At 40.4% G+C, this 72,089-nt stretch overlaps 1 protein-coding gene, 2 long non-coding RNA genes and 2 pseudogenes across 3 annotated transcripts; 4 read left to right on the forward strand and 1 right to left on the reverse strand.

Annotated features, from left to right (window-relative positions):
* Positions 1-28,212: 28,212 nt before the first annotated feature.
* Positions 28,213-29,544, forward strand: LOC120439235. Its single transcript, XR_005612483.1, has 2 exons — positions 28,213-28,452; positions 29,463-29,544. It is a non-coding gene; the product is annotated as an uncharacterized LOC120439235 (long non-coding RNA).
* Positions 29,545-34,802: 5,258 nt separating this feature from the next.
* Positions 34,803-42,575, reverse strand: LOC120433639. Its single transcript, XM_039600222.1, has 4 exons — positions 42,426-42,575; positions 41,815-42,304; positions 40,092-40,189; positions 34,803-34,925 (listed from the first exon to the last, which is right to left on the reverse strand). Exons 1-4 carry the CDS (start codon positions 42,447-42,449, stop codon positions 34,803-34,805), a joined length of 735 nt encoding a protein of 244 aa, XP_039456156.1. The 5' UTR covers positions 42,450-42,575.
* Positions 42,493-45,989, forward strand: LOC116320400 (annotated as a pseudogene).
* A 5,081-nt stretch (positions 45,990-51,070) lies between these two features.
* LOC120439238 lies at positions 51,071-59,221 on the forward strand. Its single transcript, XR_005612486.1, has 3 exons — positions 51,071-51,176; positions 52,728-52,820; positions 59,109-59,221. It is a non-coding gene; the product is annotated as an uncharacterized LOC120439238 (long non-coding RNA).
* A 12,836-nt stretch (positions 59,222-72,057) lies between these two features.
* The window catches only part of LOC120433640, a 12,748-nt pseudogene continuing 12,716 nt past the window's right edge, over positions 72,058-72,089 (forward strand).

Consider the following 72,089-nt stretch of genomic DNA (forward strand, 5'->3'; position numbering starts at 1 on the left):
CAGAGGGCTAATCATATGATCTAATCACATGATTTACAGCAGGACACATCGCTGGCTAATGTTTTACCTTTTCTTAAGTCAGGGCCTGGAGTGAAACTACTCCAGGGGAGAATCCTAGAATTTTTGAGAGACAATGCACAACTTCATTGTGCATGTCTAATTGTGCTAAGCTGACATAGGGCAAAAGAGGGTTTTCCGTGGAAGCTTTCATTTTTAAATTGGAGAGACCGTGACATGAGAGATATGGAAGGATTGACGCAGATACAGACCACGACCAGAAAAGAACACTTCAACAGGACCAGTGAGAAGCAGGGACCATCTGCAGGACAACTGACAAACGACAGTGGGCTGCACCACTGGGCTTCCAAAGGATTGTCACGAGGAGATTTTGAACAGCAAAATCTTAAAATAAAATGAAAGAGTTTCGCCGTTGACGTTGAGGAAGACAACTAAGGTGTACGACGTGCTGTGCCTTAAATCTACAGCTGCGTTGGAACAGAGATCGAGGGATGGAGAGAGCGTGCCAAGCTCCAAAGTTGACAGCGCAGAGGGAGATCAGCGTTGGAATTATAACTCTGTAAATGGCACAGACACCAGGAGCCATGACTGGACTGAGAATGACCACCTAATGCTGTTTCACTTTGCCATGCAAAGTACTTTGAGACTCTGGAGAAGACCTTTCCTCTGTATCATTGTTGTTGCCATTTGCATGTGAGAGCTTAGATTGTGGGGAGGATTAAAGATGAACAAAGGGTGGTGGGAGAACAGTGAAGTGAGGATACACAGTGTGAAACTCCTTTAAGTGTACAATAATGTTGATGTGATATACAGAATGTCAGGAAAGAAATTCTGGTATTAATGTGATTCTTGATTTAAGAATCAAAGGGTGGGATTGTAATGGAATTTCTTTTACTTATGTGCTAATCACATTATTTTATTGTATAATGCCTTGGGGCCACTGGATTTTAACATGTCTGACACCCATACTGTAAGAAGGAAGTTGGGGGGAAGCAGACCACTCCACAGGAAGAGTCTTTTGTCTCTTCGAGGACTCTGGGAGGTAGCAAGGGAGTGTGAACCTTAAGGTGTGAAACAGCTGTGTACTGCCTTTTGTTCCTGTGGAAGGTATTTAACTGAGAGCCATGCTAGGCTCAGTGAGACTCTGCTGACCCTGCCCCGTGGTCATGCAGGCTCTCCACAAGCTTGGTTTTCTGTTCTGTGTGTTTTGATTAAAGAATGTTAGCTACCGCTCACCTGCAGGCTTTATTTAAGTGGAAAACTTCCACAACACCTGTCAGGGAGAAGACATTGTCTATGTTGTTGTAAGATAAGATAACCTTTATTAGTCCCACACGTGGGAAATTTGTTTTGTCACAGCAGGAAGTGGACAGTGCAAAAGTTATGAAGGAAAAATTAGAATACAATAAGAATAAATACAGTACACAACTGTACAGAATAGAATAAAATAAAATACTATATACAGTAGAATAAAATATACAATAAGATAAGAATAGAATACAAATGCTATATACAACTGAGTAAAAATACAACGATGCCAGAAAAGATTATTGCACATTAGTGTTATTGCACATTTGTGGATGTGTGTGTTTGATCAGTTAAAGTCTTTGTTGTGGAGTCTGACAGCAGTGGGGAGGAAAGACCTGCGAAATCTCTCCGTCCCACACCGTGGGTGCCGCAGCCACTGAAGGAGCTGCTCAGTGCTGTCACAGTCTCCTGCATGGGGTGGGAGATGTTGTCCAACAGGGATGACAGCTTAGCCACCATTCTCCTGTCACTCACCACCTCCACTGGGTCCAGAGGGCATCCTAGAACAGAGCTGGCCCTGCGGATCAGCCTGTTCAGTCTCTTCCTGTCCCCAGCAGAGATGCTGCCGCCCCAGCAGACCACACCATAGAAGATGGCTGAGGCCACCACAGAGTCATAGAAAGTCTTCAGGAGTGGGCCCTCCACTCCAAACCACCTGAGTCTCCGCAGCAGGTACAGCCTGCTCTGCCCTTTCCTGTAGGGGGCGTCTGAGTTATCAGTCCAGTCCAGTTTGCTGTTCAGATGAACACCAAGGTACCTGTAGCTGTCCACAGCCTCAATGTCCATACCTTGGATGTTCAGTGGTTGCAGTGGAGGATGTCTGTGCCTGCGGAAGTCTACCACCAGCTCCTTGGTTTTACTGGCATTGATCTGGAGGTAGTTCAGCTGGCACCAGTCCACAAAGTCCTGAGTCAGTCCTCTGAACTCCTTGTCGTCCCCATCAGTGATGAGGCCGACTATTGCAGAGTCATCAGAGAACTTCTGCAGGAAGCACTGGGTGGAGTTGTGGGAGAAGTCTGCAGTGTAGATGGTGAAGAGGAACGGAGCCAGAACCGTTCCCTGTGGGGCCCCCGTACTGCAGACGACCCTGTCCGACACACAGCCCTGAGTTCTCACATACTGTGGTCGGTCGGTGAGGTAGTCCAAAATCCAGGTAGTGAGGTGATGGTCCACTCAAGAGTTCTCCAGCTTGTCCTTCAGAACCGAGGGAAGAATAGTGTTGAAGGCACTGGAGAAATCAAAGAACATGATTCTCACAGTGCTCCCAGCGGTCTCCAGGTGCGCGAGGGAACGATGTAGGAGGTGAATGATGGCATCATCCGCTCCAGTGCCAGGCTGGTAGGCAAACTGAAGTGGGTCCAGTGATGAGCTCACAAGGTGCGAAGCTGAGCCAGGACCAACCGCTCCAGGGTCTTCATCAGGTGGGATGTCAGAGCCACCAGCCTGTAGCTGTTGAGGTCCTTGGGCGTGAAGTCTTTGGCACTGGTACAACACAGGGGTTTTTCAGAGCTGTGGGACTCTTCCCAGCCTCAGGCTCAGGTTGAAGAGGTGCTCCATCACACCACACAGTTGGTCCACGCGAGGACCTGGACGACCCTCGAGCTGATGCCTGGACCCGCTGCCTTCTTGGCTTTAATCCTCCTCAGTTCCCTCCTAACCTGGGTAGTTGAGAGAGACAGGCTGGAGCCTTGTGTTGAGTGTGTATTGGATGCTGTTGTTGGGGGTGGGGAGGAGTGAGGTGTGGGACAATGTCAGCTTCCACCATGCACAGCTGGTTCAGGAATGGTTTCAAACACATCCTCGCTTCATGACCCTCTATCTTCCACCATATTCCCTTTCCTCAACCCAACTGAGGGATTCTTCTCTACATGGAGGTGGAAGGTGTATGATCGCCATCCCCATGAGCATGTCTCCTTCTTCAAGCCATGTGTGAAGCTTGTGGTGATATTGGTGACAAATTGTTTATTCACATAGTAAAGCAGTAGCTAGGGAACTCAATAAGTAGGAACAGTGATAGTTTAAAGACATTTTCTACAATACAGAGGATTTCATCATCCGCAGTTTGTGAAAACTGTGGTTAAAAAAAACAAATCAGTAAATTCACAAATAATGGACTCTTTTCAGAGGTGCGCTTCATGTACTGATTAACATACACTTAAAAGATGTACATTAGGGTGCACACTGGTTATGCCATTACGGAATTTGCTCAAGAGTCTGTTTAAGCTAAAAACTTGAAAAATGTATATCTGTATATTTTAAATCAGTAACATAGATAAAATGTTTTTGGATAACAACGAGTCACAATTTAAACACTGTTTAAATAATCAAAGAGACATTTACAAAGGGCAGGCTACAACAGACATGCTTACCAGGAGCTGTTTTGTCTCTTTTGCATAAGCCACACCAGAAAGCGCTCTGTGCGGATAGCAAAGTCTGCGCTGTGGGAGTGTCCGGACCCTCCACGCCAGGATCTGCAGCACAACCTCGCACTGGTCCCCAGGGCACGGCAAACTTGTAGCGCTAGTTCCGGCTCCCGAAAAATATGCTTGAGTTGTTCTTGTGTCCAACAAAATGAGTTCTGCTATGTTTTATTTTTAATGTTACTGCGTTGAAGTTAGCACAATTTAAAATCAAAAAATTATTAGTCTCTTAAATGAATGGCATCTTGTTAGACCGGGGACGGGGGCTTAAAACTATTACATTGTTTTACATCTTGTGCACTTGGGCACACTTCAATGAAACTCGAAAAGTGGGACACACAATATGGAGATGATGACTTAGCATTTGTTAGGAAGGGGTATAGAGACGTACGTATAGAGAGGAGGAATTCCCATTCATGTACTCTGCAATGTACATTGTGTCCTTGTAACATGTTTACTTTTTTTTCTAAATAAATAGCTGTGAAAAAACCCATCAAAGTTGAGGTAAGTATTCACCACAGTATCATGTTTTTTATTATTAGGGTCAAATTTCTCTTTGTGTAAAAATTAAGCCAACATCCAAGTGTCAAAGGTCAGTTCTAAAAAACAAGTCAGTCCCTGAAGCTTATTTGTGCCACAGATGCTAATTCAGTGACTGCGTGTGAGGAATGTTTTGGGACCTGTCTGATCTTAAAAAACTAACGTTGTTACATTACAGCAATATTGAGGAAAGTTTTAACAGCTGATCATGGAGCAGGATGAAGGTCAAAGGGAAAGTCCCTGCCACGCTTCCGGTTATGCTTCCATCCGGCGTAGTCATCCAGCCGGTCCGTGCTATATCGCCCCTCCTGACCCGGAGTGGTATAACGTTTTTTGGGGTTTTTTTTTAGAAAAGTTTGATCCTCTCTCCCCCTCTCCAAAATAATAAATTCTCTGGGGGAAGCATCCCGATCTCTCGGAGGTAATTCCGACCATGACACTTGTCACAGTCAGGGGAACGACAGCAAGGAAAGGTTAACAAGGCCATCCCCAAACTGTTCCCACTGTCTGACATTTCCTGATATGATGATTTTACATTTCCTACCACTTCATGGCTGAGTTGGTGTTGTTTCCAATCACTTGCAGTTCATTTTAATCACCGCTAGCAGCTGACTGTGGAATATTTAGTAGTTGGGAAATTTCATGACTGGACTTGTTGCACAGGTGGAATTATATCACAGCACAATGCTGGAACATTCTTTCACAGACACATGGTTTGAAATCCTTCAGCTGGAAACACATTCATAAACACATGAAGACATGAAATGGATATCAAATATATCAAAGCTGAACTCATTTCCTGTCCATCTGCATAGAGCAAGAAACTGCTCTGGTTCTCACACCAAGAAATACAAAATTAGTGACACTTCTGTTTTCTGTTTATTTTCAGTTGGCTCATCTGCATATTAGTGCAGTGAACAGGAAAGAAGCTGGTATTTTATAATAGTTGGATTTCTTTCTTCTACTTGGAGAGCACAGCAAAAAGGTATCTCAGTAAAACAGCTCCAATGATCATTTTGAATCAAAACTCTGGTTCAGTCCTGAATGTAGCCGACACTGGTAAAATCGTTCACTCCCTGAGGATGTCAGAGGACTTTTAGTCATGTTCAGGTCATTGAAAAGAGAAGATGGATCTCTGAGAGTCACTGACCAAACAGAACCATGGAAAACTGATATCCACCACAGCAGTGTGGATTTTGAAAAAGGGAGCCTTACAGGAAGGTTAGTCTTTAAAGACTTGTCCACACTGACCATTTGTTGAAGCTGCTTCTTATGCTGAACAAAAGAAAGCTTATACCTTTAATTATTTCCTGTTTTTTATGATTTTCAGAGTATTATTTCAAAATCAGATAAATGTTTTTGCTTTTTAAAGAATTCATTAAATAAAATCATCTGGTTCCAAGCATAAAATGTGTTTATATTTTTTTCTTTGAGTTTCTGTTGTTTCAGTTTCCCCCAGTGGTGAGACTTTAGTGTTGCTGCTTCACTACTGAGGACTCCACTGTCTACATCCATCATCCCACCAATGCTCTTTGCACTGATCCATTTCAGTGCCACAGAAGAATCAGTTCATACAAGTTAAAGAAAAAAGAGCACATGCTGAGAACAACATTATCTTTATTTTTCATTGAACGAGTGAAGATAATCAAAGTGGATTGGTGGAGCTGGTGTATTTAAACACTTCCTTTATCTGCCTGCAGACCACAGCAAAAGAAATCTTCAGACAACGTCCTTCACATTTGTAAGTAGAACTGTTCTTTGATGGGTCTGATTCCTGGATACATTATTTGCCTGCTGACATGTTTTGTTGTCTCTGAAGTCACACAGACAGATGAGAGGAGCAGCTATGAGATTAAATACAGCAGTGAGAGGGTTTGTTGTGGTCATTCTCTCTGTGTCAGGTACTGTGTGTTGACATTTACATTCACTGTTGTAAAAGACAAATGTAGGAAAGTTGAATTAAGTCTTTAAAATCAGGCTTAAAATCTGAGTTGAGAGCAAAAAATAATGATACAAATGTTGGTTTTGTGAAAAATCAATAATTTCCTGGACACTGTGGGTCCAAATTCTGGGTTAACGATTTTTCTGTTTTCATGTATTCATTTTTTATTGTGTCCAAACGTTTCTATAGACTAAACATTACTTTTAGGGAGGTTGAAATGGAAACAACATGTATTTTTGCCAACTACATGTAATAAATAACCAGACATCTGTGAACATGGAAACAACTTTAGTTTTACTTGTTTTTCTGTCATGACCTGTAAACATGTACACGTTTCACTTGTTTCAAATGTCTCTTTATATTCCTCTTTCTGTCAATCTATAAAACTCTGTGTCTGAAAATTGCTGTACAAATAAATCTGAATTGTCCTCTGTATGTTGGTGCAGTTATGCTATAGCTGCTCTAATTTTTTTCTCAGTGTCTGCATGTTTGTTCTGCTTTTACTTGGTTTCACAACTCGGCTGTGAACAGAGAGGAGAGAAAAGCACATTGTGATGTTTTCCTTCACAATAATTAAACGACTGCTGTTTGTGTGAAACTGAAGACTGAACAAAGTCAAATCTCATTATTGATTCATTTTTAACATTAAAAACAAACTATTTATAAGAGTGTAAATATCCACCCATCCATTGTCTTCTACGCCTACAATTCAGGGTCAAAGGGCAGCACTATCTATCACTATCGAAGGTTACCAGTCTGTTGCAGGCCTAACACAGAGAGACGGGCAGCCTTTCATACTCACACCTATCAGCAATTTTAGAATCACAGGTAACCTAAACCCACTACCTGGTTTGAACAGAGGCACTCCTTGTTGTGAGACAAGATTGCAAACATGTAACTGTATTTGTTCGGCGATAACCACATGCTGTCTCAGCAACAATCGCATTGACTTGTCAGTTCACAGTCACTGTGTTACAGCCTCCTGCTGTCAGCTCGGCTCCTCATCACACACACTCCTGGTCCCAGCGACCCAGACTCCTCCGCCACTGCCGCTGAACCCTCTACTCCAGCCCTCCCCCGCCTCTGCTGTGGTGGTTGGGTGTGCTTTGTGTGAGCCAAAAAAACCCACCCAACCACCACAGTCTGTGTTATGAATATTTTTAGAGGAACTTTCTGTCCTCTGTGGGTACACCAATAGGAAATGTGATGATCAGATCTGTTATTGTGGTAAAATTGTTGTAATTCCACGCCACATAAAAAAGTGTCTAAATATTTGTGTGGAGACTAAAGGTGTAAATGATGTGTTGGAAATAGGTAGAGAGAGGTAGGGAAAAAATAACATGTACAACAATGAGAATCGGCTGTGTGGCACTGTTTTATCTGCTAGCCAACAAGTCTTAATGACAGCTTGTAGCAGAGATTGAAAAAATTATTCTTCAAAGATAAGGAGATAAACACAACACGGTACCAGTAATAAAAGTCTAAACAAAGGCGCATTGACACGATATCAATTCTATCAAACTGCCAGACAGTTTGAAGTTGACGGGAAACGTCAACAGCAATTGGCGTGCCTTCAAGCAATGAGTCCAGCTGTACGATTTGAAACCAAGACAGTGAGAAAGGTAGCATTAATGATTAGAATTGCTGGACTTCAAGCTATTGCCCACATAGCAAGCAGGTCTGGCCCGGATCTGGTATCAAGCCAGCACTGCTGGCTGACTTCTGGCATGATAAGACGTATGTCATCCAGATATGGGCCAGGCATATATGGCACTGTCTACGTGATGGCATGCCACATCTGGCTCGATTGTGGTTTGGTTTATGTGGCCCAGGCTCATAGAAAACAGGTCTGGCCTGGATCCAGCATCAAACTGGCACTTCTGACTGACTACTGTCACGGCAGAGTGTATGTCAACCAGATGTGGGCCAGGTCTGGCAATGAGGCACTATTTATGTTCCTATTTTCCTATTTTAGTTAGAAGACCCAAATGCCTTGTTGCAATACTATACTGCTATGGTAGCCAATGTTTCAAATGCAGGTTTGACAGGTTTGTGAGTTTACACTTTATCCAAAACCTAGTGAGGGTTTACTCATCTTTGCCAATGGTTGGCTGTAGCTCAGGCAGTAGAGCAGGTCACCTATTGATTGGAAGGTTAGTGGTTCGATCCCTGGAGTCCCTGAAGTGTGTGGTTGGGTGAGTGTGTTGTGTAGAGCACTGGGAGAGTTAAAAATGCTATATACGAATCAGTCCATTCACTGTCCGAACTGAGTTTCGCATGTTACTTTTGCACTATTGTGCACATGTTGTTATTACATGGCTTAATTAAGGTACACATTAGGCTGACATCTGGGGCCAGAACTGAAACTGTTCTGGGCCAGCACAGGGCTAACAGTATGTCAGCAACTGGCCCATGGCTGCACACAACTTACACGTGGCCCAAAGGATGACAGATGTAATCCACACATGGGCCTGCATAGGACCACCAGTGTGTCTGCAACTGGCCTTGTGCTGGCCCATGTGTGGGCCACCTTTGGCAAACCAGATCTGGGCCTTCAAAGGGCCGTCATTCTTGGCGGTATGTGGGCCATGTGTAAGCACATTGTGTGGGCCACAAACACTGCACCTTCAATTCAAGGTTGGGCAGATACTGTTTCCTGAGACTACCAATGGAACATTTAATAGAAGGACTCAAAGGTGTCAGAGTTCATGTGGATGACATAATTATCTGGGGCTGTAAATGCAAGAACAAATGAGGAGAGACTGATCAGGGTATTTGAGCAGGTTCACAAATATGGACTTAAGCTCAACAAGAGCAAATGTTGGTTTGCAGTGCAAGAAACTGTGTTTTGGGGAGACAAACTCTCAGCTCAAGGAGTTCAGCCTCACCAAGAAAAAAGTCGAGGCAGTACTGGACATAAAGATCCACAGACAGTGCTTCACTGTTATGCTTGTGCCATCTGCCATATTGCTTTGTGTTTGTTGTTTTAAACATATGTTTTAGTGATATATAGGTTTAAAACAACCTTAAAAAAAGTGAGTATGTGAGTTTATTCTCATTGTTATCTTCTTCAAAGACAAGGAGTTAAACAAAACAAGGATGACCAAACTAAGTGGACCAAAATTTCACACAACATAAATGTGTGATGGAGAGACAGGAAGTTGGGAAATAGTTTTACTAAAAGTTCATAAAACAAGATACAAAACAAAAAAAGACACAAACAAACAGGAAAACTTGTTAGACTACACAGGACGAGTGGAGTATGGTTCTAATCAGAAGGACTGCACTCTGAGAATCACAGAGCTGAGAGAGCGATGCTGTGTACAAGTTCAGATTCTGTGAAAGGATCAACTGTGAAGGACTGCACTGAGAATCACAGAGCTGAGAAGCGACTCAGCTGTGTACAAGTTCAGATCAGATTCATAACAAACCATTAGGAGGGAGCTATACTGGTTCACCTGGAGTCACTTTGACTGTCACAGGTAACATTTTATTTGAATTCATTATTTGCTTCCAGGTACAGTTTGCACATATTTTAAGAAGATAATCTGAATTTGTGTTGTTTCCTCATGTATGCAGATCTCCAGGTGCAGCTGATCACATCACAGCACCAACAGGATGGTACCGAGGTACAGCTGAAATGTCACAGCAGCTGCCTGATAAAAAAAAGAAGGTACCCTGCTTGTGTCACTGAAGAATGCGAGTTTGATTGATGACACCAGCCTTGACCTTTTGACCTTACCGGAAGTACTCCGGAAGTGTCTAATCGATTCCATGGGCGTTTCTCAATGTGCGTACTTGCGTTCTCGTGTACTCGTGATACGTCATCAGTCGGAGACCAAGTACTGTTCCAATTCCGGCACGCATCAAGCCGAGAACGCGAAAAAGTCCCGGATGTGTTCTCGATCCGCCCCGTTTATCGAGAATGCATCGGTGTGGACTTGGTACAGCGAAATATCCCAGAATGCATTTCGTCCAAAACTCAACAGCGGACTCCGGCACATCGTTTTCAACCCCCCGCTCGCGGTCTTCTCACTACTCAGGTTAAAGAAACCCCAGCAGCTGTCTATAGCATTGAGTGTCCACTAAAATAGAAATAAAAGCGTTCTAACATCTCACCTGCTTGTTTTTATTAAGGTATGTACACGTATGTACATGTACACTACTTTTATTAATAGAGGTTTCACTACTGAGGTTAAACATGATATATAAGTCACTTAGATCACTTCTAAATGTTAATGTTTGGTTTATTTCAGTGTTTTATTTGTTCCTGAGTAAACCGGTTTGGCTGTGATTAAAGTTAAGCTTCATAACATGTTACTCACAGTTAAATTAAGAGGGACGGCAGTAAAACTCCGGACCTGTGACATCATCACGCACGCAGGTGTTCCAATTGTACATATCGCGAGTCCGTGCTCGCGTTCTCGGCGGGTACGTACTCCCGTGCGTTCTCGGCGAGTACGTACTCACCGAGAACGCGAGTACGTACTCGCGTGCTTGAGAATTGAGAAACGGCCCATATGTGTGACTAATCGCATCCAGTGGGAAAAAAGGAGGGGGTGGTTCCTGGGGGATAATTCTGATCAGAGAGGAGGGTATGGTTCCTGGGAGGGAGGAAAAGTTCAGGGGGTAACGCAGCAGATTTCTGATGAGTCAGCGGAGATCGGAGCGCATGCTGTATAGAGAGACAGAATGATCGCGGCAGTTAGTTTTTCACAGACAAACTCGTAGTTTGAATGTTTCAATATTATGACAATGATCTTGATAACCATTTTTTCTCGGTAAAGAGCTATTTCTTTTTTCCAATAGCGGTTTTTATTTTACTTTCTTATATTTTCCTTATTACAGGCACAATTTAAAAAAAAAAACAAAAACCTTTAAGATTATCCGACTAGTAACGGAATGCATTTATATAGTGCTGGGTGGAGGCAAGCTACATCCTTGTATGTGTTAAAAAAAAATATCCCTTAGCGAATAGAGCACCTCGCACATATTCAGAAATCGGCCCCAAATAATTTTATTAAAACACACCGATGAGGTATTGTGTGGGAAAGACTTTTCTTTTTTTAGAGTCCCTTTTCCAACAGGTTTTCTCATTAACTGAAAACTCTCGACAGACAGAAACCCTGAAAAAACAGCCTTGTTTTACGCACACCAAGAAGGAGTCAGACGACCGTCGGTTCATCCCGGTCAATTACCTCCGAGAGCTCGGGATGCTTCCTCCGTAGAATACCATAAGCGTATAAGAAAAACCACAGAAAATGATTATTTTTAAGAGAGAGAGAGAGAGAGAGAGAGAGCGAATCGATCAAACTTTTCTACAAAAGGTTATACCACTTCGGGTCGGGAGGGGCGATATAGCACGGACCGGCTGGATGGTTGCAGGATGGAAGCATAACCGGAAGCGTGGCAGGACTTTCTCTTTGACCTTCATCCAGCTCCATGATCAGCCGTTAAATCTTTCCGCAGTATTGCTGTAATGTAACAACAAAGTTAGTTTTTTAAGATCAGACAGGTCCCAAAATATTCCTTACACGCAGTCACTGAATTATCATCTGTGGCACAAATAAGCTTCAGGGACTGACTTGTTTTTTAGAACCGACCTTTGACACTTGGATGTTGGCTTAAGTTTTACCCAAAGAGAAATTTGACCCTAATAATAAAAACACGATACTGTGGTAACCACTTACCTCAACTTTGATGGGTTTTTTCACAGCTATTTATTTTGAATAAAAGTAAACATGTTACAAGGACAGTTTCAACACAATGCACATTGCAGAGTACATGAATGGGAAGTAGGAATTCCTCCTCTCTATACGTACACTCCTCCCTAACAAATGCCAAGTCATCATCTCCATATTGTGTGTCCCACTTTTCGAGTTTCATTGAAGTGTATCCAAGTGCACAAGATGTAAAACAATGTAATAGTTTTTTAAGCCATTCACCGAGTCCCCGTCAAGATGCCATTCATTTAAGAGACTAATAATTTTTGGAACTTAAATTGTGCTAAGTTCAATGCAGTAACATTAAAAATAAAACTTATTAGAACTCATTTTTGTCGGACACAAGAACAACTCGAGCATCTTTTTCGGGAGCCGAACTAGGGCTTACAAGTCTTGCCGTGCCCCTGGGGACCGGTGCGAGGTTGTGCTGCAGATCCCGGCGTTTAGGGTCCAGACACAAGCGCAGACTTTGCTATCCACACAGAGCGTTTCTGGTGTGGCTTATGCAGAAGAGACAATACAGCTCCCGGTAAGCATGTCTGTTGTAGCCTGCCCTTTGTAAATGTCTCTTTGATTATTCAAACAGTGTTTAAAATGTGACTCGTTTGTTATCCAAAAACATTTTCTCTATGTTACTGATTTAAATAATATATATATGTATATATTTCAAGTTTTTTAGCTCAAACAGACTCTTGAGCATATTCATATAGCAAATCCACATAACCAGTGTGCACCCTAATGTACATCTTTGAACTGTATGTTAATCAGTACATGAAGCGTACCTCTGAAAAGAGTCCATTTGTGAATTTACAGATTTGTTTTTTAACTGCAGTTTTCACAAACTGTGGATGATGAAATCCTCTGTATTGTAGAAAATGTCTGAGTTCCCTAGCTACTGCTTTACTATGTGAATAAACAATTTGAACTAGAAAGGATTTAAAGATACATTGAAGCAAAGGCGAAAGATTTGTAATGAAATTTATGTGACTGTTCTTCTGAAATCCGGCAGAGAGTGAAAATCCAAGAGCTGCTGCAATCCTCTGCATTAATGATCTTTCTGTTTCTCTCCTTCTGTGTGTGTGTGTGTGTGTGTGTGTGTGTGTGTGTGTGTGTGTGTGTGTGTGTGTGTGTGTGCTCACAGAGGGGAGGTCACGGCAGGAGTTCCCTGTGTTGACACGTATGAACCATAAAGTCAGTTTGGACTGAGGAGCAGTTGGTAAACTACATTCAGTGTAGACAAAATTACTTTTTTATCCAAAGCATGCACAAGAAATCAAATCTCTGTATCACAATGATTTCATTAAAGCCTTATTATTTTATGGGGCAATATCACAAATGACCGTAGATCATTAATAGGGAACAAAAAAGGAGGATCACATCAGCAATGGGAGACAGAAGTCTTGACACGTGCTTATAACTTAAAACACAAAAAATCTAGTTACAGGTGGTAAGATTTATGGTATAAACCAGACTTTCACAGTCTGCATCTTTACAGGGGTTTTTTCTGCTTTTGTTCACTCCTAGTGTGAATAAAAAACAACAAACACAGAGCCCACTAACTATTAGCTGCTTTTCCCCCTAAACAGTCAGTTGACTAAGAGAAATGCAATCCATTATTGTGCACGCTGACGGAGATGTGCTCCATAGTCAAACTTATATTTCCTTACATCCTATGTTCTGTTTAATTCCGGCATCCCTTTATGGTTTGATGGAAAATTGGTTAAACCATTGCTCAACTTATGTCTGAATGACGGCAGATAATTCTGGTGAAAAGGAAACTGACCCCGTAAGCACTTTGCAGCTGAGTTGAGGGCTCGTGGAAATAATGTCAGGAGGTGTCAGGCGTGAGTACGGCCTGACATTCCATTTGGGACATCTGACAGACTCATTAGTGCAACTCAGGGTGTGAGCAGCAACTCCTGTATAGTAGACATAAGAAAAGTAATGTGTAGTGCTTCTTTTTTTTTTTTACAACCGAGATTCCAGGGCTCATGCTTATATGGTTTTCTTTTATTCAAAAACAGGTTAGTTTAGCGATCGTGTAACTGTGTCCTTGACCTTTTTACCGGTTTGTGGAGTTGATTCCCTGGTCCAGATATTTGGGATGGTTCAAATGCCGAGTCTCTATATGGAAACAACAGGATATTTTCCACGTTATTTCTTAAATGTGCATAAATGGGATCGGATGATGTTCGATAAAAGTAATAAATGTAAATGTAAATCTCTTCTTTTTTAACTTTGCAGACTCATTTACCCACTCCAGTGAAAGCGATATAAAAACGATCATGACTTTAAAGAGATTATGAACAAAATGCAATACATTTTGTTTTTGCAACATTAACAAGTTTTCCAACTCTGATTCTCTGCAGGACTCACACGGACATCAGTTCAGACGGCGCACGCAACATGTTCAAGCTTGCACGGAGGCCTTTCAGTAAATATAAGAAGATCGTTAAGGCGAGAGATTACTATTCTGTCTTTTACATCGGTACAAAGGGAGGACTAAATGCCAAAAAAGAGAAAAGTTTTTTAAAAAATGACGCTTTAAAACAGTTCAAGTATCTTTGTGTTTACGAGGAGAAGGGAATAACTGCGGCCAAGGCTCTGAGAAGAGACGGTTGCTTCACCGATGACCTGGGCTACTTTGAGCTGGTTAACATCGACGATGAACGTAAGACTGAGTGCACAGACATAACTGATCGTCTGGACAATAAGAAATTCCAGATATGTTTTCCACAGGGAGCAGATACGGAAATAAAAGATGTAGCCATCCCAGGGCAGCAGAAACCTCCACACGCATCAAATAAAGCAAAGCGTTAGGGTGGAATGACATCAGTCTTAGATGTAGCACGACAGAAAACGGCAATCAAAGAAAAGGGTAGCAGCATTGACCGTAAGGTGGTTTATGATCTTCTTTGTCAGCAGTATCCGCGTCTGAAAGGATGGATGGAGAGTAGATTCCCTAAAAATTCTTTTCTGGAAGCACTGAAATACAGGAAGGAGTGCTTTGGAAAGAGCCGACAGCCTTTTACTGAAATTCGCAGTGTTATGTTGCTGCTCGAACTGAGCGAGTCAGTTTGTGTCATAACTGGTTCCTTCATAAAGCAAGGCACAGGCTTTGTGTTATTTGACAACTTTGTCTTGACCGACGCCCACTTATTCGACTACTGGGTTAAATCAAACACACCTAACTGGCGTGAATTTGTAAACGTTACTGTGGTCTTTAACTTTGAAGACCAAGAATCAGACAGGAACAATCTTAGCGCTAAGGTGTTCATCGGCACTGATAAGTTAGATTATGTCATACTTAAGCTGGAAACAGAGAAAGTGCCGCCAGGGCTCCTTAAGAGATTTGGACCTGTACCTTCAGACGGCCTGTGTCGTCGGACACCCAGGAGGAGGAGTGAAAAAAATGAGTCCTACATGCGTCATCGAGAAAGAGAGGCAAGAGAATAATGAAAATTTAGAAGACTGCGATGAATTTTGCAGTCTTTGTGAAATCAATCAGCAGATCAAAAACGACCCGTATGAAAATATCTACGTCACCTACAACACTCTCATGTACCACGGCTCTTCCAGCTCCCTGGTTTTCGAGGCCAACGGACGAGTGTTTGGTTTGCACAGTGGAGGGTTTTTCTATGGGTTTCCAAATCTTAGCGAGAATGTGATTGAGTACGCCTTTCCTCTGCTCACTATATTTGAAAACTTTGTGGATAATCTGAAGAAAGATGGGTATGGGGAGGTGTTGGAAAGAGTTGAGCAGGAGGCAAAGGGAAATCCTCACCTAGAAAACATTATAGCCTCTGTTGTGGGGTCAAAGCAAGGCAAACCTGACGCGTTGTTGCAGGAAGTTGAGAGTAAAACAGATTCTGAGGAGATCAGTGATGCACGAGAATCTCCGGTCAAAGCACATACGGCTGTGTAGAGACAGAATGATTGTAGTAGTTTGTTTGCCTGCCTTCTGTTTTGTACAGACAAGTGTTGAACTCTTATTTTACAAATTCTTAGTTTTCACTCATTATCATTATTATTAAGTCAAAGGCGGTGAGTATGGGGCTTTTGACAAATATTTTCACTGTCGGTCGATAAATGTAACAATTTTTGGAAAAAACGAGAACAATTTGTGTTTCCTTTTTTATTTTGGTTTTTAGTCAATACATTTAACTTTGTCATAAACTTGTTTTTTTCATGAGCCTTTAAGATTAGTTGAGTGGCCACATGATTTTTCATTGCTCAACTAGTGTAATGAAATCAGTTTTTCTACTTTTTTTTTCTTGTGGCCTCACTGTAGATGCTGAAGACGTTGTAATTCTTAACGCTTGTTACATATGTATTCAAGTAAAGTTTGGGATTTATTAAAGGTTGTTTGGATACAGCTTCTGTTTTGAGGCTGCGAGCTTTTTATTTATTTCACATCCCCAAAACACAATTTTTAAAGATATGTTCTTGCATTGTAATTTTAATTTCTGAAGTAATATACCCAGCCTCATTTCTTCAAGCGACGCCCTCTAATACTGATGTTGTCTCTGCGTATCTGTCTCTTCACTGAGATCACAACCCTGGCCCGTGTGTGTTTTGGCCGGCGGTCATAGGTTCCTTCCAATAATATGACGCGAGACTGGCATAAAATAAATCCATGGACTGGCACTTTAGTAAAGAAAGCAGGTACTAACAGCACAAACACCAACCCACTAAAAACAAAATGGCTTCCTTTTATACTCTACCTATTCAGGTGAGCATCCGGACTAGCCCGAGTATGGGTGTTAACTAATCAAAATGAAAACATAACCCAACAAACATACAATTACATTAGAGCACATAACAAACATATACATATTTCCAAAACGTACTATAAACAAATCAATAACATATGCTTCAACCATTACTATCTAACCCTTCTTAACCATACTCCCCTGACCTGGCACACTGGTCTGCTCCAGGAGCGCTTAAGCAGGTGATTGAACCGCTTCCACTCTTTTGCTCCAAATCCTACAGGAAGCAACCAGGACAGGTGAGTACTTTTACAAATTCTCTTTTCCCATATGTTTAGGTTACCAACAAATGATTAAATGTAAGCAGCTCTAACTTTGGCTCTTTTCTGACACAGGTAGGATGGACCTTGTCGCTTCACCTTTACAAGCTGTCAATTTAATCCTACATCAAAAAAACCTAATAAAGAATTCATAAGAACTAGTGCGTTGTCTTTATTATATTATTTTTAATTCCCAATTTTGTTCATAATCTCTTTAAAGTCATGATCGTTTTTATATCGCTTTCACTGGAGTGGGTAAATGAGTCTGCAAAGTTAAAAAAGAAGAGATTTACATTTACATTTATTACTTTTATCGAACATCATCCGATCCCATTTATGCACATTTAAGAAATAACGTGGAAAATATCCTGTTGTTTCCATATAGAGACTCGGCATTTGAACCATCCCAAATATCTGGACCAGGGAATCAACTCCACAAACCGGTAAAAAGGTCAAGGACACAGTTACACGATCGCTAAACTAACCTGTTTTTGAATAAAAGAAAACCATATAAGCATGAGCCCTGGAATCTCGGTTGTAAAAAAAAAAAAGAAGCACTACACATTACTTTTCTTATGTCTACTATACAGGAGTTGCTGCTCACACCCTGAGTTGCACTAATGAGTCTGTCAGATGTCCCAAATGGAATGTCAGGCCGCACACGTACTCACGCTGGACACCTCCTGACATTATTTCCACGAGCCCTCGACTCAGCTGCAAAGTGCTTATGGGGTCAGTTTCCTTTTCACCAGAATTATCTGCTGTCATTCAGACATAAGTTGAGCAATGGTTTAACCAATTTTCCATCAAACCATAAAGGGAAGCCGGAATTAAACAGAACATAGGATGTAAGGAAATATAAGTTTGACTATGGAGCACATCTCCGTCAGCGTGCACAATAATGGGTTGCATTTCTCTTAGTCAACTGACTGTTTAGGGGGAAAAGCAGCTAATAGTTAGTGGGCTCTGTGTTTGTTGTTTTTTATTCACACTAGGAGTGAACAAAAGCAGAAAAACCCTGTAAAGATGCAGACTGTGAAAGTCTGGTTTATACCATAAATCTTACCACCTGTAACTAGATTTTTTGTGTTTTAAGTTATAAGCACGTGTCAAGACTTCTGTCTCCCATTGCTGATGTGATCCTCCTTTTTTGTTCCCTATTAATGATCTACGGTCATTTGTGATATTGCCCCATAAAATAATAAGGCTTTAATGAAATCATTGTGATACAGAGATTTGATTTCTTGTGCATGCTTTGGATAAAAAAGTAATTTTGTCTACACTGAATGTAGTTTACCAACTGCTCCTCAGTCCAAACTGACTTTATGGTTCATACGTGTCATCACAGGGAACTCCTGCCGTGACCTCCCCTCTGTGAGCACACACACACACACAAACACACACAAACACACACACACACACAAACACACACACACACACACACACACACACACACACACACACACACACACACACACAGAAGGAGAGAAACAGAAAGATCATTAATGCAGAGGATTGCAGCAGCTCTTGGATTTTCACTCTCTGCTGGATTTCAGAAGAACAGTCACATAAATTTCATTACAAATCTTTCGCCTTTGCTTCAATGTATCTTTAAATCCTTTCTAGTTCAAATTGTTTATTCACATAGTAAAGCAGTAGCTAGGGAACTCAGACATTTTCTACAATACAGAGGATTTCATCATCCACAGTTTGTGAAAACTGCAGTTAAAAACAAATCTGTAAATTCACAAATGGACTCTTTTCAGAGGTACGCTTCATGTACTGATTAACATACAGTTCAAAGATGTACATTAGGGTGCACACTGGTTATGTGGATTTGCTATATGAATATGCTCAAGAGTCTGAGCTAAAAAACTTGAAATATATACATATATATATTATTTAAATCAGTAACATAGAGAAAATGTTTTTGGATAACAAACGAGTCACATTTTAAACACTGTTTGAATAATCAAAGAGACATTTACAAAGGGCAGGCTACAACAGACATGCTTACCGGGAGCTGTATTGTCTCTTCTGCATAAGCCACACCAGAAACGCTCTGTGTGGATAGCAAAGTCTGCGCTTGTGTCTGGACCCTAAACGCCGGGATCTGCAGCACAACCTCCGCACGGTCCCCAGGGGCACGGCAAGACTTGTAAGCCCTAGTTCGGCTCCCGAAAAAAGATGCTCGAGTTGTTCTTGTGTCCGACAAAAATGAGTTCTAATAAGTTTTATTTTTAATGTTACTGCATTGAACTTAGCACAATTTAAGTTCCAAAATTATTAGTCTCTTAAATGAATGGCATCTTGACGGGGACTCGGTGAATGGCTTAAAAACTATTACATTGTTTTACATCTTGTGCACTTGGATACACTTCAATGAAACTCGAAAAGTGGGACACACAATATGGAGATGATGACTTGGCATTTGTTAGGGAGGAGTGTACGTATAGAGAGGAGGAATTCCTACTTCCCATTCATGTACTCTGCAATGTGCATTGTGTTGAAACTGTCCTTGTAACATGTTTACTTTTATTCAAAATAAATAGCTGTGAAAAAAACCCATCAAAGTTGAGGTAAGTGGTTACCACAGTATCGTGTTTTTATTATTAGGGTCAAATTTCTCTTTGGGTAAAACTTAAGCCAACATCCAAGTGTCAAAGGTCGGTTCTAAAAACAAGTCAGTCCCTGAAGCTTATTTGTGCCACAGATGATAATTCAGTGACTGCGTGTAAGGAATGTTTTGGGACCTGTCTGATCTTAAAAAACTAACTTTGTTGTTACATTACAGCAATACTGCGGAAAGATTTAACGGCTGATCATGGAGCTGGAAGCTGGATGAAGGTCAAAGAGAAAGTCCTGCCACGCTTCCGGTTATGCTTCCATCCTGCAACCATCCAGCCGGTCCGTGCTATATCGCCCCTCCCGACCCGAAGTGGTATAACCTTTTGTAGAAAAGTTTGATCGATTCGCTCTCTCTCTCTCTCTCTCTCTCTCTCTCTCTCTCTCCCTCGCTCTTAAAAAATAATCATTTTTCTGTGGTTTTTTCTTATACGCTTATGGTATTCTACGGAGGAAGCATCCTGAGCTCTCGGAGGTAATTGACCGGGATGAACCGACGGTCGTCTGACTCCTTCTTGGTGTGCGTAAAACAAGGCTGTTTTTTCAGGGTTTCTGTTTTTCTGTCTATTGAGAAAACCTGTTGTAAAAGTAGCTCAAAAAAATGAAGAAAAACTCTTTAGTTCGACCTGAGAAAGAGTGGCTGCACAAAACCAAAATACCTCATCGAGGTGTTTTAATAAAAATATTTTCCAAGTGCTTTTAGACATTAAATTAGGAACATTTTAACGTGATTAAACAATGAAATTACCTATAAACAAGGTCAATGAATGTGGCAATATGAATCATAATATGTAAATGTACAGAAATATACAGTTAACAGTTGGTTTAAATAATAATGGATTGCATACCCTGGGACAGACTGACAGAGGCGAGGCCGCCATATCACACCATCAGCCCCTCTGGCCATCACCAGTAGGTGGTAGGTGAAGAGTCTTGACCAAGGACATAACGACTGAGAGTGTCCAAGCCGGGGCTCGAACCGGCAACCTTCTGACCACAAGGCGAACTGCCAACTCATGAGCCACGATCGCCCTAGCTAGCAATGATAATAATACTTATGTGATGTAACACAAGCTTATAGGAATCGTGTTCTATACTTTTCCATAGCATTACATTTGAATTCAACAGTTCAATCTTTCAAATAACGGACAGATATGTGTGAAATCATGATACATTTGTGAATGTATTTTAACAATCTAAATATGCATATGTACAAACAGATACATTTAATAATCATGAAAATTATGTTTTATTACATTACAGTGATTTAACGTTAATTGACATTTGAAATGTGAAGTCAAAGTCTATGTACGTAACTTTAATGATATTCTAGAAGAACAGAGCAAAACTGTAAAATGCACGATTCTTTCCTACGCTTGTTGTTGTAGTTCACATTCATTGGCCGATGCTTAGCATCATGTTATTATGTGTCCCAACATCCAATGGCATATCACATTGTTTTCATGGCCACACCCTCACCCCAGGTGCAGAGGCCTATTTCTGTTCAGGAATGTTGTGAATACTTTGAGATTTATATTAATTGCAATTCCTACCTCTACATTTATTTTTTAAAATATATAATTAGCACAGCGTGGCCGTGCAATGTTTTATATGTTTTTTTTTAAAGTTTTTATTCCTATTAATTATATTTTCACTTGTTACCTCTGAATTATTGAATCAGACCTAGGTGACATGAAATTTTCAGCAAAATTATAATTCAAATACTCCTTTAATTATTGATTATTCTCATTAATTTTCGTTCATTTTATATATTTTTCCATAGTATTACATTTGAATTTAACAGATCATTCTCTCACATAACAGAGAAATATTTGTGAAATTATGATACATTTCTGTATGTATTTTTACAATCTAAATATGCATATGTACAAAAAACTATATTTAAAAAACATGTAAATTGTGTTTTACTATATTTACAGTGATGTTATGTTATTTTACCTTTGACATGTAAGATCACAGTCTACTTATGTAAATTTAATAATATTCTAGAAAGACAGTACAAAACTGTAAAATATACAATAAGATAATTTGACATTACTATTTTTTGGAACAGTGTAGATTACAAGCATTAAGAAATACTAATATTGATTAGAGGGGTTGTTGACTCCTTGGTGTGCGTAAAACAAGGCCGTTTTCTTTCAGGGTTTCTGTCTGTCGAGAGTTTTCAGTTAATGAGAAAACCTGTTGGAAAAGGGACTCTAAAAAAAAGAAAAGTCTTTCCCACACAATACCTCATCGGTGTGTTTTAATAAAATTATTTGGGGCCGATTTCTGAATATCTGCGCGGCACTTTTTTCACTAAGGGTTATTTTTACACAGGTGGACGGCCTGTAGGTTACAAGCAGATAGAAAGTTCTTCTTTTCATTACAAGCGCTGGTGTAGCTTGCCTCCACCCAGCACTATATAAATGCATTCCGTTACTAGTCGGATAATCTTAAAGGTTTTTTTTTTTTTTTAAAATTGTGCCTGTAATAAGGAAAATATAAGAAAGCAAAATAAAAACCGCTATTGGAAAAAAGAAATAGCTCTTTACCGAGAAAAAATGGTTATCAAGATCATTGTCATAATATTGAAACATTCAAACTACGAGTTTGTCTGTGAAAAACTAACTGCCGCGATCATTCTGTCTCTCTATACAGCATGCGCTCCGATCTCCGCTGACTCATCAGAAATCTGCTGCGTTACCCCCCTGAACTTTTCCTCCCTCCCCAGGAACCATACCCCTCCCTCTCTGATCAGAATTATCCCCCCAGGAACCACCCCTCCTTTTTTTCCCACTGGATGCGATTAGTCACACATATGGGCTGTATCCCACTTCAGGGTCTGCAGCCTTAAAGGCCGCATTTTAGGCCGATTACGTCACCGTGACGCGCCGAAGGCTGTCCCAATTCAAAGGCTGCTCGAAATGCGGCCCTCAAATGCGTCCTTCATTTCCCTGAATTTTAAGGCTGTGGCAGTGTAGACTTCGTGGCCCAACATATCCCACAATTCACAGCGCGGCAGTCGAGCGGAGCGGCCGAAGAGTAAACTGTTAAACGTAAGTACTGAATAATATGTCACTTATTTATGTGCAAATGTTTAATAATAAAGAACATTAAAACATTACTGTTGGCCACATGTCAGCAAAGTTATGTGACATTAGTGATGTTTGTACTTTCAGCGTTTACTTGGTTTTAAAGCCTTTACTTTAATATATATATATAGTTGACCTTAATCTTACAGAGAATGTGATGATTTTATGGATAATTAAAGTCAGTCATATATCCACAAACACAACAAGCTGAAAGTCAGTGATGCTGCTCGGTTTGCAGTCCTGAATATGACGGCACAAGCAGGATTCACTGCACTGTTAATGTTAGCTATGTTATATTGCTGCCTCTGTTCGGTGGTGTCGAGCCAAACGGACTTTAACGTGTGTTTGAACGAGCTGACGGTTCACTCGTTAAGCTGAAAGAAAGATGCTTTAATCACAGGAGTCACACATGTGTCCACTGGACCATCTGGAACTCTTCTTGTTTAGCACTCGTAATAACACAAACACTAAATCCTCCTTCTCTTGTGCTGTTTTGTAGCAGTGTGTACACCTGAGACTGCCACCTGTCTGTCTGTCCTGCACTCTCTCTCTGTTTCTTTCTCTCTGATTGTGGAATAAAAGTATGAACATGTATTTATAAGTTACACTTGTGTTTGAATCCTGCAGCTTATCACACATTTGATTTCCATGTGTGACAACTGCAAGTGTCCAGAGTGAGGACAGACTGAGGGACCCACTGCTGCACATCATCTGTGAGGCTTTGCACCCTGATGATCCACCAGGACAAACTCAGCAGTGTGTGAGGAAGAGGAGGAGGAAGAGCCAGCAGCAGCTGACAGATGGAGAGAATAGACAGACTGTTCCCTGTTTGTGAAGGACTGCTAGAAAAGTTTAACATAACTAATTGTCTGTCCTGAATCAGTCTTATTAGGTAATGTTCAAATAATGTTATCATTCCAGTGTTTTCAGTGTGGGAGAAAGTACTCAGGGCCTTCAAGTTACACACTATGAAAGGCAGCAACAAGTTTAATATTCAGAAACCTAAAGTATGTATCAGCAGCAGAATGGAGCTAAAAATACATGTTTGTTTCAGTTCTATGAAGCTTTGAGTATTTTGGATTAGTAGCACTGCTGTGTTTGTTGCATCATATTGCTGTAACTGTTTATATGCTTTATATATTCTGAGGTAAGTTGATCTATAGTGTTACATCATATTCTATAAGGATGTTATGTGTTTGTATACTTTCTGCCCAGTTTGACCCATTTAGCAGAAGTCAGCCTGTTTAAGGCTCTGATATCTATTCTGTATGACTTAAAGCAGTTATGACATGGTCTGATTTTCTCACCCAATAAAGGAATATTTCATATATCAGTCTGATCTTCATTCTATCAGAAACAGTTATCACAGCTCGTACATTTGCTTTTTACACTTATATATAAGCATTGAGCCAAATTTAGTAATGCCAACATACTGAAGAAACAACATTTGTCTCTTATATATAATACATCTGTATACACACTGTCAGAGATACTTGTCTGTGAGTGAAGATTTAAGGTGATAGGAAATATAAATAACTGCAACTTGAATCTTTACTGAAGCTCAGTATTAGACACAGAGTTCACACACATGAATTTCCCTCACATGTGCTGTACCAGTGTACCTGCACATGTGATGTGACAATAGAAGTGATTTGATTTGAGAGTTCAAACTCACTGCTGTAATAACTTATAATGATTAATATAATAACTATAATATTGGCCATCTCATATTTACACTGACTTTAGTCTCATGAACAACATTAACTACTTGTTATTTACTAGCTAATCTTATATGACTGTTCAGTACAGATATGAAGGCCAACAATCACAGTTTACAGTCCTGTGGTCTCAGCCTCAGATACTTATTAAATCACACAAAGCTCGTGTAGAAACAAACAAACAAATGAACAAAATATGTTCTCCTTCATTTCTGTCAACCACACGTTTCCAGCTATCATGGTTGCTAGGCAACCTGGGCAGCACGACGGAGGCTAGACCGTCCCATTTCACAAGCCTCGCACTTCCGGCCTTAGCGGTCTTTGAGTACGCGGCCCTTGAGGACCGTTGAGGCTGCGTACTTTAAGGCTGCAGACCCTGAATTGGGATACAGCCATGGAATCGATTAGACACTTCCGGAGTACCCCCCTCCCCTCACCGGATGCAATTCATCGCGCTTATGGATCATATTACACACATCTGGATTCAATTAGACACTTCCGGAGTACTTCCGGTAAGGTCGAAAGGTCAAGGCTGGGGTCATCAATCAAACTCGCATTCTTCAGTGACACAAGCAGGGTACCTTCTTTTTTTCCTGATCATCCTTCCTATGTGTGGATGAAGAATGGGCAGGTCACTCTGAGAGAAACATCTTCTACTCTTCGGTATTTGTTATTTCCTGAAGACAACATTTCCTGTGCTCTAAAAGGACACGAGGAGTTTCCCTCTCCACCAGTGTGTGAGTTTATTCAACAGACCTTACTAACATGTGGAGCCTGAACATATTATCCTGCATGTTAACTTGTTGTTCTTTAAAATCTGTGCCAGTGGGAGCATGTAAATGTTAAACAGAAGTTTCCAAGATGGAACCTTGGGGAACCCCACATGTGATACTTGTCTGCTCAGATGTGAAGTTACCTATTGATGCAAAGTATTTCCTGTTTTCTAAGTATGTTTTGAACCAGTTTAGTACAGTTCCTGAAAGACCTGCCCAGTTCTCCAGTCGTTTGAGTAATATGTTGTGGTCAACTGTATCAAATGCTGCACTGAGATCCAGTAAAACTAAGACTGACATTCTTCCACTGTCTGTATTCAGGCATATGTCATTGAACACTTTGGTCAGAGCGGTTTCAGTGCTGTGGCATCATAGCAATTATTCTGTTTTAAGAAGTAATTGAGCTTGTCATGGTCCTGGGTCGTGTGACCCAGTGTTTGAGTTTTTTATATATCTTTGGTATTCATTTGTGCCCTAGTTTAGTTCATCTAGCTAATTTCTAGGTTGCTGTTTAGTCCTTTGTTTCTTAGTTGTTTATGTCATCTCCTCCTGTACTCAGTCTCCCTGGTTCATGCGTCATGTCTGTGTGGTTATGTTTAGTTCATGTCATGTCTAATCTCCATGTTTCCTGTTTTACTTTGAAAGTCTGTGTCCAATGTCAGTGTATTTAGTTTCACTTCTCCTGTCCTGTCTTTAGGTTCATGTGTGTCAGCTGTGCTCCCATGTGTGCCCACTTCCCTTGATCATCCCTTATGTGTATTTAGTCTCTGTGTTCTCTTGTGTTCCCAACCCCCATGTTTTCACGGCCAGTCTTTGCATTCTTAGTTTTCTGGGTCTTCATAGTTTATCACAGTATCAGTTTCCCGGTTTAGTTATAGTTTAGTTTAGTCACTGTGATTCTGCCTTGTTTAACCTCTATGTCATCAGCCATAATAAAGGCTCGCTTTCAGTTTAAATTCACTCCCGTCTCCTCACCTGTGTTCGCACCTGGGTCCACCACACACACCACCGCACGGCCTGTCTCCACAGACCGTGACAGAGCTGTTGAGAAACTGCTTTTTCAATGATCTTACTTAAAAATGGGAGATTTGAGATCGGCCTGTAGTTGTTCATTTGTGTCGTGTCAAGATTGTCCTTTTTCAGTATAGGTTTTATTACAGCAGTTTTTAGTGGTTCTGGAAACACACCTGACATTAAAGAAAAGTTGACGATCTGTAACAGGTCTGACTCCAAAGTCTTTGAGACCTTTTTGAAAAAACTTGTTGGCAGGACATCTAAACAGCAAGAGGAGGAGTTCAGTTGACCTAAGATGTCCTCCAGGTTTTTGTTGTTAATAGGGTGAAACTGTTTGATGGTGGTTAAACAGTTTTTCAGGGGACACAGTACATATCCTGGATCTGCTGTTGATGTATTAATTGCTTGTCTAATCTTTTGGATTTTTTCTGTGAAGAATTTGGCAAAGTCATTGCAGGCCATGGTCGAATGAAGTTCAGCTGCCACTGACACAGGAGGGTTTGTTAGCCTGTCAACTGTAGAAAATAAGACCCGAGCATTATGACTGTTTTTGATGATGATGTCAGAGAAGTACGACCTCCTTGCACTCCTCAGTTGTAAATTATAATTGTGAAGTTTCTCTTTATAGATGTCATAATGAACCTGGAGGTTTGTTTTTCTCCATCTGCGCTCAGCTTTCCTACACTCTCTTTTTCATTTTTCACCAGTGTGGAGTTTCTCCATGGAGACTTCTTCCTTCCAGAGATAACCTTCACCTTAATGGGAGCAATAGTGTCCATTACATTTAACATTTTAGCATTGAAGCTATTGACGAGCTCATTGACTGAACCTCTGGACAGGTCAGGTGTTAATGGGAAGACCTGGTTGCAGGGTCTACCTTACAATATAAAGCACCTTGAGGCAGCTGTTGTTGGAATTTGGTTGCTGTATAAATAAAATTGAATTGAATTTATATAGAATTAAATTGAATATAACCTTTACTCTTTATATCGATTTCACTCAGCTTACCAACATCATCAGTCAGGAATAATAATTTGTGCTTTTTAAACATGAAATATAAAGAACATAATGTATCAAATACACTCATCATTTAGCTTAACCTATGCAGTATATTAATCACTTATTATTTATTTTCCATAAAGATAACAATAAAGACTCAGCTCTCATCATGATTGGTCAATCAGAGACATTATTCCAGTTTTTCCAACACGTTCCAGACATATTCTTGTTTGATGAATTTCCAAAATTTGGAAAGGGAAAGTCAAACATATGAGAGGACTATTCTTCCAGCTCCAGTTCACATATTTTTTTTATCATCACCTGCAGTTTGAGAAATGAAAAGTGTGAAAAAAAACTTAGCAGCGTCTGATTTGGTGATAAGTGGAGCCTCAGCAGGAAATGAGGCTTCATTTCTCGCTGTGTGTTTGAAGTCTGTCAAGAGATGTATTCTAAAGACACTTCTTCAGCTGAGAATCAGAGAGTAGAAACACACACGCTGCAGTTTTTACTTGCAAGGGCAGTCACAGAGCGCTCACACCCGAGAGTGAGGCTCAAGGACTCGCACTCTGTTTCTGCTCTGGTCTTTATTTATATACAAGGGTCATACAACAGTAAGTGCGTTTGTTCATGACAGTGGAATGTGGATGATGTGTATGTATGTGTGTGTGTGTGTGGGTGTGTGAGCGGGGAACGGCTCCTCTTCCCGGTAGGGAGTGAAACTACTTGTTCAGCTCTTATTTATCGCTGGAAGGAACTGCTCCTTCCCTGCATGATAACAGAACACAGAACAAGTCTTGTAACAAACAACAGTCCGAGTCATCAAAAGTCACCATGCAGTATTCTATCATCGCAGGCTTATATCATTCAAAGTTTATACTGACTACTAAGTACAATTTTCCACTGACAAAGTCTTGTACATTTAAAATATTTTTTGCTCTAAAAATCCAACCACAGTTTGTAAATATGTTCATGTTTCCTCCTCCAGATGCTCCAGAGCTTCCTCTGTGTCAGTGAGTCCCTCTGCTGAGATAGTGGAGGGCAGTTCAGTGACTCTGACCTGTAGCAGTGATGCTAACCCAGCAGCTAATTACACCTGGTACAAGGAGGATGAAGACTCCTCTAGAACATCAGGACACAACTTCACCATCAGCAACATCAGACCTGAGCACAGTGGGAGTTATTACTGTGTGGCCCACAACAATAGAGGGACTCATAACTCCACCTTACAGCTGACTGTTGTAGCAGGTAATCAATGACATTCAGCTCATGTGGATTTAATGATGATGGCAGTGAGGAGGATAGCTCATCCAACAGCTGGAAGCTGCTCGGTCACTTCAAAGATCACACTCTCCACATTTTTACATCCTAGAATTTTGTCCTCTTCATTGTTGGTGATATAAATCTGATGTGTTGCTTTTCTGTATACAGAACATCTGTTGCTCTGAGGAAGAGCTTTGGCTGCATTGTTGGGTTCTTCTGGCAGTGTTTGACTTTAACTTACACTTGACTGATGGCCTTTCTTCACAAAGTATCCTCCTCACTGCATGAGCTCAGAGGTTAATAGTAGAAGTTAAACATGTAGACAAAGTTACAACTGAAAGCTGCTGAAACTGCAGCAGTACTGTTCTGTACTTTTTGTAGCAGTCGTTGACATATGATATATGACTCTACATTCTTAGTGTTACTTTCTGTACTCAGGAAGTGATGCTGGTTTAACTTCAAATTTAATTGTAATGTTTCTGTTTTTCTCACATGAACTTCTGACATCAGCAGTGGTGTAGCAGGAGTCTGGAGGAGGATATGTCTTCCTAAAACTTGTTCATTAACTGCTCAAATTTTCAATGCTGGGATGGCACCAGTTAACTCATTGTGCTGAAGGACTAATCTAAGTTGTCTAACTCTAACTATATGCCAGTACATCAGTGATCAGAGCACTGCTTTAACTGTTCTAACCTGCAGTAACTCTACTTTATGTTACAATCAGATAATTGAGGCCATAAAATAAGGAAAGCATTACATGAGTTTCAGTGAACTCAAGTCTTACAGTAGCTTATTTTGCTGACTATTCGTGCATGAACAAGCTCCTGTACAGTTTTACAAAGAGTACAATTATCTAAAATTCCAGGCACAGTAACATTTATTCTACAATGTTGTGGCTTAACTTGACTTGATGTCGTGCCTGAATCGACTCTGTGCTCAGTTGTTGTAATGCTAACTTAACTGTCAGTGTTTTATTTTGATCTTTGTTTCCACAGGAGCAGGAACATTAGAAGCTGCTGGAGTAACTGCTGCTGTTCTCCTGCCTGTCATATTCTTCTCTGTCTTCCTGTGGATTCAGTGAGCAGATCTGTTACATTATTGTTTACAAGATAAAGTTTGATGAGTTTATGAATGTCATTATTTTGTTCAACATTAATTGTCCCAACCAGAAAAAGAGGATGTCCAAGGAACCTGTTAAATCTGAAGACAGAGCCAACAACAGAGAACAGGTGAAAACAGTCACATCAGTGTTGTACAAATAACCAACATTGTGGTTTTAAACTTCCTGGTGGACTCCCAAATCCTTCTTTGCTGTTGTTCTTTAACTCAAATACATTTGATCACATTTGTAGCTGAGATCTCTTTTCCTATACAGTGTTTACCTGACCAGAGACAGCCAGAGGAGCAGGATGATCTTCAGTACACCAGCATCCACTTCTCCAATAACCAGGCAGATCCTCTCTACTCCAACATCAGAGCAGCTCAGCCTCACAGACAAATGCAGGAACAGGAAGTTACTGAGTACACTGCTGTTAGATTTAACAGAGGCAGTGCAGCCAAGAGGTGAGAGAGACTGTCCTCTCATGTCTAAGAAACAAACTCACTGCTTTTACTGTTCTTTTTCACCATTAATGGAAATGATTTCAGTTGATGCTATATCCTCCAAATCATGAAATCTTCTTCTCTGTTTTCAGAGACAGAAGTCAGGAAACAGGAGAGTCTCCATGTGCACTGTTCTCCACAGTCAACAAAACCAGATGAAGGGACGGGTTGATGATGATGTGATATTTACGTAGACTTAAAAAATATTATAAAATATAATATTAATATTAATATATATTTGTTGTTGTTAAATATCACACTTTTAATAATAGACCAAGATCTGAGTGTATACAAAATGCAGGTTTTAAATGAAGAATTATTTTTTAAGGGACAAGCAGCTATCCAGACCTACCTGGATGTAGGAATCCAATAAAGTCTTTTCACAACAGACATGTCAAAGTGGATCAGCTTCCTCACTTTGTTCAGTGGATCACACTTTGCTAACTGTACCAGTCTCAGATTTAATTATTCTGAAACTAAGTTTAAGCTTCCCATAACTTTTTGTTGCAAGTTACATTACTGATATAATAAATATAATATGTTTGTATTGTTCATCCACAAGTGCAGTCTCTGGCTCAACCACAGAAGCTTGGTATGTTTGGTTGTCAGTCCAGACATTACTGCTTGAATGCCTGTCATGAATTTAGCTAATCCAAGTGCAATTGCGTGGAGAAAGTCTTTAACATTGTCCCAACTTCCCTTAAGTACAGTTGCTGCAGATGTGGGCTGGATATGCTCATCTCTCCTGGTGTCCTGCAAGGAAACAACCACATTCTTTAGAATAAAAAGCTATATTTAGTCTACTTATTTCATTTATCTGTGGCCAGGTTGTGGGAGAAGCAGCCTAAGCAGAGAACTCCAGACCTCCCTCTCCACAGCCACCTCCTCCAGCTTATCCAGGGGAACTCCATCAGGTCCTGGGTCTGATCCAGGGCCTCCGCTGGTTGGACACAGCCAGTACACCTCACCTGGGAGACGCCCAGGTGGAATCCTTGTCACATGCCAGAACTACTTTCACTGGATCCTTTCGATGTGGAAGAGAGAAAATACAGAGAAAAAAAAAACAACAGTCATATGACCTCTGATGAGCATGTGCTTTGGCAACAGTGGGAAGGAAAAACTCCCTTTTAAAAGGAAGAACCCTCCAGTACAACCAGGCTGAGGGAGCACCAGCCATATGCCAGATCCACTGATAGTGGTCTTCTTACTATTCCACAGACCTGTTTGAAAACAAAGGGGATTGCGCTTTTCAAACTCTAGCTCCAATATTGTGGAACAGTTTAGCTCCCTCGCTACCCAGCATCACCTCTGTGGCTTCTTTTAACCTCCTAAGACCCGAACTCTTTCATGGCATGCTTTTTTTAATTTTTCTTTGCTATTTGGGCTGATTGGGACAAAGAATTAGCAATTTTTTTTTTTTTGCCTGATTTTTGTTTCTGAGAAAAATGAGATCCACATATGAGGACATTTGTTTTAATTTTGATAGAACAGTAGTAGTATAATGTCCTCGTAAGTGGATATCAGGCCTTTGTAGAGCAAAATTTTGTATTTTGGTCTAGACAACCGAAAATGTGATGTCCACATATGTGGATGCCAGGTCCTAGGAGGTTAAGAAACAACTTAAAACACATCTGTTTAGACAGGCATTTGGGTAATGTTTATGTGTAATATGTTGTTTTATTTCATATGCTTTTATAGTCTCATGTGAAGCACTTTGTAATACTCTTAAAGTGCTATATAAATAAATTTTACAACTTACTTACTAATAAGTAATGATTCAATGCAGAAAGGTGTATAAACACATAGTGAGTGAGAAAGGTGACTGAAGAAGAAATACTCACTGCATCATGGGAATCCCCAGAAACATGCACCTATTGCAGCATAACTAAGGGAGGATTCAGGGTCACCTGGTCCAGCCCTAACTATATGCTTTAGCAAAAGGAAAGTTTTAAGTCTAATCTTAAAAGTAGAGATAGTGTCTGTCTCCGAATCCAAACTGGAAGCTGGTTCCACAGAAGAGGGGCCTGAAAAGATTCAACATTCAAGGTCTTTATTGTCAATACAACAATATACACAGTATACTGACATATCGCAATGCCGTTTCACCCCAAGCCCCCATGGTGCATTTATATGAATATAAAAAACATGTCTCCAAGAGATATGAAACTAGAAATTGCAAATAAATAATAACTCACTAAATTTAAATAAAATTAAAAAGATAAAAAGGTGCTACTACTAACTATATCTATGTACGATACACAAAGACAGGACAAGAGACAATACAAAGTGATGATGAAGTGAGACCATTATAGGAGAAATATGCTCTCTTTCTAGTCCCTGTCAGTACTCTTGCTGCAGCATTTTGGATTAACTGAAGGCTTTTCTGAGAGTTTTTAGGCCATCCTGATAGTAATGAATTACAGTAGTCCAGCCTAGAAGTAACACATGCATGAACTAGTTTTCCAGCGTCACTCTGAGACAGGATATTTCTAATATACACCAAAGAACACAAGAGGGCAGGAAAAACAAACTCAGTGGATGAACTACAATTACAAAAGGAGACAGAATCAAGACAAAACTCAAAGTGGACTAAACTAACAGCAAACCAAGCAGAAAGAAACAACAGTGCAAACCTAAACCAGGAGCAACCTCAGAAACAAACTGAGGATATTTAACAAAAACAGAACTTGTAAGGCCAAAAGAAAAACACAAAACACAGGACAAAAGACCCGGGACCTTTACAGCAGCCTAATTTCCTTTGGACTGTCTGAAGATACTCCAGGTACCAGATAAATGTGGAGAGAACATGTAAACTCTACACAGAAAGGCTCCAGCTGGCAGGTGAATTTAAAGTCTGGTATTGAATTCACAGGATGTTTTAAACAGTTGGAAAATGTTTTAATTTGAGCTTTTTATTTTTGTGTTTATTTTTCAGTTTGTACTTTCTGGTAATAAGAAGACTGAGACAGTTTCAGTGTGTTTTTTTCTCCTTCACAATAACTGAACAACTGCTTTTTATATGACACTGAAGACTGAACAAAGTAAAAAAAAGTCTAATATAAATTAACTTTTAACGTTAAACACTAACTACAAAAGAGTGTAAATACCAAATTTGTAAATATTTCTCTGTTCTGTCCTGCATGTGTGCGCCATTAAGATTGACCGAAATGAGTTTGTTGCATGAATTTCTTCACATAGAGATACTGTATATATTTGAAGCAACAGTTTTATGTCACACCCTATTACTGTAGAGTATCAACAACATGAATGGGAACAATAATTTGCTGAAAAGTACAATGTGGAGGATTTACCTTCAACAGATCCTCTCTCACAAACCTCTCCCAGAAACGCCTCAAGTTATCCTGCACAGAAGGAAACCGGAAACCTGCAGTCACAAAGCAAAAGCAGGTCATATGTAGAGAAATAAGGAGTCGGCTACACTAACAGTGTGAGCCCAACGATCAGGCGTTGACTAATGGTTTTCCATTTTAAGTAGAAGCAGCAGGATGATGACCCATAAGTGTGCCCATCAGGCTCCAGGTGCACAGGAACGAGGGGTGGGAAACACAAAGGAATCGTACTCCTGCAAGCAGAGGTGTGCAGACTCACAAACACTCACACAGACAGGAGGAAAGAGAAAACTGAGTCGTACCAGGAGGACTTGAAGTAGTGATGGGATTTCCGGCTCTTTTTAGAGAACCGGCTCTTCAGGTTGTTTTGTTGCTTTAATCAATTTATTATTAACAACAATATAAAATTATGCACAAAAGGAAAAAACAAAACAAAAAACCCGTGGTTTTATTTATATATGTTTATATGTAAATACATACGGTGGCCCCTAGAGACAAAGCACATACAAACTCCAAAGCACGTTTCTAACGTTAACTGAACTTCCAAAACAGAGCTACCTAGATCATTTCTACACAAGCACTCATATATATATAAAAAAATGTTCATTTACCTGTTACTACCACACATCAAATCCGGTCGTTGGTACTTCCTGGCTTGTGTAGCCACTAGGTAACAAAAGCTCAACGCTGTCCCTAGCATCCTGGAGCACTTCTGTTGTGTCCTGTACGTGTTTCTGAGTTTTTACGTGTTTTGGAGTTCAGAATATACTTTTCTTTATTCACTCCACATAAGATGTAATAAATAAATCATATAATACAAAAACCAACTATTTACATTTCAACTTTTAACTATTTAAATTTCCAGCTTTTTCCTTTTAAACAAATTTAAAGTGAAACAACACAAAACACTGCAAACCACAACACAATTAAATATAAGTTAAAATATGAAAACAAAAAGAAGATGCACATTCTCTGTCATATGGGTCTGCATGAATAAACTTTCTGACCCCTTTATCATCTGCAACTGAAAATAGCTGTGGATGATTACTATACCTTTCTAATGTGACGTGTTGTTCCTGGCTCTCTTTCTCTCTCTTTCCCTCCCACTCTGTTCCTGTGCTACTGAGAGTGTAACTACCGCCCCTCCCCCCAGCGCAAAGCACAAGGCTCGCGTGAGGAGTGAAGCGGAAAAAAAGTGCGAGAGAGAGGGTGAGAGAAGGAAAGGAGAAAAAACCCCACGGCTGGCGATAAGGAACCAGCTCGCGTCGTTCACTTCAAAGATTTGGCTGTAAGAGCCGTTTCGTTCACAACCGACACATCACTAATGAGGGAAGACACTAAGTGTGCACGTACACATGCATATGCATGTGACATAACTGCATCTTACATTGTCAGAACAGGAGCCACCATGTCCAGAGATGCGATGAGAATCCCCAGCTCAGCTATCAGAGCTGTCAGCAGCAGGGCCCACGTAGGTTCCCCGTTAGCTTTCCCGTGGCCAAACACCTGCCAGAAACACACAGAGTTCAAATATACACACACAGACCCAGCAAATCACACTATGTTCAAGGAAATGGCAAGTACTGCAAATGGAAAAATAAAAATCTGATAGTTATTACATAGAGAGTGGAAGGAGGCAATAGCCTGAGCACTGAGAATCAAAGAAATAATCAAAAGCTTCAGTGAAAGCAGGAACTGCAGAAAATACAGCATCTCCATGTAACTACTAATTACACTTAAACTACCTAAATAAATGGGTCACACTGTACATGAGAGAAAACATAAAACACCATCACTTTAAAGCTTTTTAAAGCACCATGGTTTAATCAACAGGGTTCATGCGCCTTTTTCACGGTCAAATTCAAGCACTTTTAAGCACTTTCAGAGTCCCTTTTCAAGCTTTTCCAGCACATCCCCCCGGTAAAAACAAACTCGAAAATATGTACAAACCCGAAGCACATAAAACTCAAAACACGTACAAAAGACAACAGAAGTGCTCCAGGATGCTAGGGGCAGTGTTGAGCCTGTGTTTCCTAGTGGCTACACAAGCCAGGAAGTACCAACGACCGGATTTGGTGTGTGGTAGTAACAGGTAAGTGAACTTTTTTTTTTTAATTATTTGAATATATATATGAGTGCTTGTGCATAAATACACAAACAATACACATATTTTTTGCAATTGTGTAATTTAAGTGATCTAGGTAGCTCTGTTTTGGAAGGTCAGTTAACGCTAGAAATGTGCTTTGGAGTTTGTACGTGCTTTGTCTCTAGGGGCCACCGCATATATTTATATATAAACATATATAATTAGAACCACGTATGTTTTTCACATTAGTAATTCCTTTTGTGCATAAATTTATATTATTGTTAATAATAAATTAATTAAAGCAAAAAACAACCTGAAGAGCCGGTTCGGAGCCGAAAGAGCCGGTTCTCTAAAAAGCTGTACCAGACTTATGTTGATGCTTGTACTGAACACACGGTGGGGTCCAGACGGGAGGATTAAACATGTTTTGGTTTAACTTTTCCTGCCGCCTGTTGGCAAATGTGTCCGAGCAATCCGCAAGCGTGCAATTACTCTCAAACCGCCAAAACAGACAGGCAGTTCTTATCTGGGCCAGCCAGCGCCTTATCAGTAAGGATTGGGCTCCACATCAGGTTACATCCGAATGCAATTACAGCTGGAGGCAGCGAGTCAGGAGGGCAGCAGAAGGAGTCAGTTTTCTAGGACAGGGCCTCAAAACCAACTAGAAAAATTTGCATTTCCTGCGAAAACGCTGTGTGGATGCTGTAAAGCTGAAGCTGTTCGCTGGAAACTGCTGAAAAAGCAGAAAACAGCTGAAGAAGCTGAAGTCAGTATTTGAAAAGTTGTTGAAATTGTAATAACTTTGCAGGTGAATAACAACTTAGCAAAAATATAAGAACTTTGCAGAAATTGAGTTACTTAGTAGAAACATAGTAACTTGACAGAAATAGTACAACATGGCAGAGGTATTGTAATACAACAGAAATGGTAATATTTGGCACAACATTACAACTTGGAAGAAATGGTGTAAGAGTACAACTTAATATAAAGTAGTATAATGGTATAACTTAGTAGAAATGCAACATAGTAACAGAAATATTATAATTTAGCTGAAAAGTAATAACTTGAGCAGAAATATTGGAAAAGCAAAATGACCAGCTGAAAAAAAGCTGAACATGGTTAAGTTCCCTCAAAACTACTTCTCGCTCACCTGAGAAAAATTGGCAGAAATTTTAAAAAAATACAAACAAACAAGAAAGACCAGCCAACAGATACACACAATTACAAATATGGACATATATGGAAACTCAAATGCACAGAGACACACAGGATCTATGCCAGTCAACCAGTCTGAATATATTCAATTTATATCCTACAATGAGATGCTGCGAGAAAAAAAAGAGGTCTCTCTCTCTCTCTCTCTCACACACACACACACACACACACACACACACACACACACACACAGGCTGTGTCCCAATTTAGTGGCTGCACGCTTTCAGAGTAATGCGCAGTACATGTACTACGACGGTGCGTACTGAATATTAAACTTGTTGTTGTCTTTCATAGTGTGTAACTTGAAGGCCCTGAGTACTTTCTCCCACACTGAAAAACACTGGAATGATAACATTATTTGAACATTACCTAATAAGACTGATTCAGGACAGACAATTAGTTATTTTAAACTTCTCTAGCAGTCCTTCACAAACAGGGAACAGTCTGTCTATTCCAGGGGTCGGCAACCTGCTGGGTCCGGAGCCGCATGCGGCTCTTTAGTCCTTATTTTGCGGCTCGGGTGGTTTGGGAAAATAGAAGAAGTATTTAGCTGAAGTGCATTTTATTTGTGTTTAGTTCTTTTTAAAAACTTGTAGTTCTAAATTGGTAGATTATTGTGATTTTGAAATATAAAAATAAAATTATATCTTATTATTTTTTCATCGCTCAAAATAAGCGTCACACTCGGGAAGCGGGTGTACCTGCCAAACGCTGTGCATTTATCGAGACTTTCAACCCAGGTAGGCCAATTATGGATCTTCGGATCCACATTATGTCGGCAGCTGTTCTCCACCGTGAACTATGTTAAAAACAAACACCGCTCACGCCTCACAGATGACAGCTTACAGTCCTGCGTAACGATGAAAGCCCCGATTTGCAGACGCCAGCGCCGAGGTTTGGGACCAGAAGTCTCATTGTAAACATATCACGGCAGACCCGACGATGTTTGCATGAACACGCTTTTCAGCATCTCTTTATTGACCACTTGTCACACACGGTTGCTGTACGCATACAGCCGGCTGTAGCTTTTCAGCTCACAGCCCGACAACACAACAGCAGAGAGAGCACAGACTTTAAGGCGGTGAGGCGTGATTGCGGGTGCCGCTCAGGTGTGTCCGACTCCCTGCAGCGGCACTACAGACCACGCCCGCCACACACATTAACAAGGTAAAATAGATATTTAGGCAGAATTTTGCAAATATGTATTTTTTTTTTTAGCGCATAGTGCTTTTTTTTCCAATTACTTTTTAAAAGGGTGGCGGCTCACAACAGTTTTTGTTTGCTACATGGATCATTTTAGTTCAGCTGGGTGTCTTTCCTTTTGTTATATTTCTTTAAGAGTTCAAAATGTGTTAATTACATAAATAAAATGTAGTTTTCTCTGTAGCACTTCCTGGATTACATAAGCAACACACCTTAGTTGCTCTGTGGATTCTTTTAAAAAGCAGTTAAAAACGTTTCTGTTCAAACAAGCCTTTTGTTGATCTCGTATTTTATATTCTTTACATTATTTACATTTGATCTTTTACATTGTGTATAATGTCTATTGATTGTATTGTTTATTTTAATATTTGTGTACAGCGCTTTGTGACTGCCTGTCTGTGAAAAGCGCTTAATAAATAAACTTTACTTACTTACTTTAGTTGTATACACAAAGCACAAAAACAATATATACAGTGTTATCTTCATTTTAGATTTCAAAAGGATTTGCGGCTCCCAGTGTTTTCTTTTGCGTGGAAACCGGCTCCAAATGGCTCTTTGGGTGTTAAAGGTTGCAGACCCCTGGTCTATTCTCTCCATCTGTCAGCTGCTGCTGGCTCTTCCTCCTCCTCTTCCTCACACACTGCTGAGTTTGTCCTGGTGGATCATCAGGGGTGCAAAGCCTCACAGATGATGTGCAGCAGTGGGTCCCGCACAATCAATTATTCCACAATCAGAGAGAAAGAAACAGAGAGAGTGCAGGACAGACAGACAGGTGACAGTCTCAGGTGTACACACTGCTACAAAACAGCACAAGAGAAGGAGGATTTAGTGTTTGTGTTATTACGAAAAGTGCTAAACAAGAAGAGTTCCAGATGGTACAGTGGACACATGTGTGACTGCTGTGATTAAAGCATCTTTCTTTCAGCTTAACGAGTGAACCGTCAGCTCGTTCAAACACACGTTAAAGTCCGTTTGGCTCGACACCACCGAACAGAGGCAGCAATATAACATAGCTAACATTAACAGTGCAGTGAATCCTGCTTGTGCCGTCATATTCAGGACTGCAAACCGAGCAGCATCACTGACTTTCAGCTTGTTGTGTTTGTGGATATATGACTGACTTTAATTATCCATAAAATCATCACATTCTCTGTAAGATTAAGGTCAACTATATATATATTTAGAAGTAGAGGCTTTAAAACCAAGTTAACGCTGAAAGTGCAAACATCACTAATGTCACATAACTTTGCCGACATGTGGCCAACAGTAATGTTTTAATGGTCTTCATTACTCGCACATAAATAAGTGACATCATATTCAGTACTTTTTTCTCTCTCTCTCTCGCTTGCTCTACTACTCACGCCGCCTCCTCGTTGTTTTGTGCCTGGGTTAACTGGGAACACACCTGTACGTGATTGTAGAGCAGTCAGTATAAGGGTAAGCCAGAACCAACGTTAGGGCTGGACTGGGACAAAAAATCGGCCGGGCATTTTGACTAGAGACCGACCCACCAGGCATTATAGGAAAAGCCATAAAGCCTTTGAATGAAAACAAACACTATGATGTACACTGCCTTGTTGGTACATATGTATCAATCTAATAAACTTAAACCTACACAGTCCTCCCTATTCTGGATTTTAAACAGTACATAGCGGGAACAAAAGACTGCTTGGTCCAGTCAACCTCCTGAAATATATACAACACATGCTAGAAACCTGAAATTAAGACTAAGAAGACTAGAGGTGAGACATGACCACTAATCAATATTAAAATTAATAAATGACAGATTTAGTGATATTTTTATAAACTATTTATTTACCAAAACAATACAAAACCGCATGGTAGCACAAGATCTTTTTTTTTTTAACATGGCAACCTTTAAAAAGTGAAAGAAGACAGAGAAAGAAAGGTGAGAAAGAAGAATAAGAATAACACTTAATTGAGCTTTTGATGGCATTTTAAACACAGTACTGGTACAGCATCTAGAAAATGTGGGAAAATACTGGCATCATATACAGTACTTACTTTGAAGAAATTATATGGGACGCTGACAAACAGGACACAAGTGAAAGGACAAAGAAGAGTGAAAGGCAATTGATGGACTTGCTGAGATGATCACAACAGCGTGGACATTTCATGCTGGAAAATCAGCCATGGCACAGATGCACCATCTGAGCGGCCATGTTGCCCAGCAGCTGGACGGTGCAGTCATCTGGGCCCACAGTGGCTGCGTTGATGTTGTCTGAGTACATTTTACTGTGCTTAGCTGCAGCAGTGTGAACGACTGTGTCTGTGCTTGTGCTTTCTGCAAACTTGATGTTACACAGAAGGTTTCTGTTCCTCGGAGGTCACAGCTTCTTCAGGCTGGGATGTTTTCTCTCTTGGGGATTTCTTGTTCCACAGACTGGCCACTCATTTAAGAAAACCTCCAGAAATCAAAGTATAATCTTTTAAAATTTTATTGATTTTTTCTTTTATCAATTTAAATCAACAAAACAACTCACTCGCTGTTTAAAATTATTTTAATAGAGATGAAGCTTAAAACTAAGCTCCCTTTTTTTTTGTAATGACCTTATTCAATCTATTTTATTAAATGGAGTTATTTCTATTAAAGTTGTGCTTAATGTTTTGGCTGCTGAAACAGGAAGGTGTATCTCATGTTCACTGTATGATTTCATTTAAATGTACAACTTTGCATGGATCAAATCTCACTAAAAAATATTACAACAGGATGTTCTCTGCATTTTCTACCTAAAACAGTTTGGACTGAATGACAGCTACTCGACATGCGTTCAGTCTAAGCTGAATATTTATACATTTGTCCGACGGACAGTGAATGCAAGCAGAAATCAGAGTGTGATTTTTCGTTTAAAATTTTATTCGATTTTCTGAAATTTGATCATTAATTTAAAGTGCCAGTTTAATTTACTGACTAGAAACAAAACCCCGATAATTGGACAATTCCCTCTGAGCAAGCATGTGGCAACAGTGGGGAAGAAAAACTCCCTTTTAACAGGGAGAAACTTCCGGCAGAACCAGGCTCAGGGAGGGATGGCCATCTGCCGCGACCAGCCCAGGGGTTTTTAAAATGACTCATTGGATGTTAAATAAATTGGCTTGTTTGATCGTCTGTTGTTAGCCAATTTAAAGAGTAACTTTGATATCAGTTTTTACAGGGGAGACACCGACTGTTGTCTGCGGGTGATGCCGAAACACCGACCCAGAAATGACATGAACCTACTGATACGACCTGCTGGCGCCGCTGCCGACATCAGATGTTCTTTAAATGTCGTGATGACTTTTTCCTCAGCTGCTTGCTGGTTGAGGCAAATTAAAATCATGACACACTCAGGATCCTTCCACTCCTTAAGTAGAGATTTGTAAATGACCTTGTGTGAGGTTTTGAAGGTCTTCGAGGAAGGTTGAAAATCAATATCTTGGACCTCAGCCCAGATCTTCTTGACCAAGCGGTTCTTAATTGCAGAAATTGTATCATCTGTGAGGAAGCGCGTGCTTTTTGAAAGCACGCATGACAAGTTCCTCCACGCAGACATCAACTGAAAGCTGCTTCTGAGCCTTGATTTCAGAAGACTCTCGGACAAGTTTCTCTGTAGATGCCAGGTGTTTCTTAAACACAGAGATGAAAAGTTTGTCCAGTGTCGGCTCTCTTAAATTCAATGGAATTTCCTTGCAGAGGTCTTTGAAAATGTCCTTTGCAAGGTCTTGTAGGGCCTTTGGTGATAAAGTCAAATCTGCTGTTTTTATTTCAGAGCAGATTTGATCTAACAGGTGCTGGTGGAGGGAGTCTAAGGGGCAGGCTTTGGATTCTTTTGCAGCCTGGGAAAGCACAGCTTGAAGGAGTGTGCTGAGGAGTTTTTCCCTCTGGTTCACCTCGAGGTGACGCAGAGGGTTTCTGCTCCTCAGAGGCCACGGCTGCTTCTTCAGGCTCTGTTTCTACCTCTGAGGCTTCTTCTAGTTTTGGCATTTTTGACAGTTCCACAGACAGCGAGGACTCCAGATCTTTGTCTGGTTGTTCTGTCTGTGGGACAGAACAATTGTCTGTCTGAATTTCCTGTGCCTGAATTTCCTGCTGGGTGCAGGACGTGCAGTGGGCGAATCTCCCACACGACACCCGGAAAAGATCTTTTATAAAGCCTTCTTCAGCTCTCTGATCCCATTCTATGAAGACAGCGGAAGCAAGACAGCCGATGCGCACCTCCAGTTGGCTGAAGAGGCTGTCGATGCATCGTTCTTGTGGGATTTTATATTGCACCAGTGGGGTTTTGACAGAGTTCGCGCAGAGCTTCACCATCTGAGCGGCTATGTTGCACATTAGCTGGACGGTGCAGTCATCTGGGCGACCTGCCAGCAAGTATCGCAACTGTAACATGTTAATTTTATTTAAAAAGCCATCTATGAGCAGATTCACAGTGGCTGCGTTGATGTTGTCTGAATACATTTGACTGTTTTTAGCTGCAGTGTGAACGACTGTCAGCTCTTACCTCGTGTGTCTGGTTCCGGTGCATTGACTGGACTGAATGATAGTGCCTGCTACTAACACCTGCCTATATGCGTTTCAGAGTGCTGCGTTATGATGTGTGTTCTATGAGGTCACAGCATCAGTCGCTTTGAAGTCTCCGCCTTGAAGTCTCCGCTTTGAAGTATCCTGTAAGCCCCGCCCACCTCTAAACAGAATGCGACGGACCGTTGCCTAGCAACATCTTCACATCGGCGCCGGTCGTATGGATTTGAACCATTGACTGTAGAAAACATGGACGACGCGACACCGCCTCCTCCCATTGTGCAAAAATGAAGCCAAAATACCCGCTCTTGAAATACCCCGCTTGTGGAGGCCTCCATCTTGCAAATTTGGAGCCAGAGTCTGCGCAGTAGTGACTTGAGGTGGAGCGACTGTGTAACGCTCCCGCCCACACACCCGCTGGACGTGACCGCAAACACGCCCCCTACACTTTTTACGTAGCCTGGCGGCTCGAGTTTTTGGTTGTTTACCGCGACTGACGACTCGTTTAATTAAGGTAAATACAACCATGTCACTGTTATAAAAAAGAAACACAGCTTATCATCTTATAGTTCTAAAATCACTCTGTTGTTAATTCGTTAGCTAGATTAGCCGCTAGCATACGCACTGTGTTGGAGGCTTGTTGCTAGCTAGTTAGCGATGCTACAAGCACTCCTCTTTTCTCCCCTTTTGCCTCCCAACATCATAATGTTACTAACCATCCACCTCTCTTTCTCTCTTTCTCTCTTTCTTTGTCCACCCTTCTTTTCCCCTCCAATCTGTGTCTGTCTTCATCCAACTTTATTTCCATCCCTCTTTCTCCCACTTTATTTCCACTTCCTCCAACCCTTACATACAACTTCCTCCTCCAGCTTCTCCCCCTTCCAGCGGGAGGTTCCTACTTCATGATCAGCCGCTCCTTGGGTCCAGAGTTTGGGGGCGGTAGGCCTGTGCTTCTACTTGGGCACAACCTTCGCTGGAGCCATGTACATCCTGGGAGCTGTCGAGATCCTTCTGGTGAGTTGCTTTGTTTGCTTTGTTGTTGTTCCAGTTAGCATTGTGTTCTCCAGACTTTTCTCTGGGTGTAAAGACCAGGGTTCGTGACGGGTGCTTGAAATCCTTGAAAATGCTTGAATTCTAATGTCATCTTTTCAAGGTTTGAAAAGTGCTTGAATTTCAGATGTGGTGCTTAAAAGTGCTTGAAAATGTAACTGTATTTCATTCACAATAAATAGCTATCTGATTGAATTGTTTTCTTATCAGATAGAGAAATAAAATGAGACGTAAAAGCAAAATTTCCCCGCCTGGGCTGCCTTGCGTCTGTTTCAATATGTGACCCGCCCTCCCTCGGACAGTCGGGGATGAGTGCGCTGAGTGTGATGCAGTATGGCAGCGCTATTACGGAATATGCTGTGAACTTAGCTAACATTACTTAGCAGTAATATGAGTTAATTTACTCAAGTGAAAGCTTTAAACATTAGCCCGATACATAACTAGCTAACTTAAGGCTTTCTGATTAACCCTCTGGGGTCGACGGACCCAGAGTCTCCATTTCAACTTGGGTCGAACGTGTGGACTTCAAGCTATATACCAGTTTTAAATTGTGTTGATAGGTCACGTAAAACCGACGTTTTTTTTGGGGGGTTCTGAATAAAACAGTGGCGTTTACTCCGGGAAGAAACGGTAAAAACGGCGTTTTTTATGGAGAGCGCTAGCAAACACGCTTTGCTTGTGAGTGAAAAAAAGAAAAAACACTCCTTCCCTATTGGTGGAAAAATGTACCATGTCGACCAATCAAAAAAATGATATGGCAACATGTGGTATTTGGTTGTAGGGAAGAGGGAGAGAGCGAGTGAGCGAAAAAGAGAGAGAGAGTTTTGATACGTGAGAGATTTGTGATGTTTATCATGTTTGGAGTCTCAAGTTAGTGTGTTGTCTTGTGTAGTTAGTGTGTAGTGTAGTCGTTTTGTTTTGTGTGTCAGTTCTACTAGTGAACGTCACAGTTGCTGCAAAAAAGCCACCAAAGGCAGATTGCAGTGTAAACGCTGAGTGACACACCTGCTGTCAGACCTGCAGGTTTATCCCTGTGCTGTTCTCATCTGTGTTATAGTGGACACTAACTATTTATGCAACTCCAAAAAATAATTTGTGTGCCTTCTTATTTGATGCAGCACACCTGATTGTTCTGTAAATAGTTTTGAATGGTTATATAAAAAACGTCTGAGCCTTGGCTGCATTTTTAGGTAAATAGTACCATGTAACTTTGTTGTTTGCAAAACTGGTGCATATTTTTTTTTTTAAATGTCCAATTTCTATTTGCATTTCAAGTTATGAAAATGATTCGTTAAACATGCTTGTGGTTTTTACAGTCAAAAATATCACTTTCTACTTATATTTTAAATTTTGTCTGAATTTACATAAATTGTACCTAGGTGATGCAAATTGATGCATTTTTTTGGGGGGGGTGCTGGAAAAGCTTAAAAAGGGACCTTAAAAGTGCTTGAATTTGACCCTGAAAAAAGCGTACGAACCCGAAAGACTTACGTTGTGATTGTTGAGTGACTCTATACCGATACCAGGAAGGAATGACTCATTGCCTTCACTATATGTGGACCTCACAAAACCCTTAAAGTCGGTTATTTTAAATAAACATGTGACCTGAGTTAGGGACACAAAAGGAGGCTGACCAGTTTTATTGACAGACATTGATATTATTAATATATATCATCTGATTGGCTGATTTGCACTAAACGCACTTATATTACTGAACCTTCAGATAAGTGAGGCCTGCTTCTTACTCTCTTCCCTCTCCCTCTGACAGGTGTACATTGCACCCGGAGCAGCTATCTTTGAAGGTGAAGGAGCAGCCATGTTGAACAACATGAGAATATACAGCTCCATCTTTCTCCTCTTCATGGCCTTGCTGGTTTTCGTGGGGGTCAAGTACGTGAACAAACTGGCCTCCGTCTTCTTGGCCTGCGTCATCATCTCCATTTTATCCATCTATGTCGGAGCGCTGGTTTCTGCCTTCAGCGTGCCGGATTTTCCGTGAGTCCTGATTATTTGGAAAAACACAGAGCTGACCGATTCTTTATGCGTCACATTTTTGACTGACTGGGCTTTCATCCACAGCGTATGCATGCTGGGAAACAGAACTATCAACGCCCATGATGTTGCTGACAACCACTGTAGTAAAACTGTCCTGGTTAAAGTTGCAGCTGAGAAATTAGACAGCAACTTCACGATTAACGGTGGGTTCAGATTTCCTTCTTTCTGTTACAAGTCATGAGGAGTAAGAGTGTCTCTCTGAGTTACACCAGTGTGTTTTTCTGAAATGCTGGTTTTTGTTTTTGTTTTGTTTTTTCTCTCTCTGATAGAAAACAGCACAGTGGGCCCCACCTTTGACCCCAGCCATGTCCCAGAGGTGATGGTGGAGAAGACCACACATCTTTGGAAGTTATTTTGCCATAACTCACAGCTCAACGCCACCTGTGACGAATACTTCACTTCAAACAACTTCTCTGAGATAAAGGGATCCCCGGACTGACTAGTGGGGCCATATCAGGTAGAGTGCATGCATGAGGAGTGCAGTGATTCTCTGAATGAGAGATCATATAAAATATGAACACGGCCAATGTGATATCACCCACCTGTTACGAAGCCAAGCTGAGTGTTTTACCGTTGCCTCTTTGTTTGTTTTTTACATCTGATGAGGGTGGTCGTTGGCCAAGTCTGGCTGTGTCCATCTTCTTTTTAGTCTGTGGTCTCCATGGAAGTTCCAGGAAAGTCTGGGATTGCACTGTTAGTGTTGTTTCTTGGCTGAAAGCTAGAACCTCACTTATAGCTGACCAGTATGAAATTACTTCTTATTCACTGAGTGTGCATTTTAAAAAGTATAATCGATTAAAACTTTAAACCGTCACATTTAAACAGGCATTAAATTGTTGTGCTAATGTTGTTTTTGCTAAGTGACAGTAAGAAGGTTAAGTAACCAGTATCTCTCCCTCTGGGCTCAAAATGCATTCTTGATTCTTCCTGATTAAAACAGGAAGAACTTAGCATTGATGTTTTCCTTGTAGCTATTAACTCAGCTTGAGCAGCTGAATGATGGAATAACAGGAGTGAAATAAATCCTGACATACTGTGTTCTATAACAATAATGGACCTCAGCTGGCCTGATGCAGCAGAATGCTTTAAAAGCAATCTGGTCTGAAGTTATGTTGGTGCTTTAAGGAGAAAGATAAGAAATCCAGTATTTATCCCCAATATGTGAACACGCCGTAAACATCTTAGATGAATAAAATGAACATAATATCACAGACAGGACAGAATTTCTAGGTAGAGCCGAGAGGCAGAAGGCTTCACAGCTCACAGAAATGAGAATTTGAAGGGGCTCAGAGTAGAGCCACTACTACTCCTCATTGAAAGGATCCAGCTGAGGTGGTTCAGGCATCTCACTAGGATGCCTCCTGGCTGAGGAGTGGCTATGAGAGGGAGGTCTGGACTTCTTGGCTAGGGCTGGCACCCCTACAACTGAGTCCTGGATAAGCAGCAGTTGGAGGATATTTTATCGAAGGAGACGGAGGCAGACATTATACCATCTTACTAATGTTACACTAATTAGGGCCTCTAAATCTCCTGTGTGTGAATTTGTAGGTGAATGTTTATATTCTGCCAATGTCAATGACTGACCTTACATGGGGTTTGTTTCTCCCTCTATACAGAGAACCTGTGGAGTACATACCTACACAAAGGGGATGTTTTGGAGAAAAGATCCTCCACACCTCTAAAGTTGCACACCCAGCCTCTGATCGCTATCCATACGTGTTTGCCGATATCACCACCTCCTTCACAGTGCTCATGGGCATCTTCTTCCCCTCAGTCACAGGTACAGACGTCCCTAAATTACTAACTAGGCTCCACTCAGTGTTAATTCAGAAATATAAGCATATAAGAAATTTAAACCTAATGTTGGCTTGGTTCAGTGATGAAAACGGATCATTGACAGGAAAAGCGCTGTAGGATATTGATTCCCACTCACAGTGCAGCTGCTGATTCAGGATCAAACCTGTCAGGCATCTATTCTTGGATTTCTGTTTGTGTGTCTGTGCAGTTGGCTTTATTTTCACTTTTTAGCTTGAAAACACTTCAAAAAAGGGAATAAAAAAGAAAAAATATGGAGATGGGTTCTCTTTGATTTGAAATATTGATCACACATTACACTCACGAGAGTGTTTATTAAAAAACTGTGGTATATTCAGTGTAACATTAAAGTTGATATTTTAAGCACAAAGCTGTTGAGTTATCACTTACAGGGTTTGTACGGGTGCTTGAAATCCTTGAAAATGCTTGAATTTTAATGTTGTCTTTTCAAGGTTTAAAAAGTGCTTGAATTTCAGATGTGGTGCTTAAAAGTGCTTGAAAGTGTAGCTGTATTTCATTCACCACAAATAACTATCTGATTGAATAGTTTTCTTATCAGATAGAAAAATAAAATGAGTTGCAAAATGTAAAAGCAAAATTTCCCGCCTGGGCTGCCTTGCGTCTGTTTCAATATGTGACCCCGCCCCTCCCTCGGACAGTCGGGGATGAGTGCGCTAACATACCTGTAGGTTGCTGTTTTAATGAGTGTTTGATTGAAAACGACAATGGCGGAGTTTGCGCTCTCCAGTCGCATGATAGGTGAGTCCTAGTAAATAATTTTCCAGTACGTGTACGTTACACATGCTATTTTTTTTAAATTATGTTTGTTATTTTGCTGGCTATCAAACTCGCTGGAGAAATAATTGAAATGCACTGAGTGTGATGCAGCATGGCAGCGCTATTATGGAATATGCTGTGAACTTAACTCATATTACTGCTAAGTAATGTTAGCTAATTTACTCAAGTGAAACCTTTAAACATTAGCCCGATACATAACTAGCCAACTTAAGGCTTTCTGCTCTGGGGTCGACGGACCCAGAGTCTCCATTTCAACTTGGGTCGAACGTGCGGACTTCAAACTATATACCAGATTTTAAATTGATAGGCCACGTAAAACCAATGTTTGTCTTTTTTGTTTGTTTAATAAAACAGTGGCATTTACTCGGGAGGAAATGGTTAAAACAGCGTTTTCTAAGCAGAGCGCTAGCAAACACGCTTTGCTTATGAGTGAAAAAGAAAAACCACTCCTTCCCTATTGGTGGAAAAATTTACCATGTCGACCAATTAAAAAATGATATGGCAACATGTGGCATTTGGTTGTTTGGGAAGTTTTAGGAGTGACCGGCGAAAAGAGAGAGTTTTGTTACTGAGAGATTTGTGACGTTTACCGTGTTTGGAGTCTCAAGTTAGTGTGTTAGTGTAGTTGTTGTTTTTGTTTTGTTTTGTGTCAGTTCTACTAGTGAACGTCACAGTTGCTGCAAAAAGCCACCAAAGGCAGATTGCAGTGTAAACGCTGAGTGACACACCTGCTGTCAGACCTGCAGGATTTACCCCTGTGCTGTCTAACTATTTTTTGGAGTTGCATAAATAATTTGTGTGCCTTCTTATTTTTGGCAGAACACCTGATTGTTCTGTAACTAGTTTTAAATGGTAATATGAAAACGTCTGAGCCTTGGGCTGTTTTTAGGTAAATAGTACCATATGACTTTGTTGTTTGCAAAACTTGTGCATATTTTTTTTTAAAAATGTACAATTTCTATTTGCATTTCAAGTTATGAAAATGATTCGTTAAACATGCTTGTGGTTTTACAGTCAAAAATATCACTTTCTACTTGTATTTTAAATTTTGTCTGAATTTGGATAAATTGTGCTGATACAATATGTCAAAATGAGAAAATAACAGATTGGCAAGATAAACAGTTTTTAAAGGTGAAATATAGAGGTCAAATCAAAAGTAGTCAAAAACGGCCAATTATACCCTGGACACCAGAGGGTTAAAGGCTAAAAGCAAAGTGTGTAAGTATGTGAATATTTCATACTTTAAGGCTGCCTGTTTATTTAAGGGAGATGAACAAAATACATTGGAATTGTACATAACATCACAGATGATAAATTCAATAAATGGTAAATGGCCTGTACTTGTATAGCGCTTTACTAGTCCCTAAGGACCCCAAAGCACTTTACACATCCAGTCATTCATCCATTCACGCACACATTCACACACTGGTGATGGCAAGCTACATTGTAGCCACAGCCACCCTGGGGCGCACTGACAGAGGCGAGGCTGCGGACACTGGCGCCACCGGGCCCTCTGACCACCAGTAAGCAACGGGTGAAGTGTCTTGCCCAAGGACACAACGACCCGAGACTGTCAAGCCGGGCTCGAACGGCAACCTTCCGATTACAAGGCGAACTCCCAACTCTTGAGCCACAATCGCCCACATTAAATAAATTCAATAGATTTTAAGTAGATGCTTGTGCATTCTTACAGTCTTATATGTTGAATTGAACTATGTGATCTGTTCAAAGCCTCCCAGTCAGTGCTGTTCTCCATGCCTGTCTAACTGTACATGATGTTATTAGCACAAACACTTTAAAGGTGATCATTTATGACTTCAGCAATAATACAGACAGCAATGTAGTTAGCAATAAAACAGTTAGTTTTATTGGGAATTAACTTAAAAACAACAAACAAACATCTGTCTCCTTTTTTTTTTTTTTTTTTTTTTTTTGTCACAAAAGCATCAATATCTGATGAGAAGATTTATTTTTTTTGGGTTTTTGAACAGGAGAAGAATATCTCTAACTAGTTGATTTGTTCACATTTTCACATCTCAATTTTTAAGTGAAATGTGCATTTTGAGTTTATACAATATGTATATAAGGCGACCGTTTCCTTTTGCAGTATTTTTGTGTGGTGCGTTTTTCTATTTCTTAAAAAGGGGAACAAAAGTGTTTGTTCACCTAGGATGATTTGTTTTAATTTTACATGGTCTTACTGAGGTGATGCGAATTGAAACATGCATACTTTTTTTTTTTCTTTTTTTTTTTTTTGATGGGGGTGGGATGGGGATGTGCTGGAAAAGCTTGAAAAGGGACCCTGAAAGTGCTTAAAAAGTGCTTGAATTTGACCCTGAAAAAGGCGCATGAACCCTGTTGATTAAACCATGGTGCTTTAAAATGCTTTAAAGTGATGGTGTTTTATGTTTTCTCTCATGTACAGTGTGACCCATTTATTTAGGTAGTTTAAGTGTAATTTGTAGTTACCTGGAGATGCTGTATTTTCTGCAGTTCCTGCTTTCACTGAAGCTTTTGATTATTTCTTTGATTCTCAGTGCTCAGGCTATTGTCTCCTTCCACTCTGTATCAGATTTTTATTTTTCCATTTGCAGTACTTGCCATTTCCTTAAACATAGTGTGATTTGCTGGGTCTGTGTGTGTATATTTGAAATCTGTGTGTTTCTGGCAGGTGTTTGGCCACGGGAAAGATGACTGGGAACCTACGTGGGCCCTGCTGCTGACAGTTCTGATAGCTGGAGGGGGGGCACAGAGTCAGCCCCATCCTCACCCCACCCCAGTCCAAGCAAACTTTAGATGATCTCTCACATGAATTTTCATTTCTGCCCCCCACCATCCCACCTTGTGTGGGTGGGTGTGGGTGTGGTGTGGTGTGGTGTGGGGGAATTCTCACCCCGCCCAGCCCAACCCAACCCCACATTGACAGCCCAAAAGGACGAAGGCAAGGAAGGCAGCAGGTCCGGATAGAATCTGCTCCAGACTGCTGCAGGACTGTACAGAACAGCTTTGTCAGGTGATCCTGTACATCTTACATATTTCTCTCATGTTTCATCTTGTGTCAGTACCAAAGAATATTTCCTAATAGTCATAGTTTGTGTGTGCGTGTGTGTGTTCTTATATATCAGAGAGTGAGTGTGTTTGGACACGCCTTCTCATTCAATGGTTTTCTTCTTCATGACGATTTACATTGTAGAAATATTCACCTTTTATGGCTGCACTGGTTTGCCAGCTGAAACATGTAGATGCATAATTTTTACAGCCTTTAAGATCGAATTCATGTTGGGGTTGAATCACAGATTTTTACATATAAAATAAACAGTTAATACTTCTAGTCTCTTGACTAAAGAGATTCTACTGTGATGATTAAGCCTATGAGCAGGAGGTGTCTCTCTCTGCACTTCAGAGTACACCAGAGTTTTGTGTTGAGGCCTCTGGTGGATTGAATTCTTTAAACATGAAAACAGAAAGAAGGAACCTGCTTTAAATCCCTTCGGTACTCGCACTTCCTCCGGCAGTTCAAAGAATTGCGTGTAATGTTAATTCTGAACTGGATGAAGTTCTTAAAGTGCATAAACTGAACCACTGCGTGAATATCCGGTCTTTAGGTCTGACGTCACTAGCCGTGTCTGGGCTTAAACTCCGCTGCAGGTCCATATATCAAACGATCACTGAGGCATTACTGAGAGTTGAAAAACTTTCTAAAGTCTTTCATTTTTAATAAAATGATCAGCGTTCTGCTCTACCAGGTGTAGCAATTGAGTTTAACATCCAGGCATCCATGAAAATGGAATTTATGATATTTAACGGAGTTAGAAGTTAGCAGGAAGTTAGCTCGCTAGCTTCCATCTAAATACAATATAGCATGTCCTGACTGTGGGGTTTTGGAAACAAATTCAAACGTACAGCTCTGCTATCACTTCTGACATAAATGAAGACAGAAAACTAAACAGCAGTGACTTTTGTAGGGGTACTGAAGTTTGGCCAGCTGGTATATAACGATGTGCTACGTGACCGCTAGCGACGCAGCTATGTGAGCATAATATAAACAAGCTAACTTTTTCCGCTCGATAAAAGTTAACGTGAAGATTCTCGGCGGTCAGGAACAAATGTAATCGCATGGCAGGATGCCGTGAACGGACCAAACTTCAGCCAGGAGAACAACTGAGATAATCCATCCACATTAGTCATTCATATACTGCTGCACGGGCTGGGCTGTAGTTGCATCGTAAGGTTTTAAAACTGAGCTTAATTAAATGATTAGCAGTAATAAAAGCCGAGGGAGGTCAACAGTGATCACTGACTGTTTTAGGAGCTTTTGAGATTAAATAGAAGAAAATACAAAACATTAAACACGTTAACAACACAAAAGCCATATTAGCGCGCAGACTACTTTAGGCCCGGAAGTAGGATTCGATCACGTCATCACTTAAAGACCGGATAAGGTTAAATGTGGACCTGAGATCTCAATAAAATATAAATTCCAGTCTGTTTTCCACTAATCTCTACAACAGCTGTTTTCTCACCTCTTCTGAGCATGTCCATGTACCTCTTCTCTGCACGACAGTGACATCATATACCTGTGAGGACGCTGATGATGGAGCAAAGGTCTCAGATGCTGAGACAGATGCGACTGTCTAAATCTGATCGGCACAGAGAGGTAGGTGTGGAAAGCTTACAGCGGGGTTTCGTGGTGTGTGAAAAATGCCTGTAGGTTTGCGAGGGTTGATTAGGAGTTGTGTTTGAAACTTTATGCAAGCTGGGTCTTAACAAGCATTTGTTCACCACTTTCACCAGGAGAGCCCTAGCAGTAGCAGCAACAATGGTAGGCCAGAGGCAGGCGTTGCTACAAGGTTTCAGGTAGCGCTGGGCGATATGACGATATGTATCGTGTGAGCGATAGAAAAGTGTCTATCATGCCATTTGTCTTCTATCGTTTTAACCCAATTTTTATAAATTATTACATAAAATATATAATTAACCCTTTACAACCGGTCGGAGCAGGCACACTCCGTTTTACCCTAACTATTTTAAATCCCTGTAGAACTGGAACCACGTAAGGTAGCGCAATAATAATTTTTTTGCATATGAAACCGGAGGAGTTGTACTTACATCTAATGCCATTAGCCTGCCCTAGGTCACGGTTTCCTTCCACATATAGCTTTGCAAAATTACATAAGAAGCACTTGCAGCAACAAAAGATAATATTCCAGAAACACGCTTTGCCGATGTTCATAACACTTCCTACGTTGGCATATCGTCAGCGCGAACTATCGCATGTCCGCCATTACCTGCCAGAAACCGAAGTGACGTCATTTTCGCGAAAAGGGCCTTATAAGCCTATGTTGGTGTTTTTAAAAGTCATGTTTGACTTTATGCTTTTCTGCATCGTTTCTGGGATGCTTAGAACTCAAATTATACTATTTATTTTCATTTTTCCTGTAGTATATAAAAATTAGTGCATCTCAAAAATAAAACTATGAAGACACTCAAAATAAATTTCTCGTGGTTGGAAACTATTTTGTGCAACTTTTTGAAGGATACACCTCTTAAATTTTTCTAACTAGAAATTTATGTAAAAACAATCAAAAACGATTTTCAATTTTTGTAGTTTATTATTACAGGTCAGGAGGGTGTCCGCCTGATCTCGAAGTGTCTGAGTGTTTCTCACATTCTTATAGCTTCAGCCCCTCCAAACTAAGCATTCACATTGTTTCTCTCTTACGGTGCCTAAGTTATGACCTTGGCTTCCTGTGCAGTATGCTCTGTTCTTTTCTAATTGGACAAATAAGGCAGTGATTCTCTGAAAACAGTATTTCTTATAACGCAGCAGTATCATGGGTCATAAAACAATATCATTCATTCACAATAAATCTGCAGTCTAATGCAATACAAATCAGTTTAATAAATGTAATAGTTATCCCCTTCTTCTAAGTCAGGAGAATAATGCAAACTAAAACTACATAATAATTTCACAATCTTTAATTAGGGGTATAACGTTGCATAAGATAATATAATAATCTCACAGAAGTCATCACCATCTACTCCTGATTAGAGAAACACTGAAGCATAAAGACAGTGGAACTGGAATTAATGGGTGGAAGCTGGAACTTTCCATTTAATGCCATTCTGAAGTTATGGAAAGAGAAGCCCCTATAAACAAAGTCAAAGGGCTTTTACTCTGAAATGCAAAATGAGATTGATTTGAGATTGAGATGTTACCACTGTAGAGTTGTGTTATGGTTTGCATGAACTCCAATTACTTAGTGGAAACAGTAATTGTCCTGTTAACAGCATCTGCGTTTAATTATAAAAGGTACCTCACAAACAATTATAATCAAGACATTGACGTGATAAAACTGTGGGGTTGTATACTGTCAATGTAGAGTGAAATGATCTTGTGTAAACAGCAACTTTGCTTTTAAGGGTTTAAGGGATTCTGAAGTCAGTGAAAGAGTGGGTCATATATTGGCAATTTCAACGGGACATTACTTTGAAAGGCAAAATCAAGGCGACTTGAAATTGACTTTGTATCCCGTGATAGTGTACACTGCACACTGTCGATCTAGAGTGAAATTATCCTGTGGAAACAGAAATTTTCATTTTAAAACATTCTGAAGTAATTGAAAGAGTATATCACATATGGGCAAATTCAACGGGCCATTAATTTGAAAGGCAAAATCAGACTGACTTGATATTGACATGACATACTGTGTGGGGCTGCATACTGTCAATACAGAGTGAAATTATCCTGTGGAAACAAGAATTTTTCTTTTAGAGAATTTTGAAATTCTTCCAAGAGTAATCAGATATTGGCAATTTGGAAAGGCTTTTATTTTGGAAAGCAAAATCAGACTGACTTGATATTGATATGGTATCACTGTGGGGTTGGATACTATTGATCTAACATGGATTCATCCTGTGGAAACAGCAAATTTCAATTTAAGAGCATTTTGAAATCGTTAAAAGAGTAGGTCGTCTCTGGGCAATTTGAAAAGGCTTTTTAATTTGGAAGGCAAAATCAGACTTACTTGATTTTGATATGGTATCACTGTGGGGCTGTATACTGTTGATCTAAAGTGGAATTATCCTGTGGAAACAAATTTTCATTTTTAGAGCATTCTGAAATCACTGAAAGGTAGGTCTTAAATGGGCAATTTCAACGGGCCATTTGAAACATAAAATCAGACTGACTTGATAATGACATGGTATCATTGTGGGGTTGCATACTCTTGATCTAGAGTGAAATTATGCAGTGGAAACAAGAATTTGTCTTTTAGAGAAATCAGAATTCATTGAAAGATTATTTCCCATATGGGCAATTTGAAAGGGCTATTATTTTGAAAGGCAAAATCAGAATGACTTAAGATTAACATGGTATCACTGTGGGATGGAATACTGTCAATATAGACAGTAATTATTCTGTGGAAACAGCAATTTTCCATTTTAGAGCTTTCTGATGTCATTGAAAACGCACCCGATATATGGTCAAATTGAAAGGGCCATTATTTTGACAGGCAAAATAAGAATGATTGTTATTAACATGGTATCACTGTGGTTGTATACTGTCAATATAGACTGCAACTAGTCTGTGGAAACGTGAATTTTCCATTCTGAATTAATTGAAAGAGTAGTTCAAAATTAACATTCAGAGGGCTTTTACTTTAAAGCCATCTCCTTGTGGATTTCAATATTGACATGTTGCTACTAGAATAATAGGGTATGTCATTTGTATCCAACATTAGAGTGTGCAAACAAGAGAAATTGATATTTGTGAATGTGCTCTTAATTTACTGTAAGTTGGTTTTATTTTGAAATCATGCTTCGGGAACTTTTATTTTGAAATCCGGTTTCACATCCCTTCCCTTAATACTTTGTTTTAGGTTCCTGTGTATTCAAAGTGGAGGCTGGCTTGACTGCAATGCTGGAATTGGAGGCTGGCTTGACACCAGTTAAAAACAGGACCTGTGCAAAAACCTGTGCTTACATTCAGTCTCAGTTTCAACTGTCTGAACTGTCTGTTAAATTCATTATTTGTTAAGTAGCCCTCTGTATAACTAACCATTCAGGATTTATAACACTGATATGAAGCTAACACTTTCTGTGTATTGGTGACAGTTAAAACTGATGAGCAGCATTTCTCAGGTCCGTGAGCAGGTTCAAAGTCAAAAAATAAGTTCAAAGTCCATGAGGCTACTACCTGATTCATTCTGCTGCCTCATAATGTCATCAATAAAACACACAGATTCTGAGCTGGAGAAGTGAACAGACTCACCAGTTGCTTCCTTTGTATGTCCAGCGAATAGTATCCTGAGGAGAGTCAGAGAAAAGCTTGCATTAAACTGTTTAGCATCAGTCTGAGTGACGCATTTTCTCACAGCATGTATGACTTTAACAGTATTTCTTTTCCCCGTTTGCACACGCTGACAGGACCCAGTATGTAAACAGTGTCCTGGACAAACACCACAGTTTGTTTAGAAGACGTAGCCGCAGCCTGATGTAGGTTAGTGTGCATACGTACGGATCTTTGGACAGATAAACATGACGCAAACAAAGTATTTACTGCTGGGGAAGCGCTAACACACAATACAGCTGGTGCCTGGCACCACAAACAGTTTCCTTTTATAAGGCCTCACAAGTACTCATCAGTCAGTGACTATATCAAAGACTCCCACATGACATTAATAATGCTGATTTGGCTCTCTCAGTCTAGGATTAACTCTCCTTCAGTATTAAGATTATCACTACGATTGTCTTCATTCTGTTTTGTTGTTTTATTATGTAACTTTACTGTCCTCCTCTGTGTAAGGACCTCTGGTCAGCCTGTACTGTGTCTGCAGAGCAGTTTAGTTTCATCGCTCTGACAAAGAAACTTTCTTGGATACTTGGAGGTCAGGAGGTAGAGCCAGAGAAAGCCATAGTCGCTGGAAGGGCAGTGTTTCGATCCTCTGCTCCCACAGTCTGCATGTTTACTTATCCATGGGGGAGCTACTGAACCCAAAAAGGGCTTATATGAATCTCTTTGACTAGGTGAACAATGCATATAGTAGAAAGTGCTCAAAGTGATTGCTCCAGTGTGTTCATCTTCCTTTTAGCAGGACTATTTAAAAAGTTATTGGTGGTGGGCTCGGCAGCCTACATCCACTCCAGCTCCTCCTTTTCCTTCTGTGCTGTATTTGGCCTAAAATCACATCTGCTCACTGATGTCTGCTCTGTGACTCTTTCGCTGTGCTTGCTGAACAGCTGCAGATAGATGTAACCTTTTAACTGCAGCCATCTGGGCTAAAATAGCTCACAAACCCTGCCTGGTAGTGGGAGGAAAAATTACATTTCTGGTCTTCGCCTCCTGTCAAACTAGACTCGTATGTACATTGCAGCAGAGGATGCTGTTATGGAACGAGTTGCAGCATGTCGTTGGCGGCGCTATTGCAGCGGGTAGTGCTGGGCGATATGACGATATATATCGTGTGGACGATAGAAAAGTGTCTATCGTGCCATTTGTCTTCTATCGTTTCTAACCCTAATTTTATAAATTATTACATAAAATATATCATTAACCCTTTACAACCGGTCGGAGCAGGCACACTCCGTTTTGCCTAACTATTTTTAAATCCCTGTAGAACTGGAACCACGTAAGGTAGCGCAATAATTTTTTTTTTTGCATATGAAACCGGAGGAGTTGTACTTACATCTTATTCCATTAGCCTGCCCTAGGTCACAGTTTCCTTCCACATATAGCTTTGCAAAAATTGCATAAAAAGCACTTCCAGCAACAAAAACAAAATATTCCAGACTTGCAGCAACAAAAACATAATATTCCAGAAACGCGCTTTGCCGATCCGATCAGCTGTTCATAACACTTCCTACTTTGGAATCTAAGTCAGCGCGAACTATCGCATGTCCGCCATTACCTGTCCGAAACCGGAGTATGCGTCATTTTCGCAGAAAATGTAGTTTTACCTTCAAAGCCTATGTTGGTGTTTTTAAAAGTCATGTTTGACTTTATGCTTTTCTGTATCGTTTCTGGGATGCTTAGAAGTCAAATTACACTGTTGGAAATAGTTTATTTTGATGCACATGCTGCAAACAAAACAAAAACGATTTTCAATTTTTTCTAGTTTATTGCACTTTTTGCAATTTATGTAGTTACTATGGACTTAATGCATACATATTATTAAAATTTGGGCTATAACACTTGTATTGATGTATGGAAACTTGAAATGCTCCCACAAATGGCACTACAGCATGTAAAATGTAAAGATAAGCTCTGGCGGACTTGGTTCTATGGTAGATCTTAAAGGGTTAAATAGCCTGTGGCAAATATATTAGTGTTGTCTTCTCACTATACATGCTCCATTTTCTCTTGCATAAAGTTAAAAGTATAAAAAAATATTTTTCGCAAAGAAACTGTCTTGTGGTTTTGCGACCTGGTGCTGCTATACGTGCGCCCGGATTTGCGACATGCTTTACGGTAACTCAAAACAAAGACTGCACCCTCTCCACTCGCTGTTTACAAACTGCATACTTTCCAGATGACCACAGGTCATGTGGTATATCGTGATATATATCGTTATCGTGATATAAAATAATTCATATCATGATAAATATTTTTTCCATATCGCCCAGCACTAGCAGCGGGAATGCGATCGACTCACGTTCAGTTTTTTCTTCTTTCTTTAGTTTTTTTCTTTTTGTGGTCACAGCTTTTGGACAGAATTATAAGGGAAGCAAGATTTTTTTTTTTTTTTTTTAATATGTTGCAAATAAATCAAAAAGTACCGAAAACAGGTTAAGAAATACATTTTTGTGCTTACAGGCTTAAGTTACAACCTTTCATTTTGACTAATTTCTTAAAATTTTGTTATTACCATATAATCTGCCTTTCCATTAAACTGCTGCTCGTCACTCATCAGTGTCACGGCTGAGCAAACATCCTGATCTCTTACAGGACTATGCATCTCTTTAAAAAGAGACCAAGACCAGAGTCAGCCCCATCCCTCACCCCACCCCACTCCAAACAAACTTTAGATAATCTCTCACATGGATTTTCATTTCTGCCCCCACCATCCCACCTGGTGGGGGCGGGGGATCCTCACCCCGACCCAGCCCAGCCCAGCCCCACATCGACAGCCCAAGAGGACAAAGGAAAGGAAGGCAGCAGGTCCAGATAGAATCTGCTCCAGACTCCTATGACAACACAAGGCAAGAAAACAAAGTGTTGATCTTAAACTCTAACAAAGCCTTTAAAGTTTCCGCTGAACCCTCTGCTCTGTCTCTGCCCAGGTGTGGCGCAAGTGTTCAATGCGAATCTTCACAGTGGCCCAGATGGAGGATAATTCCATCCAGATGAAGAAGGATTTGTTAACCTTCACCTATCAGCTACGCATCGATGCTGAGGTGGAAGTAGTGGAGATGGTACGCACAAAAACCCAGAACGTCTCCTCATTTCTTCTTAAGTAGCTTTAAGTTTGCTGAAATGATCTTCCAAGAAAGAAGGAAAGAAAGAGAGAATAAAACAAGCTATACTGGATTTAAATCCAGCTGATCTCCCTTTAAGGTCATCCTTTTAAGCACTGCTTCAATTACATTACCGGGTCTGACCACTTGCACTTTGACTGAAATATTCACCTTTTATGGCTGCACTGGTTCGCCAGCTGAAACCTGTAGATGCATAATTTTTACAGCCTTTAAGATCGAATTCATGTTGGGGTTGAATCACAGATTTTTACATATAAAATAAACAGTTAATGCTTCTAGTCTCTTGACTAAAGAGATTCTACTGTGATGATTAAGCCTATGAGCAGCAGGTGTCTCTCTGCACTTCACAGTACACCAGAGTTTTGTGTTGAGGCCTCTGGTGGATTGAATTCTTTAAACATGAAAAGCAATTCATCTCATGTAAACAATAACGTGGCTGTTTACGTTTTGAAAAGCCCAAATGCACAGAAACAGCTGCGTTTTCAAAAAAATACCCGTGTAGGTGCGGACGTGGCGTAAAAGAGTTAGTAGTGTATTTTATTACTACCTGTAATTTATTGCAGATTACATGTATTTGCTTAATTGTTTACTAAATGTTTGAGGTGTGAAATAAACTGCAGTGGAGCAAAGTGTGTGTGTGTGTGTGTGTGTGTGTGTGTGTGTGTGTGTTCGTGTGTGCTGTAGAGAGAGAGGGGCGTGAACATTTTTCTTGTAAAACAAACGGGGCCCAGCAAAACAAGTTTGGGAACCACTGGCCTAAGGTGTGATATAAATGACTAAAGTGATAGCTCAGCCTGTAAAATGTGAACTGTCTCAGTCAGCAAAACAAAGAAACACCAACAGCTCCCATCAGGATACTTTAAAAAAAAAAAACTCTTTAGCGATCCAACAGGTGCTTCCAGGTGTATAAACAATGGCAAAGTAAACAAATTCCCCCTCTCTCTCTCTCTCTCTCTCTTCACCTCCTATGACCGGCAGGTTTATGTTCTCCGACCGCGACACAACTGCCGGCACCCCGGCTGGAAACATGATCACCATGTCCAAGAAGCTGCTGTGGGCGCCACTACCAGGATCTGCGCATCCTTCACGTCCGCCTTACGACCTTTCACCTTAACCCAGTGGAAGCCCACGCAGAAGAACACTGCACGGCCCAGCAGCCACAGGATCGGGTGGAACAGCCAGCGCCGCCAGCCTGATAAGGGTTTGGAGCGTTCCTCCTGAGGCAGGCCGGCCAATCTCAGCACAGCGACGATCCAAGCAGAGATTAACAAGATCCACGCCAGGAAGACCCGTATGGGGAGCAGGGTGCAGCCCAGGATGATGCCCTGCAGGATCAGAGGGGAAAATTAGAGATGTTTAAACATAATGCAGGGTTCAATCAAGTGAAACGCACGCCACCAAACATCAGAAACACTGTTTCATGGTCTAAATCTAAAAAGATGCCCTCTTTAGTTCTTTTCATGGCATCACAAAGCCTTAGTCAATCTAAACTCAACCACTCAACACGGGACACATCAAGCTCAGCTTGATTTAAAGGTCAAGTTTAGGCGAAGTCATTGTTTCAAACAAACAAACATTATTCCTGCTGATTTAAGAAAATATAAGATATATGAATCGTAGTGTTTGTTTATATAATGCTAATGAGCCATGTTTGCTTGGTGGAGCTGGTTAAATGCTCTTCGGTGAAACCTGCTTAAAGATAACTAAGAGGCAAAGTGGAAATCCATCAGAATGATGGAAGGTTTTTCTTTTTTCTGTTTTTCATTAATAATAAAGCGAGCGAGCGTGTGCGTGTGTGTGTGTGCGTGTGTGTATTGCTTTTATTAATCCCTCAAAGCAGAAGAAGTAGAAACAATGCTTCCAATATGGCAGCCTGATTAAAGAGCCGGTGAGGCTTTAGTCTTTAACATCCACAACAGACAGACCTCTACATGCTGCACACAGGAAACCCTTGCTCTGAGTCTTCACCCACAGCAACACTTTCCTGTCATCATCTGTGCTGCGACTCCATCAAGGCAAAGGGAAGCAACGCGTAAACATTTTCTCAAACTGCTGCGCTGAAACCGTTTCCAAAGAGCATGCTGTGTGAGACGATAAACCTCATTTAACCTTTTAACCTGTGGCTTCCGGAACAAACTCAGGCGAGTCAGTCACTGCAAACACATTTATAGCATCAAGTGTTTGTCAAATTAAAAGGATGTGTTTTTCTACAGCTAGGATCATTTTCTATGTGCAGTAAAGTGCATCATCGGTGTTCAATCATACATTTTGTAATTGTTATAAACAGAACAAATGTTTTCTCAATTCACTGCTTGATTCTTAACTTGTTTAAATGAAACATGATGAAATGTCTGCATTATTTTTGAAATGTCCTTGGCAGCGCATGTGTCTGCATTGTAATTTACTAATAAAACGTCCTGTGTGTACTTTGGTGTGTGATTTATATTATTTTAAATGGTAAATGACCTGCATTTGTATAGCGCTTTACTCAGTCCCTAAGGACCCCAAAGCGCTTTACACTACATTCAGTCATTCACACACTGGCAATGGCAAGCTACATTGTAGCCACAGCTGCCCTGGGGCGCACTGACAGAGGCGAGGCTGCCGGACACTGGCGCCACCGGGCCCTCTGACCACCACCAGTAGGCAAACGTGGGGTTAGTATCTTGCCGAGGATATTTGGTATGCAGCCTGGGATCGAACCACCGACCTTCTGATTATTGGCTGACCTGCTCTGCCACCTGAGCTACAGCCACCCCTATATTATATTTTATTGCACATAAATCAGTAATTTTATTTTACAGTTACACAGTCTTATATCTCTGCTTGCTGATGTTGTTTCCAGTGTAAGTAACTTTAAAGTGGCTACATGACAAATTTTCTTAGGGATTAATAAAGTATTTTGATTCTGATTAATGTGTAGTATTTAATGATTCAGTAATGAATGAACCTTGACCTTCTTGGAAAGCCTTTCACTTCATTTGAAAAGCAGTGCTGTGTTAAGCTGCCTTGTTGGCTGTAATAGTTTACAGATGAAGCATCTCTCTCTCTTGTCATGTGCCATTCATTCTCATTCCTCTGCTTTACTGCTTCCATGATGTTAAGCTGATTTAAAATACTGATCTGATACTTCCTGGAGGTTTTTATTGTAGAAAGACTCTTTCTGATGAAACATCAGCTGAACTTGTCAGATCAGTGTGCTGAAAGGAAAAGGTATAACATCTTTTCTGACATGCAGTGGAGTCCCGAGAGTCTGAGACCAAGGGTGAGAAACCACCTCTTGATTTAGGTTTGAATTAAGTTTGACAAAGTTTATTCTGAAATGACAATATTGACTTAAAATGTGATGGAAAACTTTAATCTGTTACAGTTTTTTTCTATTGGTTTGGCGCAGTTTTCACAAGCAAGTGGTACATTTCCAAAACTCTTAGTACTTATATCACAACAGATCATCAAAAGTGCGCCTTTTTCAAACATTTCAGCATATTTTCAATTGTGTTAGTACAATACACATAATGACAAAATATCCTTGACACTACACAAAATAAGTGTTTCATCTAAATAAATGTTTCGTTCACAGTTACTGCCTTTCATAATGTTATCACTATAAAATTTTGGATGTGCATCTCTTATTGGTCAGTTTAATACATTTGTCTGTCACTTCATTCAGCTGATCTTAATGTTTAATCAATGAATCATTCATTATGTCCATGGATTTCCAACTTGACTGATTGTTGTCTGGTCATTTGTAAGTTACACATTGCTGCAAGAGCTTTCAATCCAGAAATACTAATTGCTAATTGTTTCCCCGTGATGATCACAATTAGTTACCATCAGTGATGGGAATAACGGCGTTACAAGTAACGGCGTTACTAACGGCGTTACTTTTTTCAGTAACGAGTAATCTAACTAATTACTATTCCTATCGTTACAACGCCGTTACAGTTACTAACAAGGTAACGCGGTCCGTTACTATTTTTCAACAAACAGTTGAAGCTGTGTTCAGTTCACCGCATCTTATATCAGCTGCAGGAAGTAGCTGTAAGTAATCTGGGCGCTACAGCTTTAAGCAGCTACGCGCGCTCCCGCACAGACGGTAATCACGATCACTGTCTAGCACAACACCTGGAGCTAAGGAGGCAAAACAATCGCATGAGTGCTGCTGTTTGACTGAGGAAGAATAAAGTAGTCGTGGTAAGCCGATCACATGACCACTTAAAGACAAAGCAACAAGGTGCTAGTTTATAAATTGTGTCGATAGGCCACGTAAAACCAGAGTCATGATAAACGATATATACGCGGTGTTTTTTCCTCAATAGTTTTCGCCACGTTAGCGCTAGCAAGCACTCTCTGCTTATGAGCAAAAAAAACAAAACAAAACAGGGAAGTTTTAGGAGTGACGGAGAGAGAAAGAGAGAGGGAGAGAGAGAAAGGGAGAGAGAGAGAGAGAGGAGAGAGAGCAGGAAAAGAGAGAGAAAGAGAGAGCGAGTTTTGAGATGTGAGATTTGTGACGTTTAGCATGTTTGGAGTGTGTAGTTAATGTGTTGTCTTGTGTAGTTAGTGTGTAGTGTTGTGGATAGTTTTGTGTTGTGTGTCAGAACAATGAGGCGACTGCTGTCTCCAGGTAGAAACAGCAGTGATACACCTGCTGCTGTCAGACCTGCAGGTATCAGGCTGTGATGTTCTCCTTTATAGTGGATAGAAATGATTTTTGGAGTGGCACAAATAATTTGTGGCATCTTATTGAAGAACAGCTGATTGTTCTGTAAATAGTTTGAAATGGTTATTTAAAAAAGGGTAAAGGTAAATGGATGCAAATAACTTTGTTGTTTGCAAAACTTGTGCATAGGATTTTAAAATTGACAATTAATATTTGCATTTGAAGTTATAAAATATGATTCATTAAACATGTTTATGGTTGTTACAGTAAAAATATAACTTTTTCTACTCTGATTTTATGTTTTTGTCTGATTTTAGATCAATTCTGGTTATACAGTATGACAAAATGAGAACATAACTGTAAATTCAGGCACGCGAGGTTGTGCTAAAAAGATGATACCAAACAAGGCAAAGCAAATAGTTTTTAAAGGTAAAATGTGGAGAGAAAATCAAGAGTAGTAAAAAAATGGCCAATTATACCCTGGACGCCAGAGGGTTAAACGTTCTTTTTTTTTTTTAAGTAGCATAATAGTTACTTTTCCAAGTAATTAATTACTTTTAGAATATTGTAACTCAGTTACTAACTCAGTTACTTTTTTGAAGAAGTAACTAGTAACTATAATTGAATTACTATTTGAAAGTAACTTGCCCAACACTGCTAATCACATGATTTACAGCAGGACACACCACTGGCTAATGTTTTCTTACGACAGGGCCTGGAGTGAAACTACTCCAGGGTAGAAGCCCTGGGAATTTTTAAGAGACAATGCACAACTTCATTGTGCATGTCTAATTGTGCTAAGCTGACATAGGGCAAAAGAGGGTTTTCCGTGGAAGCTTTCATTTTTAAATTGCAGAGACCGTGACATGAGAGATATGGAAGGATTGACGCAGATACAGACCATGACCGGGAGAGAACGCTTCAACAGGACCAGTGAGAAGCAGGGACCATCTGCAGGACAGCAGACAAACGACAGTGGGCTGCACCACTGGGCTTCCAAATGATTGTCACAAGGAGATTTTGAACAGCAAAATCTTAAAATAAAATGAAAGAGTTTCGCCGTTGACGTTGAGGAAGACAACTAAGGTGTACGACGTGCTCTGCCTTAAATCTACAGCGCGTTGGAACAGAGATCGAGGGATGGAGAGGCGTGCCAAGCTCCAAAAGTGACAGCGAAGAGGAGATCAGCGTTGGAATTATGACTCTGTAAATGGCACAGACACCAGGAGCCATGACTGGACTGAGAATGTCCACCTAATGCTGTTTCACTTTGCCATGCAAAGTATTTTGACACTCTGGAGAAGACCTTTCCTCTGTATCATTGTTGATGCCATTTGCATGTGAGAGCTTAGATTGTGGGGAGGATTAAAGATGAACAAAGGGTGGTGGGAGAACAGTGAAGTTAGGATACACAGTGTGAAACTCCTTTAAGTGTACAATAATGTTGATGTGATATACAGAATGTCAGGAAAGAAATTCTGGTATTAATGTGATTCTTGATTTAAGAATCAAAGGGTGGGATTGTAATGGAATTTCTTTTACTTATGTGCTAATCACATTATTTTATTGTATAATGCCTTGGGGCCACTGGATTTTAACATGTCTGACACCCATACTGTAAGAAGGAAGTTGGGGGAAGCAGACCACTCCACAGGAAGAGTCTTTTGTCTCTTCGAGGACTCTGGGAGGTAGCAAGGGAGTGTGAACCTTAAGGTGTGAAACAGCTGGGTACTGCCTTTTGTTCCTGTGGAAGGTATTTAACTGAGAGCCATGCTAGGCTCAGTGAGACTCTGCTGACCTGCCCCGTGGTCATGCAGGCTCTCCACAAGCTTGGTTGTCTGTTCTGTGTGTTTTGATTAAAGAATGTTAGCTACCGCTCACCTGCAGGCTTTATTTAAGTGGAAAACTTCCACAACAGCATAATGACTGAAACCAGCCCACTGAAGGAACAATGGGCTGTGATATACCATGCCTTTGATATAAGTAAGGGATAGTTTGTGTTGTATTATCACACAAAGGAATTTGATTTCAGATAATCTGTCTCAGTGTTATTTATTGTCAGTTTACTATTGGTAGAATATGTGCGATTCCCAAATATTATGAATTTTGTTTTAATCAGGGTCAATTTTAATTTATTATCCTCAAACCAGCTTTTCAGATTATTTAATTAATTTTCTAGTTCATTCAGAAGTTGTTCCAAGTTACTTCCACAGTACAGTTTGTGTTGTCTGCAAATAATATTATTTTCAAAGACTCTAAAATTGCACATATCTCATTAATGTACAATATGAAAAGCAGCAGCCCCAGAACTGATCCTTGGGGAACCCCACACAACGGGTTTCAATTTTGACTTTATGGCATTTATGGGTAAATTGTTTATGGTTTTTAAGGTCACTGTTAACCCATGATAATGCCACCCCTCTGACCCCATATGTGCATAGTTTATTAAGTAAAAGGTTGTGATCAACTGTATCAAATGCTTTCTTTAAATCTACAAAAACTCTGACAGCATATTCTTTGTTTTCCATAGCAGTTGTTACTGCATCTATAAACTCAATAAGGCAAGTGTTGTGGTCCTTTTGGGTCTAAATCCACACTGTTTTTTTTGTTATAAAGTCATATAATCTATTATAAAATATTTTTTCCAGTGTGTTAGAGAACTGCGTAGTAGTAGAGATGGGCGAAAGTTTGTGAGAGGATGTTTATCTCCAGCTTTATTATCAGGAAACAAGCCACTTTCTAATGGCAGATTACAAATGTAGGTAAATGGTTTCACAATACATCCAATAATATCTTTAATTAAGTCCATATCAGTGCCATCACAGTCTGTGATTTCTTGGAGTTAAAGGATGTAAGTACATCAATAATTTCCTCTTCTATCTACTCCCCTCATAAACATTGAGTTTGTTACATTAATAGTTTTAGTTTTAGGAGGGTGTCCAGTTTTACAATTTCTTTAGCCGAGCCAGGACCAACATCAAGAAAACATCATTAAAACCATTTGCAATTTGTTTTATGTCACTAGTCGTTGGATTTTGTATTTGAAAGTTAATTTGGATATTCCAATCCTTTAGTTCTTTTACTTACAACATTATTTAATACTGTCCACATGTTTTTTTCATATTATTTTATTTTCATCTAAAGGTTTACTGTAGTTTTTTTTTTTTTGTTGCTTCTCATGATCCTTATCAATTTATTCTTATGCCTCTTATAGGTTTGTACAGCTTCTATTGTTCTTTTCTTTGGAAATGTCTTATACAAAAGAATCAAACAGATTTTTATTCCTGTTGATTTTCAGCTCGTACCACTTGGCCACGGTGCCACACCATGAAACTCTGGCACCACCATCAGGCCAAACTTTTATTTTAGAATAAATGTATCTTGGAAGGTTTGCACTGAAATCATTTCATGATTACTGACACCCTATTATATTTTGGTGATGACATAACCTTTTCTCTAGCAGCGATCATCAGTTCAAACTTTCAATTGTACATTTAGTGTATCTTCAAAATCTTTCATCCAATTTTTTTCTAATATTGGGTGCACATCTGTGTCCTGTAGAATGAGTCATGTTGATTTTTGTGACCCTAGACATCCCTTTCACTCACCTCTCCTCTTTCCTTATCCAGGCTTGGGACCGGCAACTGCAGAGTTCAAGAGGGCTTTTTTTCTGCTTTATTTTTGTGTGTGTTTATGTTTTGTTTTGTTTTTATAATGAGAACATTGGTCAAATAATCAGAATATGGAACAGTTGTTGTCCAACAGTCAAGTTTCTTGTCTGCACTAGTGTACACAGGATGAGTGTGTGTGCATACACACACACACACACACACACACACACACACACACACACACATATTTTTCGCACTGTGCACAGGTCATGCTAGTGTTACAATCATCATAGCACCACCACCCTCACCCTCCAAGCCTGGTTTCTTCCTGTTCAAAGGGAGGTTTTTTTTCCAGAAGCAGAATCTAGCATAACACGGAAACACCTACATGATTCACGGACTTGATGTATTTATGTATGTGTTTTTGGTTTTTTAAATAACCCTTTATTGTGTAAACGTCTTGAAATACCAGGAAACTGAACCTCATTGGTACATATGCATCAATCTAATAAACTTAAACCTACACAGTCCTCCCTATTCTGGATTTTAAACAGTACATAGCGGGAACAAAAAGACTGCTTGGTCCAGTCAACCTCCTGAAATATATACAACACATGCTAGAAACCTGAAATTAAGACCAAGAAGACTAGAGGTGAGACATGACCACTAATCAATATTAAAATTAATAAATGACAGATTTAGTGATATTTTCATAAACTATTTATTTACCAAAACAATACAAAACCGCATGGTAGCACAAGATTTTTTTTAACACGGCAACCTTTAAAAAGTGAAAGAAGACAGAGAAAGAAAGGTGAGAAAGAAGAATAAGAATAACACTTAATTGAGCTTTTGATGGCATTTTAAACACAGTACTGGTACAGCATCTAGAAAATGTGGGAAAATACTGGCATCATATACAGTACTTACTTTGAAGAAATTATATGGGACGCTGACAAACAGGACACAAGTGAAAGGACAAAGAAGAGTGAAAGGCAATTGATGGACTTGCTGAGATGATCACAACAGCGTGGACATTTCATGCTGGAAAATCAGCCATGGCACAGATGCACCATCTGAGCGGCCATGTTGCCCAGCAGCTGGACGGTGCAGTCATCTGGGCCCACAGTGGCTGCGTTGATGTTGTCTGAGTACATTTTACTGTGCTTAGCTGCAGCAGTGTGAACGACTGTGTCTGTGCTTGTGCTTTCTGCAAACTTGATGTTACACAGAAGGTTTCTGTTCCTCGGAGGTCACAGCTTCTTCAGGCTGGGATGTTTTCTCTCTTGCGGATTTCTTGTTCCACAGACTGGCCACTCATTTAAGAAAACCTCCAGAAATCAAAGTATAATCTTTTAAAATTTTATTGATTTTTTTCTTTTATCAATTTAAATCAACAAAACAACTCACTCGCTGTTTAAAATTATTTTAATAGAGATGAAGCTTAAAACTAAGCTCCTTTTGTTTTTGTAATGACCTTATTCCAATCTATTTTATTAAATGGAGTTATTTCTATTAAAGTTGTGCTTAATGTTTTGGCTGCTGAAACAGGAAGGTGTATCTCATGTTCACTGTATGATTTCATTTAAATGTACAACTTTGCATGGATCAAATCTCACTAAAAATATTACAACAGGATGTTCTCTGCATTTTCTACCTAAAACAGTTTGGACTGAATGACAGCTACTCGACATGCGTTCAGTCTAAGCTGAATATTTATACATTTGTCCGACGGACAGTGAATGCAAGCAGAAATCAGAGTGTGATTTTTTCGTTTAAAATTTTATTCGATTTTCTGAAATTTGATCATTAATTTAAAGTGCCAGTTTAATTTACTGACTAGAAACAAAACCCCGATAATTGGACAATTCCTCTGAGCAAGCATGTGGCGACAGTGGGAAGAAAAACTCCCTTTAACAGGGAGAAACTTCCGGCAGAACCAGGCTCAGGGAGGGATGGCCATCTGCCGCGACCAGCCCAGGGGTTTTTAAAATGACTCATTGGATGTTAAATAAATTGGCTTGTTTGATCGTCTGTTGTTAGCCAATTTAAAGAGTAACTTTGATATCAGTTTTTACAGGGGAGACACCAACTGTTGTCTGCGGGTGATGCCGAAACACCGACCCAGAAATGACATGAACCGCTGATACGACCTGCTGGCGCCGCTGCCGACATCAGATGTTCTTTAAATGTCGTGATGACTTTTTCCTCAGCTGCTTGCTGGTTGAGGCAAATTAAAATCATGACACACTCGGGATCCTTCCACTCCTTAAGTAGAGATTTGTAAATGACCTTGTGTGAGGTTTTGAAGGTCTTCGAGGAAGGTTGAAAATCAATATCTTGGACCTCAGCCCAGATCTTCTTGACCAAGCGGTTCTTAATTGCAGAAATTGTATCATCTGTGTAGGAAAGCGCGTGCTTTTTTTGAAAGCACGCATGACAAGTTCGTCCATGCAGACATCAACTGAAAGCTGCTTCTGAGCCTTGATTTCAGAAGACTCTCGGACAAGTTTCTCTGTAGATGCCAGGTGTTTCTTAAACACAGAGATGAAAAGTTTGTCCAGTGTCGGCTCTCTTAAATTCAATGGAATTTCCTTGCAGAGGTCTTTGAAAATGTCCTTTGCAAGGTCTTGTAGGGCCTTTGGTGATAAAGTCAAATCTGCTGTTTTTATTTCAGAGCAGATTTGATCTAACAGGTGCTGGTGGAGGGAGTCTAAGGGGCAGGCTTTGGATTCTTTTGCAGCCTGGGAAAGCACAGCTTGAAGGAGTGTGCTGAGGTTTTTTCCCTCTGGTTCACCTCGAGGTGACGCAGAGGGTTTCTGCTGCCCTCAGAGGCCACGGCTGCTTCTTCAGGCTCTGTTTCTACCTCTGAGGCTTCTTCTAGTTTTGGCATTTGTGACAGTTCCACAGACAGCGAGGACTCCAGATCTTTGTCTGGTTGTTCTCTGTGTGGGACAGAACAATTGTCTGTCTGAATTTCCTGTACCTGAATTTCCTGCTGGGTGCAGGACGTGCAGTGGGCGAATCTCCCACACGACACCCGAAAAGATCTTTTATAAAGCCTTCTTCAGCTCTCTGATCCCATTCCGTGAAGAGAGCGGAAGCAAGAAAGCCGATGCGCACCTCCAGTTGGCTGAAGAGCCTGTCGATGGATCGTTCTTGTGGGATTTTATATTGCACCAGTGGGGTTTTGACAGAGTTCGTGCAGAGCTTCACCATCTGAGCGGCTATGTTGCACATTAGCTGGACGGTGCAGTCATCTGGGCGACCTGCCAGCAAGTATCGCAACTGTAACATGTTAATTTTAAAAAAAAGCCATCTATGAGCAGATTCCCAGTTGCTGCGTTGATGTTGTCTGAATACATTTGACTGTTTTAGCTGCAGTGTGAACGACTGTCAGCTCTTACCTCGTGTGTCTGGTTCCGGTGCATTGACTGGACTGAATGATAGTGCCTGCTACTAACACCTGCCTATATGCGTTTCAGAGTGCTGCGTTATGATGTGTGTTCTATGAGGTCACAGCATCAGTCGCTTTGAAGTCTCCGCTTTGAAGTATCCCTGTAAGCCCCGCCCACCTCTAAACAGAATGCGACGGGCCGTTGCCTAGCAACATCTTCACATCGGTGCCGGTCGCATGGATTTGAAGCGCGGGGACAGGTATAACATTTCTGACATGCAGTGGAGTCTGAGACCTAGAGTGAGAATCTTCCTCTTTATTTAGTTTTGAATTGAGTTTTGACAATAAGAGGAGTAAAGCTGACAGTGATGTCAGTCGAGTCTGGCATTGATATTTGACAGCAGTCAATGTTATAAGTGTTGTGAAAACATGTTATCCCAATAATATTTTTTTTATTTACATTTGAGGTTACAAACTGACCTCATTATTGTCTACCTTCACTTTGGCTTAGATCATGGTGATATGAAATGATGAAAATTGTTTAACATTATTTAAGTTTTATTTACACAGTGAAAATAAGCTAATGTCTGCATCATTGTGCCGCCCAACCTACGCATGCTCATGGGAAAGGACAGTCTGTAACCTGTAATGTAAAATAAATAAAACAAATACATTATCATCAGGAAAATGTGCACCACATCATTCAGGGTGTGATGGCCTGCTGAGCCATTGGTCTTGTAAATCAATGATCATGGGGTCAACCACCATCCGTGCCTTTAGTAT

The sequence above is a fragment of the Oreochromis aureus genome, linkage group 3 (assembly GCF_013358895.1).
Source record: "Oreochromis aureus strain Israel breed Guangdong linkage group 3, ZZ_aureus, whole genome shotgun sequence".
Lineage (NCBI taxonomy): Eukaryota > Metazoa > Chordata > Actinopteri > Cichliformes > Cichlidae > Oreochromis > Oreochromis aureus.

Coding starts and splice junctions, on each gene's coding strand:
- LOC120433639 (XM_039600222.1), bottom strand. CDS start 42,449: ATGCACCGGAACCAGACACACGAG. Junction 42,305..42,425: donor ACCGGAACCAGACACACGAG/GTAAGAGCTGAC, acceptor AACATGTTACAG/TTGCGATACTTGCTGGCAGG. Junction 34,926..40,091: donor GCAACATGGCCGCTCAGATG/GTGCATCTGTGC, acceptor TGTTTCTGGCAG/GTGTTTGGCCACGGGAAAGC.